This window comes from Malus sylvestris, chromosome 15, assembly GCF_916048215.2.
Source record: "Malus sylvestris chromosome 15, drMalSylv7.2, whole genome shotgun sequence".
Classification (NCBI taxonomy): domain Eukaryota; kingdom Viridiplantae; phylum Streptophyta; class Magnoliopsida; order Rosales; family Rosaceae; genus Malus; species Malus sylvestris.
The window spans coordinates 9,606,227-9,663,576 of NC_062274.1; the positions used below are offsets into that span (position 1 = coordinate 9,606,227).

Below are 57,350 nucleotides of genomic sequence, written 5' to 3' on the forward strand. Positions count from 1 at the left end.
CAAAGATCAAGTCCACGGCCCTTTGAAGAAACTTCCAACAGTTCATCCAATATCAAGCCCCGACGGCCCTTGGATCAACGAAACATCCACAAATCAACACCTTACGGAGATCGAATCAGAGGATCAAAATAGAGAGAGATTGTAACCCAAAATCATCAAATACTTAATATTTGTTTGTGCGCGTTGTTCTTGTCTCTTTCGTTTCAGGAATTTTTCGTGTTCACAATAACATTTGCTAAGTATTATTGGGTTACAAAAATTGTTTAGAAGACATTTCTGTCAAAGCATTTCTGTCAATTTCACGGTTACCCACAAGGAATTTAAATTAATTTGGCGAATTCCTTGATGATGAGAATCATCATTCATGTAGCAACCGATGAATTCCTTACTAATTTATTGGGTGTCAAGTATTATTGGATCGAGAACATGGTTTGTGTTAGTTTTACATATATAAAATAAATGGGTAAACAGTTACCCGTTTATAACCACGGTTAATACTCATAACCGCCCATTTAAATTTCGCGGGTAAACGGTTATATCCATAACCGTTTATTTATCTAAACGGTTACCCATAACTGTAACCGTTTAATTTAAATTGGCGGGTAACCGCGGTTATCCATAATCAATGAGTATTTGCCCATCCCTACTTGCTAGGGACCATATATATGAGAACTTAGGGGTGACGTGCAGATTATATTGCATATTATTTTGATAAATGTAGATTATATTGTTTAGATAGTTGAAATCACAAGCTGATGGATCCCATCCAACAACCAATGTATACTAGCATCAATTGGTAGAGGAAGAAGGATGATGCTGACCTAATAACCTATACCTTGCTCGAGAGAGTTTAACAAGAAAATTTTTTTTACTCGTCTTCAACCTATTGTGTTTCAAATTCAAACACTTTCACTTCTTGAAATTTAACTTGCAATAAAGTAGTAATATCGCATGGAAAAAGAAAAAAAAACAACCATTTATCATTATAAAGAATTGCTGGGCAGGGGCTGCAAAATACTTGCACTTTAAATTTCAAAAAGTTGTAAATGGGAGCACGGGAATTAATTAAGAAATAGTATTTTGGAACATCATGGTTTTGAATTCCTGAAAGTCGAGCAGGCCGTCCAAGTTGGTGTCGAACACGCGAATCATGGTTCTACAGTCCCGGCTGCTATTCTCCTCCAAAACCCCTAATCTCCTCAGCACGCTCTCAAGCTCCTCGCTAGAAATGAAGCCATCGCCGTTCAAGTCAAACACACCGAATGCCTTCGCAAGGTCCTTCTCATCTTCATCTTCCTGACCATCAACACCGACATCCTCACGAATGTCACCGCCTTCATTTTCGCCACTGGCGTCACCTTGCTGCATGGATATGGACTTGTAGAAGAACAAGAACTCGTTGATGTCAAGGCTCGGTTTTCCCAAGAGGGACTCGAGCTCGTGCAGGCTGAATTGCACGCCAATTCTCTCGAGGAGCCAATTGAGCTCCTCGAGACTCACTTGCCCGTCTCCATTCTTGTCGAGATTTTCGAAAATACGGTGCAAGTCGTTGGTGCTTAGAGGACACATCATGTAGATTGTTGTCATGCAAAAAGACTAAAGAAATACAATACGAGTATTGAACTGAATGTTATGAAATATGAGAACCTCTGTGTAATGGCTATGTTTCAAGTCATTATATATATAGGGTTGGAATATTGGAAGTTCTATCGGTTGTCCTTGACTTGTACGGCTTGTATTTGTAGAGGAATTGGCACGAAGTTTCCTAACAACATGCATCTATATTATATGGTACACATATTCCATTACCTGTAGATTGTCAACTACTCCAACAAGTGGAATTGTATTATCTATGAGTTCTTTTATTTCATCTTCAAATTGGGCCTTCAAGAGGATATTAGTGCATTAGGACATATAGGATTCAAGTTAAATCACACGATAAATTGATAATAATTAGGTATTGAACTCGTCGTCCATAAAAATCAAATCTCAAATCTCCCATTAATTCATCTTATTCAACATACCATTAGAAACAAACCTACAAGTCAAGGAACATGTCCCAAATCATGGGTAGGGTCGTAGGGACCTTATTCATTTTGTTTTTGGTATGCAAATAGTGACCCTTTGTATTGTTTAATGTTTGTGTTATGTGAACGAGAAACGCGCGGCATCTATCTAGTTGAGAAGAAAATGCAATCATCTGGACGGTTATACTCGTGTATCATGTTGCTTCACAATATATTATTTTCAATAATTTTTTTTTTTTGGGTCAGAATTTGTTCTTTTATTTAAAAAAAATATTAAGTAGATTTTCTGAAAAGTGAGACTTGATGAAGAGGAGACACATGGTTTTTGTGGTAGTTAGAGGTGAGCTAATCCGATCAGGCGGGCCCGAACTAAAAACTTCATAAAATAAGTTTGGAAACAAAAAAAAAAACCAACTTATGATTTAAGTAATTAAAAACATTTGTTGTAAACTCAAAGATTTAAGAGCAATTTTCTCTTTCTTAATATTGCTTGTATTTGTATAAAATGCAGAAAAAGGACGAATTTTACAGACCACACCAAAATAGGGTTCGCAGAAAAACCTAACGTGGCATCATAATTGAGCTACAATCCATAACCGCCCAAAGAAATATTTGTATAGAAAACAGAGGACTAAATGCCACCGATCGGTGACCATTCTAGAAACTCCCAAAATCTACCATTCGTTCTCAACGCGGTTATCACATTGTTACATGATATTATCAATCATCATATATAAAACCTGAATCAATAACACAACAGGGCGGTGTGACTTTAGACTCAAATATATTTTTCCCAAACAACCCAATTAAAAAGTTGGGTGACCATCTTAATAACAACGAGAATAAAAGAGGAGAGAAGACAAATTCTAGAACGGCACGAGGAGGGAGGTACGGAATTTAAGATTGGGAATCACGTAACCAACACAAAAACCTAATTCAGGTCTTGCCAAAAACCACATTTAAAAAGAAAATCAAATAATAATTTTAACCAAATTAAAAGAAAATACATTATTTGTGGCCCTAACACGAATAACATAAAGACAGAAGCAGAAAAAAAAAAAAGAAAAAAAGAAAAAAAGAAAAGGCTTTCACCTGAAAGACCCAACGAATTCAGCTTAGAAGACGTTTCTTCACTTCTTCTCCAGCTCTTCAATCTTGTTGATTCTGAAGCCCCTTGTTCTCAGTTCCTCGGGTACCGACTGATCTTTGCAATCGGCGTGTTCGAGGACCCAACCCTTGTTTACGACCGAGCCCTCCACTTTTACCTGTCGAAAGGCAAAACTGTTGTAACAAAATATGGAATCACCCGCCCTTAAAGTATGCAACCTCCAACGTACTAAAACAACTTCCTTCTCTGTTAATTAAAATTCCCGTATTATGTTGCAAATGTTAATCCACCTATACGTACTGATGCCAAAAAGTGAAAATACGCGAGATGACTAAGGATCGAAGAAACTCCGAGGATGTGAATAGGGGTCCATAGTGAGAGTTGTGCTTTTGATCATCACAAACTTGAGTTGCAGAAAACAATAAAATTTGCAGAGTAGATCATACGATATGGGAAGTTTGGGAAACTAGCATGGACTAGGAGATTTGCTAACGGTAATGATATTTTTGGCATGTTCGGATTAGATGCACTGGACGAGTTCATGATTTATCTATAGTTAGAACTCGCAAGTAATATATATTCTAAAAAGAACTAAAGTTTGCCAATTTGCAACTCTCATAGCAAAATTTTCCATTTTCGACATACCTCTGCGTCATCAACTGGGTCAATAACAAGCGCCCCATCCAAGGAGAGAGAATTGATAAAGACATTCCGGCCTTTGATTACCAATGTAGACCTCTGAGAAATTGAGCAGCTTCCACGAACTTTGCTTTTTATGTCTGTAAAAGTGATAGCCCATTTTGGCTTCCATGTGATACGAGGCCACACTTCTACTTCTTGGCCGCTGATCACCTGTTGTTCTGGATCAGATACTCCGATTCCGGCCTGGGAAGCATAAAAGTAAAACACAAAAATTCAGACTGTGACAGAGGGAGAGAGATAGTGATAAAGGCAGCTCAACATCTCCAGACCGGGTTTTCAGAAATCACAAAACATCCTTAAACTTTCCCTAGGTTATCTTGTAGCGACTGAATAAAAAAAGACAAAATAACAAAAATTTCAGACGAATTAGTGATTTGAGATTTTATCTCATGATGATTCAATTGGGGAGGGTCCCCTCTGTTGGGTTGTTGTGAAGGACAGGTTAATAATGGTTTTATCTTCTAAGGTGATTATAATCGTACACCGAGGATGATAGTATGGCCATAACTAAATTCTAAGTAGCATACTGGGCCCTCGGATCCCTGGGGAAGAAGATCAAATTGACTCTTATAAAAAGCTAATGCAGCATCCTCCGTCTATTCCAGGCAAAGTCAGGCATAATTTATTCAGAAACATGTGGGTGTGGTATAACAACAAAAGAAAGCTTAGCATCACGGTGTTGAATTAAAATACTATCTTAATACAATTACCTTTCTGAGAATTAGGCTGTTCGCACGATAAACGAGCATTTCTCCAGAAGTTGCACTATGATATGGATTTCCCTTTGGTAACTTCAGTTAAATTCAAGCATAAAATTAGTAAGAAAATCAAACCAGCAACACCAAAGACCACAACCTGCTATGAGAAGAGGATGATATAGCACCATACTTTAAATTTTTTATTAAATTTGGCTGAGTTGTCATATGACATAAATGAAACACTGGAAATAACTCAAGGGGCACTAATTATACATACCTTAGCAGCATCCTCAGGGTTGTTCTTCACAGGTGCATAAGCAAGCCATGGTTCCATTACCTAAGCGGTAAGCAGTGACATGACAGCTTGTTATTTCATTTGACTCAATAGTGGCAATACTTAAAAAATTGAAAATTTGATAAGATGCCATGGGAAGAAGCTATTCCCTTTTTCAAGCGAGAGAGAGGGCTGAAGCTATTCGTCTTAATAAAAGACAGGACCCATCTTGCACAAGGGGAAAAAATGACCATGCATATAAAAAGGCTTAAAGGCATAATCTCAGGCCACAAGGATAATTACCGTGAATCCCACCCTAGCAGATGGAGGCAAAGTTTTTGGATAGTCTTGCATCATACACTCTAAACGAGTTGAGGACTTAAATGAAGTCTTGCTAGCATCTTTATATCTACAGCAACAAGGGAAATACCGGATACGATATTAGTGGAAAACAATTCTCACTATTCTCTTGTACTAGCAATCTAGCATGTACTTTTAGAGTAAGAGAAATGAAAAGTATATCATACATCTCAAGACAAAGATGGGAAAGGTATTTAGTTCTGGATTCTGGAGCAATAGTTCCATAGTGATTGAATTATAATGCTGAGTCTAACTTCTTATACAGCCCTATAATCCATAATCAATAGGATCTCATATTAAATATGCACATAAAATGTATTACTTTATTACCAAGGATAAATAGCATCTCTTCTTGCATGGAAAATGGAGATTTGTTACTTAATCCAGGCTGTCCAAGGTGTGGCTTCCCCTTGAATTAGGGGCAGGCCACACACTACCCTGTGCAGAATTTATTATCCAGATTATCATCCGCCTTCTCCACTGATACAGAAATGGAGATGAGCAAGATCCTAATAACTAGACATTCTATAGGCCAAGTAATTAAAGACCAAACAGTCCTTTTCACACATGTGGATAACAGTTTCCCACACATATAAAACTTCCAGGCTCTGACTTATTTGACTAAGCCAGGCAATCAATTTTCAAGGTGAAGTATAGCTACACTACATGCTCAGCAGAGCCACCCAGGCTAATATTTTATACTACCATGGCCCTAGTGACTGCAAGAACTAAAAGAAAAGTTCTCGAAAGTTATGAGAAACTTATAATCTCTTGAAAACAAGATTTATGCACAAAAATAACAAACCACAATACAGCCCCAGCAACAAAAAAATTAGAAGTCTAATCAAGGGAAGATTTACTTTGGATTAACAAACTCCTTTATGGCACCACCTGTTTTTGTGAGCTCCTCAATGTATGAACCAAGTTCCAAAATTAACTGCAATGAATAAATCAGCACAGAAGTTTCATTTGTAAGACAAATTTGGTCAGTATCAGTCTTACTCCAATTGTTGTGATATCAAAAAATATATTGAACTCAAGGACACATCCATTAAAAACATTAGTTGAAAATCACAACAATTTCTCATATTAATGTATATGGAAATTTCTATCTTTTATTAATTTATTGTTCATAGTATCTTTTTCCCACTTCTCGTTTACCAGTTCTTCATGCAGTATATTCAACAGCAACACTATTTATGTTGAGGATTGAATTATGATACCTCTCTCTAAGCTAAAACCATGAACTTGATAAAACTACTGGTGGCTAGAAAGCATATTTATTTTTGGAAGGGGTGAAGGGGAGGAAGGAAAATTTGTGCCAGAAGATTACCTGGTTGATATTCCCCGGGAATGGAGAATAGCCAGTCTCATTATTGACATCACCATCAGGATATCCTGTTGCTCTAAGCAGAGGATCAAGCTGGTTGTACTCCACATTGATCACCATCGACCTCCCTGAAGCAAGTTTTGCGGTTGAAGACATTATGTGTCATGGTTTATAAAGAAACAAAGGACTGTGAGACTAAAATTTCAGAAAGCATAACAGTGTAGATTGAAGATATCTACAATGCCATACTTACATATCCCCATCCGACAAATTCCTGCTACATGACATGTGATGTGAAAGACAAGTGACAAAAACCTTAATTTCTATTGTTTGGATATGGTAATGTCTCTATCATGAGAAGCAACAGGTGAACCAAGTCCTGATTTTCTATTTAGGTATAACAAAACTAAGAAGTTTGTGTATCCAAAAAGAAAAAGGAATCCCACAGAAAAAAATCAGCAACAATAGTTCATTCATCTTAAATATGGAAACAAGTTCATAAACCACTGGCTTAAATCCATAAGTAGGGAGTAAATTAAAAGTGAATTGGAAAAGATTGACTCAGAATACAATCAAAGTCACTTGAAAAATCTTTCAGAGAATGACTGCCATCACAGGAGTTAAGCAATTCCAAACCTAAAAAGAGGTTATAATGATATATCTTATAGCATTTATAAGGACAAGGAACCGTGTTACATACCATCAGCATGAGTAAGTCGGGTAATTCCTCCAATCGCTTCTTTTGCTTTGCGCGGAACGGCTAGGGAATTAACATGGTATTCTCTGGTAGCACTGACACCCAAGGCCGCTGGGATTGCCTACAAAACAAGAGGCATAAGGAGATAGGCTTCTGACTGCACATCTGATAACAACCCCTCAAATTAGTAGAAAATGTAGACAAAACCGGCAAAGCAACTAACATTGAATAGAAGTCCATTTGTATCTTGGAAGAACAAAACCCATCTCAAACCAGCATCATGCCTGTAAAATGATAAAATACTATCATATATCATGAAAGTGAAGATTGTCAAGGCATTTATAGAAAGGTCATACTTGCAGAACCTTTCAAGTTTCTAACAAGCAACTTCAGCCAAACTAAAGTTTGAAAATGAAATTAATATTTTAGAAGTAATGTAGCATTGTCTTTAATCTTTTATCTCATCAGGTAATCATCAGTCGGGGAATATTTCGCGGCTTAAAAGTACGAAAGAACAGAATGTTTGCAAGAGGCTCAACCACTCCACAGCCATTCTTTGAGCACATATAGAAGATCAATTACCATATATGTCATGACCTTATGAATCCAGAGGACCAATCAGCATTTACATTAAGTAAAACCATAGAAAGGAAGTTATACACACACAAACAGATTCCATAAATTAGGTAAATATTCAAGTGACATGACGTACCAAACTTTTAGAAGGCCACTTGAGTAGAGTAGCGAATGCACATCACCATGCCCATGAGGCTTGGTCTACCAAAAAGAGAAAGGAAAGAGAAACCAGACAAACTTAAAATTCATGGAAAAAGCGATTACAAAGTTCTTAGATCTTTATTGACCCAACATATGGTAATTAATTAAAAATATAAGTAATTGTTACCTGAATCCTGTACTTGTTACGTGGGTCAACTGCAAGCCTGGCATCATTATCATCTAAGCATGCAACTTTTTCCTGCAACATTGTAGAGAAATTCATACACCATCTTCAATGAACTCTCTTCAGCAAAGCAGTAATGACCATTATGTACCTGCTTTAAAAGCTTGACTTGACTAGGTTCCATTCCAAAATATGAATTTGACTCCAAAAGCTCTAGTGTACGAGAATGTGTATCATCTGATGTCATTATAACAAAAGGAATTCGTGTTTGCCTTTCACCTACAAATTTTGGAAGATATATTAGCTATGATTGAGAAGACGAAAAACTTAACACAACAATCGCCTTCACAGTGAATTCTTAGACAAGGACCTAACGATAACTAACTGCCCTTCCTAATTAAAAGCCCAACCACTCTGAACCCTATATCCTAAACCTTAACGCAAAGAGAGAAGGTTCAACTATAGAACCCTGTATCACTAGTCCGATAATGCTGCTCTCATACAAACTCTAGGTGGACATTGGATTTTGAAAAACTTGTATTTCATATTCAAAATATGCTAAAACATAGAAAAGGAAAAAGGACATCATAGCTCTTAAGGTAGCACTAGCATCCTACAAACTTTAACCACAAATCATGTGATACTTAGCCAGTAACAAACCTGATGCAAGTTTAGAGCTAGCATCTTGAAGAGCCAGAATTGATTCAATATAATACTGTAAAAAGCATGTTCCTGTGGTGATCTCTCTGGGAAGAGCCACCTGCACAATGTAAAACAATAGGGTAAACAAGTTTAATCAATAGGGATTACATTATCATACACATCAATAATTTGAAGTTTTTTCGAATGAGCAAGAAGGTACGCTTTCACATTAAGGCACTTGCATGGATCCACCAAGTAAGAATAATTGCATGCTAATTTAGCAGATAAAATGCCTGATATAATCATAGAAAATGCTCTAGTGTGGCCACAGACCAACAATGGCTAATGTTATGGAAATATTTGGTTGAGAAATATGTCCCCAAGATTAACTTACCAAACCTCGAGAATCCCATTGCCAAAGATAGATGAGAAATATAAAGAGCACCAACGAGCATATGATTCAGATAGCTAATCTAACCATGTAAAAAAGGAGGGGCTGCTTGACTAAGAAGACATTTGGTTCAGGAGGAAGATACAGCATTTAAAAATGCAAGTCAAGGAGAAGATACGTGAGGCTACATAGTGGGGTAATGAAGACAGTGAGGAGAGGACGGGTAAAGCCGTCAGCAATTATTGGTTTAAAATTATGATAAGTTGTCTTGAATCTTGATAGATGATATGCACTTGAAAATTTTGAAATTCATAGAAAACTAAGTGACCATGAAGGGTAGTAAATTATAAACCTTAATTCCATTGTATCCCAGGCGTTCCCCAAGCCCACCAGCAACAAGAACAAATGCAGCTTTACGAGCTTCTTTAACACCTGACTCCTCAAAACTGATAAAGCTATCATCGCCAAAATTCAAGGACTCACCTGTTGGAACCTGAAAAGTCATTTCTCAAGTATCACTGTTTCAAGCTTTATATCGGTGAAAAATCATTAGATCATCAAATATTCTCAAAACAAAATTAATAGTACAGTGACATCAACTGAAGCCATATGGATGGATGGTTTTATACAAATTATCCAGAATTATAAACTTTATCCAATATAGTACATGTTAATATGTTATCACATAATTTCTACACATTCACCAATATACACTTACCGAAGGTGTGAAACCATCAAATGGATTCTTTCCAGCTTTTGATTCAGCTAGGAGTTCTCTAGCTGTTTTCATATAAGATGCCAAACCCCCTGGATAACTTGAATTGAGCCGGCTCACCTGTAGCGAATTTGCAGTCAGACAAAAAGATAAAAGGGAAAGGAAAAAAAGAAGGCTTTCCACATAGACTGCCCTTCATAACATGACTTTAGAAAAGGATAAAAACCAAAGGAATTTCACAACTAATAATCATTTAGAACATGACAAGTGGCTAGCCGCGAGTTTAATTTCCCCAATTAAACTCTTAAAAGTGTTTTTTTTCTTTTCATAAAACTATACTTATCACGGTGTTTTTTCAAATTTACTGAACAAATATTTCTCTAAGAACCCAATATCATAACAATATTATGCAGAAAATAATCCTTCAATGTTATTAAATTTCTCTTACGATATCTGTCACTCCAACTGATATTAAACAGTACCCAACCGTGACTTGGATCCAATCTCAGATCCGGGAAAGAAAAGAAAAATCTTTAGCAAATTGATACAAAAAAAACCACCAAACCTGATCGAAAAAAGCTTTCTTTTCCTCGTCGTCGACGCCAGGCTCCGCCCAATGCTCGAACAAATGACTCTGCCCCGTCTCCAAAATGATCTTCGCCAACTCAATCTGCAACTCCACCAGCAGTTCCGATCAAACCCACATCAAAAAAATAAAAAAATAAAAAAATCAAATTGTTCGCAGAAATCACAATTGCGTACTCACCTGTTCAGTGCTCAGAAGGTGGAGGTTCTTCTGCAGATTTGGCGCGGAACCGCCGATGTCGAGGCTGGCAAGCTTTTCGGTGGCGGAATCGAGCACGGAGGCCATTGTTGCCGTGGCGCAGAGCGGAGATACGATTGCGGCGGTGGAAGGCCGCTGTGTGTTCGACGAAAGTCCGCAGGGAGAGTGATGAACAGTGGGAGGAATCTGGGGTTGTGGGGGAAGGTGCTGGTTGCGTACAGAGAAACGGAGTATGTGATATGAGTTAGGCGGTTAAATTGATGATGCGGGTCGCGAAAAACGTTAGTTAATTTCGGGCCCACTGTTTGCGTGGCGTGTCTGGCTGTGTGCTTTGTGGACGTGGGCGTCGGTTTCACGCCGTCGTTCTCGGCCGCCGGATTTGTTCAAAATTTTTTTGGTAAAAAGGATTTGTTCGAAATTTGATGGTTTGCTTTAGAAAGCACATTCTCGATGTGTCGTACAAAAGTATAGTTAGTTGATAAAATCGTCTTACTTTCCAAACCTGCTCTTAAATTATTTTATTTCGTTAGCCTATTTGCAATCGTGGGGCGTAAAAACGATTTAACTTTTCACGATTAAAGATGAGCTAACGTACTTATCATCTAGATTACGTAGTGTACTTTAATTCAAATGCAGATTTTCTGAATGGGTGTGTACCAAAATTTCCTATGGTCAGAGACCAAACATTGAACTTGACAATGACTTAGCTAAGTTGGTAACCTCGGACATGGAAACAACAACCATTTATTAAAGTGAAGTGGAAGGTTCTCTCAATTCAACTTTGAAGATGGTCGATCTTTGTCTCCGTTACTTGCCAGTTGGTAATATTCTCCATCCATCCAATAAGCATATTCTTTAAGCATATCATCACCTAAGAATCTCTTCACTTCTCCTTAAAATAAAAACTAAAATAAAAAATTCATGAAAATCTTTTCAACTCTCCTTTACATTGTTTCAATCGTTATATTGTCTCCCGCTTGAAGTTGCAACAAAGAATAATTCATGGATGGTGTAATTCACAATAAAAATTTTTGGATCTCTCACATACCGCCTGATAATTTATGTTTTTGGTGTTCTTCAATTATTTTAGATCTGACAACCGAAAATTAAGAGAAATGTGTGAAAGGTAAAAAAATGTGTGTATAATATCATTCTAATTCATTAGTTTTTCAATCACCAGTTGTCTGAAAGATGATGAGTGATGAATATCCATATACATAAATCTCCATGATTCTATGCTCACATAGGATAAAGAATTGTTCCAAGCGTATAATTGTACCTCTATATCTTATTCGCATCTTAAATTTCTTTATCAACACAATTCTCCTCTAAATCGAGTTAAATATATGCTTTGATATAATACCTTTTCGGTTCGATTGGTTCTGTTCAGTTTGGACTCTTAACTCATTTGATTTTTTGGTTGGTGTTGCCCCATCATTACTTGAGGCTTAAGCCTAATAGTGCATGACCACATTGGTGCATATAGAAACTTTGAAAGTGCAAGTGAGACTAAGAGTGACAATGAGGTTAAAATTTTAGTACTAGTAAAAAATTAGTTTAATCATCAATACACGATTGACATCATATAATTCATTAAGTTTCGTATTTAAATTTATAAAATAGATAACTAAACAGGCACAAGCGAAAGCAAACATTTGGTATCTTATCAATCATCGCATACCATAATCTCATTCTCAATATTTGCTTCGCTATGTACTTCTTCGTTTAGAAAAAGTGAATGTACATTTTCCTGCTAAAAAAATTGTAATTAATAGTGGAATTTAAAAAGAAAATAGGGATTCTTTAGCCAAAAACAAAAAGACATCCTAAAATTGTGAGACATACATGTGTGTAATATTTTTGTAAGAATAATGTTAGAGAGATTAATTTTTTTAAATTAAATAATGTGGTTATTTGTCTCATCTCGGTCCGAGCCCCCATCACATCCCGAGCTCGACTTCGCCGTAGCACGATATTGTCCGCTTTGGGCCCTGACCACGCCCTCACGGTTTTGTTTCTGGGAACTCACACAAGAACTTCCCAATGGGTCACCTATCATGGGAACACGAGAATTTCCCAATGGATCACCTATCAAGGGAATGCTCTCGCCCGAAGCTAATGAGTTCCCAAAAGGGAACGTGCTAGGTAGAGATGAGAATATACATATAAGACTTACAAGATCCATTCCCCTGGGCGATGTGGGATGTTACAATTCACCCACCTTAGGGGCTCGACGTCCTCGTCGTCACATTTTCGGCCAATGATTGGCTCTGATACCAAATTGTCACAACCCCGCTTGGGCCCCCACCACATACCGGACTCAATTCCGCCGTGACACGATATTGTCTGCTTTGCGCACCAACCACACCCTCACGGTTTTGTTTTTGAGAACTTTCCAGTGGGTCACCTATCTTGGGAATGCTCTCGCCTGAACTCGTTTATCTTTGAAGTTCCGATGGAACCCGAAGCTACTGAGTTCCCAAAATACCTCGTACCAGGTAAATATGAGAATATACATATAAGGCTTACCTGATTCACTCCCTGGACGATGTGGGATGTTAAATTATTGATGATTGAATTATTATTTAAGCGTTAATTAACGTATTTATTTGCTATTAGTGACATGTTATATAATTTGTAAATTTGATTAAAACTTGTATCATATCTTTTTAGTAATAAAAAATAAAAATTGTGCAAGGGTCAGTCGAAGTGTTTTTGTCTGGTCAAGACTCAAGTGATCAGTCGAAAGTCAGTCCCCAAGGCTCAGGACACAAGTCTTTGCATCTCGTTTTGAGTTGTGTCTTCGGTTGTGTCGCCTCCTAGCCTTCTCTATCTGTTAACTCTTCGGCTTTCAAATTCTTCCAACGAGGTAAGAACCAACACCCCAACGATTTAACGATTTTATTATTCTGCATTTTTTTTTGAGGAATTATTCTGCCAATTTTAAAGTCTATTTGTATGTTTGTTTGAGTCTCACAGATGTTGGGTTTTCGTTAATTTTCTCAAAGAAAGTGTAAAAATTGGTTCTTGATTGGTTTTTCCTTTGTTTGTTTCCTGAGAAAACCCACGAAAATTCTGAAAGTCCTATACTTGCTTACTTAAGGTTTTTTGTTGGTGGGTTTTTTTTGTTCAAAGAAAGTGTAGGAATTGGGATCTTTCAGTGTTTTTTCTTTTCCTGCATTTTCTCAGGAACCAAACAGGGGTTCTCTCTTCCATTGACGTTAAAGAATTGTAGGTCACAGACTCACAATTCATGTTCTGGTTTCTGCTTTAATGATTTTGATTTTCTTTTGGTTTGTTCTTGTTTTTTCTGCGTTTTCAGAAAACAGAAGCTTGGTAATGCAGAAATAGTTTGAGAGACAAAAGAGGGGTTTTTGTATTTGTGTGCTGGTAGCTGGTTGTTGCTAAATGGCGCCAACTACATTGATAAGAGAGCTCAACAGTTTAAAGAAGGATTTTGAGGACGGTATGGGTAAGGGATCAGTGAGGCGGGGGAAGAGAGAGCGTGTGGCCGATAGGATATTTGAGCCCAATTCCTGCGGCAATGCCACCAAGAAAAGAAGAAAGTGCAGTACTCAAGTTGAAGAACTGATACCGGATGAGGATTATGAGACATTCTTGAGTTCTTTAGCTGATCATGGCAGTGATGTTGATTATTTTGACAATAGATGGGTGGATGATCGGAATGGTGGTGATGACAATGTAAATGATAGGTCTGTGGATGATGGCGATCACAGCGTTGAGGTAAGGTGTTTGGATGTTGGTGTTGATGGTGGTGATGATGAGGATCCTGATCATAAGATACTCTTGGATAAATTGACAAAAGGTGGAAAGTCCTTCACAAACAATAGGTCTGTGGATGATGGTTATGATGATGATGATGATGTCCATGTAAACAGTAGGTATGCGGATGATGGTGATGAAAACATTCAGTCTCTGGATGATAGTCTTGATGATGAGGATCCTCAGTATAAGATATTCTTAGAAAAGTTGAGGCAAGATGGAAAGTCTTATGTGTTGGAAGCTGTTGGAGATAATGGGAAATCTGTAGTGATCAAGTATGAACAAGAAAATGAGATACTTAACGGGCCCGATTTTGACACCCCTGAAACATTTAAAAAATCTCAGGTGAAAGAGAAGCCTGATATTCAAAGCACTTTAAGGAGGGGTACGAAGAGAAAATGCACAAATTGCCCTAAAAATTCTGCTCTTCCTGTGTATAAAGAAGTGACTGCGAGCCCAAGAACTGTTAAGTATGATATGAGGAAAGAAAACAGGGCAATTCTGGAAAAGAGCTCGATGAAGAAGAAGAAGAAGAAGAAGAATGTAAATGAGAAAGCTGCAAATGGTAGCACACGGGAGTGTCCTTTGAAAACACCCCCTGTGGAGGCTGTTCATTTTACCATGCAAGGATGTGCAAATGAGAAAGCTGCTAAAGGTAGCACAAAGGAGTGCCCTGTAAAAAGAACTCATGTGGCGGATCTCTGGTTTGCCAAACAAGGATGCAAGCGCGGATTAGAAGATGAGGACTACACAAAGCTTTTAAGTTGTCTACAGTTTGATGATGGGAAAATGGTATATTCACCTCCAAATGGTAGACCGGTGATACTTGGTGATGATGGAGAGAGTTCACCTCCAAATGGAAGTTTTACCTCATTTACAGCTGTATGTATCTTCCCCCGTTTCAGCTTTGGTTTGTTTTTTCTATTTTATGCTTTACATGCATACACATACACACGCACACAGAGACACATAACAGATGAGCATTTGTGCAAGTACATATACGTCTGTATGTGAGTGATTTTATTGATTCGTAGTATCTGAAATTTGTCTTTTGCTGGTTGTTGTCAATGCTTTGCAAATTAATAGGTGGATGCAGACAGTGGGCGGTGCGTTAAAACTCGTGATGCAAGTCATTCGCAGTTTAGGAAGGGGCTTATGGATATTCTTACCAGGCCTTATGACCATGAAGAGTACAGAAGCCTCTTGAAAGAAGCAACTCACCAAAAGCCATTAGAGCACAACAGAAATCTGCGCGGTAGAACAATAACCTGTCCAGTTGAGGGGAAACTCGCACGTTCATATCTAAAACAGCACATAGGTTGGTTTTCTTTATTATGCATGAGTAAAGGAGCATAGCATAATTTACTGTTATTTGTCGTTCAACATTTTTTTTTTCCTGTTTGTCTGAATTGAATTTTAAAACAAGATATAGATCAGCTAGAAGTTCTAAAGCTTAAATGATCAATTTGTTGAATGAAAGTAGGTTGAGATAATGTTTTATTGAGATTTGTGGCTGCCGATTCTCTCATATTTAGGAAGGATTTTGTATGTGACACCGCCTGTATTTGTGTTAGAACAGTTAGATGAACTGAAGCAGACATCGAGTCTATAATTTGTTCCTTACCAAAAGTACAAGGATTTAGATCCTTTTTCTTTATACTGTTTGTAACCTTTCGATTTGATTGTATTTTATTTTAATTATTTTGTTTTCAAACCTTGCAGTTCTGAAAAGAAAGATTACGGCAGCTCGCGGTGACCGCCCTAGAGTTTTGAATCTCTTGCGGGGATTTTTCTACTGGCTGAAGGTTAGCTGTTTTTTGAGTTTTGTTGTATGATACTAGGGTTATCTTATTGCTAGTTAACATTTAGTCGAGCGATATACTGATTTCATTATTGTTGGGATTGATCAGTTATCGATACCTATATTGAAATAGACTTCTGTTTTAAGACTGGAGGTATTTCATTTGGTATCATGTACACTCCCGCACATGGTAAAAGCACATGTTGACATGCCTTTACATTGTTGTTTCTGTGTTGGTAAAATCACACGTTGGCATGCCTTTACATTGTTGTTTCTGTGATGGTGTATGACTTTTGCACGCCTTACTTTGCATGTGAGGGCCAGTGTTGCGTACATGTGCATCCCAGCTGATGGGTATTGGATTCACGTCTAGTAACGGTCTTCCAATTTCTGTAATTATTGTATATTTTTGCTAGAATGTGGCCCAAGATGAAAGCTTCTGTCCTTGGAACGACTCGTCCTGTTTGAAAGTGCTGCCACCATCTGATAAGAAGACTGGACTTACAGAAAGGGGACTTGAAGGCAAACGCAAGTAAGAGTTCATGCACCGTCTTCAGATTCCGATGGAAACAAGTTTGACGAGTGCATTGGTAAGATTTTAGTGTGAAGATAGTTAGGGTTTAAAATAGGCTGTGGTTTAGGAACTTTTCCCACTTTTGCAGTAGAAAATACTAACCATATGTTAAAATCGTATTCGACTCCCCCTCCCACCCTCCCTCCCTCCCTCCCTCCCTCCCTCCCTCCCTCAGATATATGCAAGGGAAGAAATTAACGTATCAGAATCGAATTAATATAAATATTCACCATCTGTTTACAGCCAGTGTGTTGAAATCTTATGACTGTTGTACATCTTGAGGTTGAATGTCATTGTTATTGAACATCATGCGAGGCTTGCCCATGCTGAAATTGAGGACTCTGGCATCCATGTTGTACTTTATTTCCCCATCGTATAGCAGCTTCCTTATGTAGTGCTCGATGTCCGATCCGATCAGACGGAGAGTGTACTCTGTCAATGGAGCTCCCTGATTTTTCACATAGAAATGGTAATGTCTCAACAAGAAACAAGACATTGAAACCCTAGTTACAACTTCAAATGTAAGAAACGTGGTCTTTCTGTACGGTTGAATTTAAGGCAAAGGAAAGAGGGATACGCTCCAACCTAATGTTTGTGATCATATTTACAACCTATAGCTAAAAAAAAAAATTACGGAAATCTTTGCTAGCTTGACATGCATTGTTGATCAATTTTTGTACGGTTTAAGTTATTGTCTTGATATCGTTTTGTGTGTTGATTCACTTTTGCGTTAACACAAACACGATACAGATATAAATGAGTAACCACACATCAAACATTCCATGAATGAACGCCAAATGGATTTTCAATGGACTCAAAATCAAAGCTTCTCTTACCTCATAGTGATCCACAAGCTCTTGGAAGTACGAGTAGACCTTGTTGCAGGACTCAGAAGTCCACACAAACTCATTGGTGGGGTCCAGAATAATAGTAAGCTTATCCATCTGAGTCTGGTCGAAGGCACATGTCTCTGGGTCAATGTAAGCTGCGTAGATCCTGACGTGCCTCGTGGCACTGCTCAGCCAATCCCCACCGTACTCCCTCCCCATGTTCTTGCTCTCCACGTTCACCTGCTTCTCCACCGGCCTCAGTGGTGTGCCTCCCGTTCCCAGCACTTTCTCTGTCCTCACACTCTCTCTCTCCTCCTCTGCTTTCTCTTGCGACTCTTGGACTTGTGACTGCTGAGCTGCTATGGAGAAATCCCTTCTTTTTTGGAGCTGTTTTTTGCCTCCAAAATAGCCCAAGAGTGGAAACTTTGCCATTGTTGCTGCCATGGCTGAATGCAAATAGGCTACGGGCCAAATTGTTCAATTTTTATATTATGTGGTTTAAGTGAAGAAATGATTTTGCTTTTGCGTGCTCCAACTTTTGCGAAATTGTGGGAGGCCCCAATGAAAATTGATCCACTTATTTGTGGGGATAAGATTTCTTGTTTTATACTTGGGAGCTTGAGTTGTTTGTGGTTAAAATAAACAGAAAATTAATAGCCATCAATTCATAAGTTGTAGCTAAAATGTTGACTTGCAGTAGCATAATTGCATATGATTTTATTGAGTTACAAAATAACGGCATTTTCGACACGTCAAAAAAGTTATCATGCGGTCTTTTTGTAAATGTTATCAGAGAAAAATTACATCTAAAAACTGTCCGAGAACTATTTTGAAATTCCAATAACAGTTCCATCACGCTAGAGCATAAGACTAAAAATAAATTCAGAAAACTCGGGTTCAAGGAAAACTTACACTGAAAACATAAATGCAATATTTTCTTATTAAAAACTTGATAGTGTTGCAAATGTACAGTATACAATTTAGTAGGGAGGAAAAAGCTAAAAGAAAAAAAAATCTCAATTCCCTAGATAAGAAAACAAATAAAAACCTATAACAAAAGTGCAGGCCGCCGGTACATCTGAGGACGATGGATTGGCTAGACCAGCCCCGGGTTTCCGGTAAGAACGGCGGATTCTCCTGCACCTGCTCTTTTATTTCCAGTATAATACTCTCTGTATGTGTTCCTATGCAATGGCGGTCATACTCGCCATTGCAGAATCAAAGTTCGGGAAAACAAAATTTACTTACAACGGACTAATTACTGCATACCATAGCTCGTCGCATGTTGTCCCCTCTTGAGCTGCGTCTGTCATGAAGCATTTGTCTTCAACCTTTCCAGTAAACGAATCGGTTTAATCAGCTCATCAAGATCATCTAATTCCAATTCCGACGAATCGCTGTCACAATATGCAGCTTGCTCCTGTATTGGATCATTAGTTTCTCCAACCTCCTCATCACTAACATCAATGCTAATGAAATCAGCGACTCCGTCAACAATTATGTCATCGCTGTTCTGTGCAGACTGCTTTCCAGACACTGTTCTCGGTTCAGAAACAGTGATATCCTTGGAAACAAAGTAACGGCCCCAAGTATTTCTGTGTTCTCTTGATCGTTTTCTTTTCTTTTCCTTTGCTCGGTTTCTGGGGTGGTGAAGCTTGCATTTAGGCCCTCGTGGACAGGTTCCAGTAGCTTCAAAGGACGGGCAAACATAGCTATGCTTCTTCCGGCACTGTGAGGGAGATATATATTCTATTTTACTTGCTCCAAAACTAGTGTATCTTTGTTTGCTCAGAGAAGAGTTATCAAGCCTTACATATAAAATCTAGTATAACTGTATGACAAACAGAAATTCTATTTGCACCCAGATTTTTACTCAACAGCCCGAACTATTTTCCACATTCCCCTAATTCAACAAATAATAGTTTTACTCACCACACCCCCTTTCCATAAATATGTTAATTAAATCTTTTGTTCACTATATTCTTGAGTGTAAGCAGATCTCAATAATAATGTTATCAACGAAACTCTCTTTCTTGTTCAACATATTCAATGTCTACTTTATTGAAAGATAGGTCCAACTATAGTTAACTTTTAGGTCCAACTATAGTTAACTTTCTACTCTCCTTTTGATCTCAACCATTCCCCTTCCCATAATACACCAAACACGAGCAGTTTTTCATCTGGTATGTCCAAATTGATTGCCTACAAAATCAACATGCATGCCCACACACCACATACACAATTGAACTAAACAATTGGGCTCCGTACTAGCAAGAAAAACGAGTCCCAGACTTCCGAATTCAAACCAGCATAAAAAAAAAAAACAAACACAAGCAAAAAAGTGTATATATGATAAGACAGTACCTCATTCCCGTCAGCACAATAGCCCTTAAGAAATCCTTCACAAGTAGATGCCTTTGGATTCACATTCACATGTCTGTAAGGACAATTTTGATTGGAGCATAAACCTGCCAGGAAGCATGTCAGAATTTTCTAATTCCATTAGTAGCTTGACTAGAACAATGTTACCAGAAAGCACCTTGCAAATAGTAAGAACAGTCCGGCATTCTTTCAGGAATGACCTGCATGAAGATAAAATATAAATAAAGAAATAAAAAGAAAGGATAAAATGTCCAAAAAGAAGTACAAAGTTCTGTTGTAGATCATGTGAAGTCCTGTCACACGGTAAACCTGATGAGTCAATTTGCAATTGGGATTGGAACATAAACCCTTCAAAAACTTTGTGCAGACTGCAACTTTAGAGGAGTCATGGATATAGGGACATTTTCCATCATCCTTATTGCACTTCCCAAATCTTGTAAAAAACTGGCAGTACTTCCGCTTTTTTGCCAGCCGAAGTCTGGCCGTATGCAAACTCCATCGAACTCTTTCACTAGCCAATATGCGAGTTCTCTTCTTCGGATTTCTAATAAGCTGGTTACCATTGCCAATCCGCAAATATCTGCCAATATGGAAATGCATTTATATCCAAGAATTTTAAAACTTACGAACAATGCAACCATAATTTGGAGGTTCGTGTGTCAACACCATCAATTGGCATTCACATTTGCTTGTATTAATTTCAGGAATCTATCTTTAAGCCATAAACAACAGCAACTTACTCATCATTGCCAATCACCAGTCTCTTTGGAACATAAGATCTCTTGGGATCCTTTTCAGGATCGAGCACACCAGAGCTTGACGATTCGTCATCTACACAGAACATGAATGAAAACTGTACGATCAATTTGCTGATAAGATGTACCCCACATATGCCAAAATATTTATAAAAAAAAAAAAATCCTCCAAAACTGAAAAACACTCATTAATCACCTCATAATACTTCTTTGGAATTGGAATATACGGCTATATGTGATTCAACACGAATAGAAAAGACAGTGTCCAGTGTGCTGGCAACTGCTCATAAACTATATAATTAATATGCTAAAAGAATGTCCAAAACGATACTGACAGAAATCAGCAATTCTGTTTCTATCGTATGGGCCTTTCATCCCCTTTGTTTACCAAAATACAAATCAGTAGTTCTGAAATTAGTCAGAAATCAGAGGCACTTCCTGAGCCCAAGATAATGGTTCCAAATCACAAGGATATAAAAAAAAACTCTTCCCAATCACTCCAAAACTAGATATGACGGTCTACTCGTAAGAGAAAGAAAGGTTGAAACTTAAGAACATGTGGTGACCACATCCAATGGCCAGAAGAAATTGAAAATCAAGCTCCTAATGTATAAGCATTAAAAAAGTATACACTAAAGCTCATGTTGAAAAGGACATTTGATATGTGGAGCAAATAAAGAGCAGCCCACCTGAAATCCTTTTTAGTGTTCGCCTTGAAGGATCCATTTTGTACCGGACAGAACCAATGCGAAATATACGTTTTCCTGCCATATCATCAGATACTTAATAATCAAGCAACATACCATGTGGAAACACATTGAAGGTATACCACAAGCAAGAAATGTCATGCATCTGACACATCAGATAGCTCTACATTTTCACTACACTATGAATTGACTTACCTGACAAATTACTTCTAAACTTAGACCCCAAACTAATGCATGCAGCACCATTGTGTTCTCTTTTCTTCTTCTCCACTGCAGCAACAGCACGTGTAGCTTCCTAGACATTGTTAATAGAAACAATTGAGGTGGATAGGGACAGAGCAGTTTCTGATTTGGAAACCATTACTTCACTTTAATAAAAAAGGGATCATCTTTGAAGGAGAAATAATAGCCTGACTGGGTACTAGCCAACAAACCTCATTAGCTTCCTTTGATTGCCTTTCAAGGGATTTTGACCATTTTAAACTGGCCCCACCAACACTTAATACCTTGTACATTTTAAGCGAAAATCCATGAGTTGACTTAGTGTACAAAGTATCCCGCCTTCTTGACAGCAGCAGTTTCTTACTGAAAAATGAAATAATATTTGATTTTCTTAAGTAACATACACAAATGTGTTCAAATCTAATTGCCTCTTCAAAACAAGAAAAGAATCGAATACCTGATTGTGGGTACGGAACTATATTTGAAACTGGAAGCCTGACTTTGCATGAAAGTCCTCCAGTGTCTTGCTCTTTTCCATGGAAACAGGTAAGGCACTACCTTCTGATGGTTAAGTGAACCACCATCATTGTTTGATGACTGTGTACCATGCGGTGTCCACACCAAAGAGTTTTTTCCAATTTTACTTGTCTTTGCAACAGCTGTACGAGAAAACCAAGGTAATAAGATTCTAAAACACTGAAGAGTTTCAACAAAAAAAAGGATCAAATCTGTACAATGATATCATCATTGAAATATGAAATGAGCTTAAGTTGGAAAAGGTTACAGATCAGAGCTTCAATACGTCTAAAAGATGAAGAAAAGGACAACATCCAGGAAATAGAAGAACCCTGATGCTAACAGTTAGCAGTAATCAATAAATGGAACTGAACAAATCCACTTTTGCCTTGATCCAGAAAATGCATTTCAGAATTTAGGTGTAAGTGTAAAAAAATACTGCTTAGAGAACACGTAACAGAACAAGTTCTAACAGCATACCCTTGTGTGATCGTTTCTTGCCATATGTTCTTCTGGGGACAATCTTAGGAACCCTTTGCAGCTGTAAGTTTAAATTGTCATCAGGCATGATAGCATGACCTTCCAAGGATGTCCTGATTAGCTGATTTTTGCGCCTCTTGTAGTAACCATCAGAGGAGTGCTGGATCTTATCAGTACTGTGGACCGGAAGGTCACAAGGATTTGAAGTTGCAACCAACTGATTTAACGTGCACTTTCCATTTACAATCTTCTTGGTATTTGGAGGTGCCAAATTCTCATCATGCAGTACATTCTGGTTTTCCAAATTATTGAGCGAACCACTGTGATTTTCCTGAGTTTCAGAAATTGTCAGTGAGTCCTTGGCAAATGTTTGTGCATCTTTGGTGTCCAAAGAATTCATAGGATCTAACTTGGTTTCACCACTAAGAGGCTCAGACACTGGGGATGATGCACGAACCCCGAAAGAGATGGCAGGACAAGTAGATAATATGGGTGCCAAAGGTAGTTGGGGTGTCGGCCTATCAAAAGGAGCATTCATTTCTCCAGTTCTCATGAGACTTGGAGGCATTTTCACATCAATCCTACTTTCAGATCCTGCATTCTTCTTCAAACCATCTATACCTGAAGAGTTCAACTGATAAACAGCTGAACTAAACCCATGGGAGCTTTGCAGAGCAGCGACTGGAGGTTTTCTAACAAGGCTGTTACCTTTACGCACATACGAATTACTTTGAAATTTTCCATTCCTTTGTGGCAACTGCCTTTGGGGTGGAACAGTACTAGATAAAGGCATGCTTACAGGAAGAGGAGATGAAGATGAATTACCATTTCGATGCCAAGTCCGAGGCTTTGCAATATGAGTTGAAGAGGCAGTCTTCATTGAGGTAGAAGAGACCGAATATGAACGACCTGGCACAATCCCACGAGTGGCTTGACCCAGCTGGTTCTTCAAACCAGATTCTGCGCTTACTAGATTCGAACCATGAGTTGCCTTTTTGATATTTTGCAAAGGTAAAGCTACTGACTTCCCCATCACTGATTTGGTACCACCTGATGATGAATTTTGAGCAGATGCATTGGAACCACCTTCAACCACAGACTTCAAATCCAATTGCTGGTCCCCACCAGCTTTTTCATCAGAAATTTTGATAACTGATGGACTACAAGGTAGCATCTGCAAGTAAGGGACATCAGTTGAAGTTTCTGGAGAACCCTTATCTGATACTGTATCATGCACAAACTCCGTTCCTTCATCATTAGAGTTAGTAGTAGATACTTCATTATTATTGGCGCATAACAACAGATAATTTGACGCAATGGGCAATTTCTCCTTCACAGAGACATAATTTGATTCCATATCTGTGCAGGAAAATTTATTGCTTGAGTCTGGAGGCTGGACTTCTGAAGAAACGCTGCATGAAGCAGTCTCGCCTTGCATCATAACTTGCTCATCTGTTGAAAATATACCAAAATTTTCTTCTAGGTTACTTTCTACGTCCATAATGTCAAGCTGAGGGCTATTTACAACCAGAGCTTGAGTGCTAGCCTCTTTCTGTTCATTCCTCGATGGTGAGGGACAAAGGAACGATGTATCCGGAACTGATTCTTCATAAATTGTACATGATTCAACACCTTGGTGCTCAAAGTTCATACCATCATTAGTAAGGGCATCCCTAGCTGCAGATACAGCCGCTAAATCATCCACAAATAATACAGTGCTTCCCTCTTGAGAAGGAATTAAATTAGCATTAGCAGAGAGAAAACCTATGCTGGAAGCAGTAACTTCATCTTCTTGTGTTGGATCATCGTTAGTCCAAGGTGCTTCTGCATAAGATGTAGACTTATCTGCAGGTCCATCATTGGTTTGAGAGGTAGTCCCTACCAGATGAGAGGTGGATACTTTTCTCCTCTTTATATACTTCAGAGAAGTCTCATCAGGATCAGAGTTAACATCACTTCTAGCTGATAACTTAGCCTCACAAATCCCATCTAGTGAGCTGTTCCCACGCAGAACACTGACCCCGTCATTATCAGGTTGAGAGCCAATATCTAACTTTTCAACACCAGAAACAGCAACTTCTGCATGACTAGCATCCTTCAGGGATGAACTTACTGCCGTATCCACAGAATTTTCATGGGCAGAAACATTTCTAGGCTCTACAATAGTGTTGGAGGCCCTTGAAGAGTCTAACAGAGTCCTAAATTTTCTCTTCTTTTTAATCTTGAATGTAACACTCTTCCGATCTCCAACTGAATTTGCAATCTTTGAAGATCTTTCGGTGCCACAACTAACAAATAATCTGGAGGCACCATCTGCAGATGCTTGCATGCCGACAAAATCGGCATTCCCACCATTAGGAACAATAATATTCTCATCATAATTAGTACTAACTTTGTCAGAGTTCCACGTGGTACCTCTACCATCATCGGAGCAGACAGCAAAGGTCTTCCCCGAACTTGATAAACCAACAGTTATGCTGCTTTCTGCTGCAGATATAGCCTTTGGAAGTTCTTCCACAGAACCAATTTGTAGTGATGTTGGGAGCTGATGTGTACAAGGTTGCTCGCTGATGGCATCCACATTACCAATGTTATGAACCATGACTTCTTGATAAGATACTTTTATACCACCATCAATATCCAAGTTGGTTTCTGCACCATGGCCAGAGCCATTTACATTCATAATGTCTCCATGCATCATAGTTTTCTCTGAACTTAAAAAACCAGAATTGGCATTGCCTTCTACAGACAATCTGGGCTCTGATGATTCTGTTCGTATGACATTATCAAGCGATAAACTGTCTCCACTCTGACATATCTGTTTGCTGACATCTACAACGCAACCAGTTTCTGGACAAGTAGCTACCCTAAGTGAATCAGTTACATTGTTGGTAAAATTTGAACTCTTAAGCAAGCCCTGGACAGAAGCATCTACAGTTAGACAACCCGGATCAATATTAATTTCTTCACAACTTGAAGAACCCAAATTACAAGTTGAAGTTTTCCCAGTGCTCTTACTACAAGAGTTGGCATCAGTGCCATGTTCATCCGATACCATGCTCGGTGAAGAGGTTTCACCCTTTTCAGTCCCAAAGGCTGCAGATGGGCTACAAATATAGCTATCTGCTGCACGTGGTTCATCAATCTTCTTTTTTGGCTGTGGACGAGGGTTTACGACCTTTTTCACTACTTTCTTCACCACTTTTTTCTTCTTAGTAACCTTAAGAGAAGACATTTGAGCAGAACCACCCTTTTTACCATCTCTTTGTAAAACCTTACCCTTTGTGTTACCCTTTGTAACCCTTTCCACTTCACTCTTTCCAGAAGAATCACCATTCACATTAGAACCGGGCTGTTCGATATCACACCTATTCTCCATACCAGAAGTGTTCACCTCCTCTTCCAACTGTCGTGGGTCCTTGTCTGAACTGGATGTCTTATTTGCAACAACTATGGAGCTTCGCAAACGTACAGGTGCAGCATTCTCACTGTCTCTACTGAGTTTCAAATTTGAGAAATCCCTGCCATACACTGAATCTGTCTTAACATCCCTATTTCCAACTGCCTTCGCCACTAGTGAATTCGATTTAAAAGAAACATCAAGTTCCAAAGAATTCGCAGCTTTCTCAACTTCACCCATCTCGCGACCCGAATACTCATAGTATCCTTTCCCTCTGTGGGAACTAGAGCCAGAATTATCAAAATAAGCAGAGCCATTCCGGTGACTAGGTTTCACAGTTTGAAGCCTGAGTAAAACACTCTTCTTTTGTATCTGCTTCCTCCTATTACTAGTACCACTCCCTCTTTCAGATTCTGAACCATAATAATCCCGTTTCGCCGAAACATTCCGGCCCCTGTTACCCTCATCGAACACGAATGGATCATATAACTCTCTAGTAGCTTCTCTATCATTATGAACCCATCTCTGATTATTCTCATACACCTCATCTCTCCTACCACCACTCCTCAACTCATCATACCGGCCATCATAACCACCCGAATTCGAATCCAAATGACTATTCAAATTCTGGCTTGACGCAAACCCCAATTCGCGATACTTTCCATCGGAACTGGGTTCTGCACGAGCACGGCGGCGACTGTTATAATCGTCGTCCACGGGGGCCCGATGGTCCCGGAGCAGCTGTTCATTGTAGTCAGCCCTAAACCTAGCGCTACCACTACCCTCTGATTCAACCCTAAATTGGGGTTTATGCAATTCACGATCGTAATCGTGAAAAGCCCTAGAAGAATCCCAAGAAACGGGATTGGATTCGACGTAGGGCGATTCAAATTGGAGCAATCGGTGGTGGCGAGGGCGCTCCGAATGGGCGACCCGAGGGGAGGAGACGGGGTAGTCGTGAAGGGGGAGGAAGGTTCTGGAGCGTTCGGGTTCGAAGGTGAGTTGGGGCTGGTTGGGGTTGTAAGGATGTGGGGGGGGCGGGGGCGGGGGCAGGGGCGGTGGGGGGAGAGAGTTATACGGCGACGTTTGGGGCGGTGGTGGAGGGGGTGGAGGTTGGAGGAGTTGCTGTGGTGGTGGTGGTTGTTGTGAGTGGTGGTGGTGTATGTAGTGGTGGTTGGTGTTGTGGTGGCGGTGAGAGTAGTTTGGGAAATTTGAAGGGTTGTCGGAAGGGTAGGGATTGGAAGAAGAAGAAGAAGCGTACCTTGTGAGGTGGTGGGGATACTGAGAGGGATCCATCGACGGCGTATCTTTCGTTTCTTTGGTTTCTTCTCTGATCCTCTTCTTCTTGCTTCTTATGCGACTTTGTGCTTCGCCTTTCGTTTGAAATTTCAATCAAATCCAATCCAGTCACCTCGCTTTGTTTTTTTCTTTTTGATTTTTTGGTGGGCAGTTTCTTGCGTTCACACTTTCAAACCGATAGAGTGTGTTATATGTCTTTGACAGTTTCCAAAGCAACACGACATGTCGCACCATTCAACCCAATCGAATTGGTTTTCTGCGCCACGTAAGCAAAACGTGGCTCCTAGGGAGGCACCAGGATCCTCGCCGGATCCATTCCCTAGGATCCTAGTAATCCTGCAATCCTGTCCGTTCATTATATATCGTGCGGTCAGTATTCGTTAGATATTATTTACATTTGAATTTTAAGTTTTAAATTTTAAATGATTAACGAAAACTAACCGCATGATATACGATGCGGGATCCGACGAGAATCTTGGTCCCCTAGGGAGTACATAAGGCAATTTGGGATCCCCTGATCTAAACTACTTTTTTTTTTTTTTATCAAACAATAAATTTTGTTAAATTAAATATGAGTTTAACCACTAACAGAATTCGAACTCACGTCATCATGCAAAAGCTTACTCCTAATAGAATCATGTTTGTCGACTAAAACTTTATAAAATTATTATTCTAACCCCTAATTACAACTAAACAAAAATATTTAAAATGAGCAATTTAGTAATTACATGCAACATAAATTTTACTGTTTTTCAGGCCAACCTCACAACTATATAAGCATAGCATGTCCTAATTCAAAATCTAAAAATAAAATAAACAAAAATAAAATACGTCCACATAAGAAAGTGCCTCATCATTGTCCCATTTTTCATGTTGAATTTTAAAAACTATTCACACTCCATAATAAAAGCAAAAAAATGCATCATCGGTTAGTGATTTAGTAATAAAATATTTTTCTTAACACGCTTTGGACCATATTTTAAGAGTGGTGTTATTCACACATTTCATTTTCCTTTCCACACACCCCATGTTAATTTGTGTATTTAGATCCTTTAAATTCATTCAATCCATGATTAAAAATAGAAAGATATGTGTGAATAACATCATTTATTTAATAAAAATGAAAAAGTATTAGATATACCTTACCTATTTTGCCTTGTCCATTAGACATCTTAATTAGAGCAACTCCAGCCTTCGTTTTTGGACGGGGGACGGGCTGCAGGAAAGGGCCCGAGGGCCTGTTGATTCTTCTCCAGCCATGGAGGGCCTAAGTGAGAGTGGGAGCCCGAGCACAAGGGGGGTGGATAGTTGACAGGCCTGCAGCCCGAGGGCCAAGGCATTTGTTTATTGTTTTTGTGTCAGCCCGAGGCCCTACAGCCCCATTTCTCTGTTTTTTTTTTATTTTATATTATTTAAACAAACAAAAAAAACTACTATTTTATTACCTATTGTCAGGGGGGAGGGCTCCAAGGGTGGAGATGCAAAAGGTAATTACTGTTCATTAATGGTAGTTACTATTCATTAAAGACAGTTACTGTTCAATAGGGTGGATTCAATAGTGGATTGCCAGGGATAGCTCCAAGGGTGGAGTTGCTCTTAGGCAAATGAACCAGGCAAAATGTCATATCTCCAAATTACAATTTTGCCTCAAACAATTGCCTAATTCTTTAGAGATGCTCTGCAACCTGGTGAACCCCATGATTTATAACCGTCAGATTAATCTCTTTACCCTAGCCATGTTTAGAATTTGGAACGCTCTCCGTTCTTCTTCCCAAGTTGCTGAAAGAAAGGAGGGCTAGGAGTCACGAAAGAGTTGAAGGCAGGCTACCCACCCACCTCAAGCCGGAACCAAGGGCCGACGGCCAGGAAGCTTTCAAAATTAGGGTTTTTGGGAAAGAAGACATGGGCACGGGGCTCTAGAGAGAAAGGGTATAAATTGCCACCAACCAATACTTTCTTTTAGGAACCACGAGATGGTGGCTCAATAGTAAATTACGGATTACAATATTTCTTTAAAAATTAAAATTTGGAGATCTCGGGTTCGAAACCCGTTGCTGATGTGGAAGCCAAACTTATGGCCAGGAGAGACTGAAATGCCTGTGTGAGACTTTTCGGTCCTCGAAACGATGGATAATCGTAACTTGCCACCAGTTGTTTCCTTTCTAAAAAAAAAATTAAAAAAAATACTTTCTATCAGTCCAAAGTTTTTCCTAGCTACCTGCCAAATCTTTTAGAGTAAAGTAACCATGAAATGACAAACATAAATATTGTCACACAATCACGTTACATAACTTTTCACTCGTGTTTTAACACATATTGATTTGCTTGGATTTTTTGTTGTCTCATTTGGTGCCTATGATTTGATTGGAATTTCTCAGCTAGCCAAATAGTTACTGAGGTGGTGGTAAAACTATTTGCCAAAGACATTTCTCTCTACTTTAGCTTAGGAATAGTACTCTCATCCAGCTACATTTGGTACTCACAACCCAAAAGGGACAACCATGGTACATTCATCCTTTATTTCACCCATAAAATCTTGCTGTGAAAGTTATGGATGTTGTGGAAATGACCAAAATGGGTTTTGAGGTGTCGGTGGCTAGTTAATTTGGCCACCAGAATTTTGGTCCATAGAAGTGGTGGTGGTTCTTGTGTTGTAGCTTTTGAGTTGTTGGGAGACCCTCATGACTTTTAGGGGCATAAAGAAAGATTTAGCACCTTGTGATTTGTGGTCCTGTGGAAAATAATCTAACAACACAGTATGGTCCACTAATTTTATTACCAAGTTGGAGGGAGGATAATGACTTCCATTTGCATTTGCCCTTTTTTTAATTTTGAGCATGTTGTGTACATAGGTACTCAAAAGTAGAAAAACTAAAGTATCTTCCATTGCATTCCCCTTCTCTCTCTTTATCTTTTGGTGATGAAAGAAACAGCATAGAGAATCTGATTTATTACTAGTTGCATACAATCATGCGTTTATCTTTCTCGTCAGGCGATGAGAAAAATGAAAACACAATCTTAAGGATCACTCGAGAAAGAGAAAAAGGGTATGCAACGGTTTCATTTTCTCCTTTAGCCGTATGCTTAGACTTGTACATAGTGAAAATGAAAATCAACATTTTCTTTGGAGACAAGACATAAAGAGAATATGTGTCAATCTTTCTCAATCACATAATGACACGTGATAAGAGACATGGAAAGGTTTACAACCGGCCCAAGAAGACCTTGATACATAAAAAATAGGGTATGCAACAGTTTCACGTAAGTTTTCCTCATATTTAGACTTGAGCTCACTCAGAGGAAAATGAAAATCAACCAGAATTACAACATATTCATCTTTGAACATTACAACAGTCCCAACTCTTGGTCTGATTGAGACCAACAAGTAAGCTGAAAAAAAGAAACCAACCAGGAAAACCAGTCCAACAAATAAGGACCACTTTACGACTGCTAGGGAAGGAGGAGGGCACAAACACAAACAACCTCTCATCCTAAACCCATCCATAACTATAACCCAAACACTCACGCAACATGTCAAAGCTGTTGTTTTCTTACCTTTCTTATTTTCTCGGTGGGGATTAATATACAAATGAATCGCACAAATGGGAGAGTGCAATTACTAGCATTGTTGTGCTTGTGAATTTGTTAGTCGAAGCTCGACGAGCGGCTCCACCGCCCTTTCAGGTAGTCCTCTAAGGAGACAGTTTGCTCAATGCTGCTCATGGAGAGTGAGTCATCCTCCACATCAAGCAGTGCAAGGTTAAGGTGAGACTGCAGATTTGAACGTGGACACGCTTCGTTTTCCAGCACATCAGATTCCTCCATGGCATGAACTTGCAGCCTGGACCACTTAGTCACATCTGCATCGCCTTGAAGAAGCTTCACGATCTGTGCTCAAAAGGACAGATAGAATCTTGTCAATATTAATTCAGAGATTTTTGTTTCATGCTATAAACTGATGGGAGGATACTCAAGAGGGATCGGATCCAGCTTACAAAGCTCATCTGGGGCCTAGCTCGTGAAGCATGTCTGATACAAAGAGTGGCTGCTAAAACCATTCTCTCTATCTGGCCCTGGTCATAGTTATCGCCCAAACACGGATCTAATAGTTGGGACACCTTCCCACTGTTTAGAATTGGCTTGGCCTGTACAAGACGTTTCACTAATTTAATTTCTTCCAAGAGACAAACATCAAGAGGTGCATGGAGTACTGCTAAACATTAGGGGAGAAGAGGACATACCCACATGACTAGGCTCTCATGGCCTTTTGGATGGTCACTGCTTATAGGCTTTCTTCCTGAAAGAAGCTCGAGGAGTACAACACCAAATGCATACACGTCAATTTTGTCGTTTACTTTGCCATACATGAAGTATTCAGGAGCCAAATAGCTGCAGAAAAATGCAATAGTGTTATTAATTAATCAACATCTCATATTTCCATGGTTTCTTAAAAAAGAATTTCAATTTGGAAATTTTATTCATCTTATAGAAAAACAGAAGTCTTGACTCTTTAGAAAGACGATGAAAGGTAAAGCTATGAGATTAAGTAACGAACCCAAAGGTGCCTGCAACATCAGTGCATGTTATATGCGAAGATGAGGTTGATGCCCATTTTGCTAGTCCAAAATCAGAGAGCTGAAAACCCATTTCAAGATACTATTAAAACTGACAATTCGATAAACAAATGCATCTTTAAAAGCAACAAACCGACCAGATGTATACCTGAGGCTCAAAATCATCAGATAGTAGAATATTGGATGATTTGACATCCCTGTGGATTACAGGTTGTGCACTGCCGGTGTGCAGATAATCCAAGGCCTCAGCTACCCCCACGGCCACCTTATATCTCTCGTTCCAACCAAATGCAAGGGGATCCTTCTTAGTTCCTGATTTGGAAAAAATCGAAAAAGTTGTAATTACGTTAGAATTCAAACAAAAATACAGGGTAAGTAAACATTTATTGTTCTTCGTTGTAATGTTTAAAACCCAGAGAAATATAGTATATACCATGGAGATTCTCTTCAAGGCTTCCTCTTGATAAGAAATCATAAACCAAGAGAAGATTGTTATCTTCAAAACAGAACCCCAGAAGGGAAATAATGTTCTTGTGATTTAAGGTAGTAATGATCTCTATTTCCAAAACAAACTCCTTCAACACATCTTCGGATGGTTTTAAGATTTTCACAGCGAGTTCCTTGCCATCAGGAAGGCAGCCTCTATAAACTTGACTGCTACCGCCTCTCCCGATGAAGTTTTCTGGGATTACAAAGGAAAATATATTTTTGAAAAAAAATTCAATAGAAATCGGGAAAATGAATAGGATATCTGACATATGAACTTCGTGAACAGCATACCGGCCAAGAAGTATGATGTAGCTGACTGAAGTTCCTGATAGTTGAACAATCTGCAAGTAGCAGAGTACTTTTCATGCAGTCCCTCCAATTCTTTAGGCAGGCTTTTTGAATTGTAATCCGGTGAAGGTGGGGCAGTCATTGCCTCACCACCCACCGCAACAATTGCGCCACTTTCTCCATTCAAACAGGAAGGTTGATCTGAATCACAACTATTTTTCCCTTCATCGAAATTGCTGGCAGTTGAATGCTGTCTACTGGGCAACTGCATTGCCCACTGAACTACTGAGATCTTCCGGATCCAAGACCTCTCTGGAGATTGTCGGTCTGGTAATACAGCCCGTCGAAGCAGTGGCCAACCAGGTCTCACTTCCGGTAATTCTTTGATCAACATAGAAATTGAGCTCGGTGCTAGTGCCTCTTCTTTCTGCACTGGCACTATAGCCATATATTTATTATCACCGTCATCCGAGGACTCTTCTGCAGATTGGTGACAAGAACTATCTACCGAGGGCCGGGAACAAACTGAGCATTTCTGTTTCTCAACACTCTCCGAACATTCCAGAAAGACTTTAGCTAATCCCTGCTCCAAGTTTTGACAATTAACCTGACCATATGTGTCCTTTAAGGTCACACTGTCACTGCCTTCATTTAGTACTTTGGAAGACTTATACACTGATCGGTGAAATGCGCTGAGCAAACTGTTCCGGCGATGCTCTTCACTTCCTGCAAACAAGTCCTCAACTCAGAATCCCACCCTAAACAATTTACAGACTCGAAAATCATCAAAAGCAACGTAAAATTAGAAAAATCTAAATACCTTGGGGGTCACAGTAAGTTGTTTGAGAGCCTTCTCTGTTAAACAAAACCTTCCCATTATTTACAGCAAGAACCCCACAATCCTTAGACAGTTTCTTGGCACAGTACTTGGCCACGGTGGTCGATGACCGGATTTTATGGTGGTTCTGGGCAGTTCCCACTATAACCTTACTTGCAGTATATGAATTCGCTTCCCGGACTAAAATTTTCTTGACTGACGTTCCTCTGCAGATTTTAAGCTTGAGATCCACCTGTAAAAGTTTTCATAAAAGATCTCAACTTTTTAACTTTCTGCCAGGCCACTGAAAAAATGATTAAACTCTCCAATTGGTTTGAACTCAAATTTTCACTCAAAAGTCGCACAACATTTTTCATTTTCTCAGGAAACGAACAGGGGATATGACAAAATTATACAAAAGGACAACAAAATTCTACCATAAAAACAACAACAAAATAACGAGAAATTAACCTGCTTCAAGTTGCAGAAACCATCATAGACTGCAAGAACAGAGTCAAACGCTTTGACAAGAGAAAGAAGCGACGACTTCCCATCTCGATCAACAATTTCTGCAATTACCCAATCCACCAACACAAGTAAATTTCCACTCCAGCCCACCAAAACCCAAAATCCCAAACGAAAAAAAGCCTTAATCTTCCACCCAAATTTCACTCACCATTTTTACCGAGCACATGGAGGGCAATCACGCGATCACCAGGCTGAGCAACCTTAACCAGAGCCCATGTCAGCAGCTCTCTACTCTTCGAGTCCAGCTTCACCCCCACCACAACAGAGCGGCCTCCGCAGCTCTCCGCCTCTGCATGTCCTCCGCCACAGCCTTTTTCCACCATTTTCAAGCAGTGCAATGTGGGGGAGTCCAAACGGGGTAGTTTTGGTAACTGGGTCAGCTTCTGGCAGCTCTGCGGTTCCGTTGCCGGTGCTGGAAATTCATGTCAAATAGGATTATAAAGGCTTACAAAGCAGAGAGAGATGGGTTGGTTTGCTTTGCTTTGGCTTTCCGTTTCAGGGTCGCAAACGCAAAAGCAGTCACAGAGCAGCGGAAGAAAAGGAAAGCGCAGCAAATTTAAGAGACGGGGGCGGACCTACTTTTACTGCTAATTCAACTCACTCTGATGGAGCTGTTTTAACCATGTGTTAATTATTGTTAATGGCTTTTTCAGCAAGTGATCAAGGTTTCGGAGAGATTTTTCAACAGACTCATCACACGAAATGGTACATTATTTGTCATTATATAAGAGATTAAATAATTATATTATGAATTAACAACTTAAAAAAATGAAATTTTCTTGTATAAAATGACACATAATATACCATCCGAACACAATAAAAAAACTTCACCGAAGTTTTAGTTATGGATGGCATGGGTGGTCTGTGGGTTGGGGCCACCTTCAACTCACATGTATGGATGAACTTCGTTATACCTCTGTGAAAAAAAAAGTGGTCTAGTCTCTCTGGATGTGATATAAAATATAAATTCGGTGAGCATGGGAGGTAAATGGGCATAATAAATGTATATAGGATAAGTGTATAGTGCACATTATGCTGTGTGAGATTTTTTAGTATGATTGGAACGCATCAACCGTATGTTACATGTAATCATGTAATTATAGGAATACTTAAAAAACAAACCTTCTACCATTTATATGATTACATATGATGTACTGTTTTGTATTTTGAATATATTAAAAAAATCTCAAAAGCATACGGGCCATAAGTTCAAAGTTTTTTACTTATTTGTACAGTGAAGGTGATGGTATTGGATGCACTAAAATATTGTTATTCACTTTTCAATATTCCTTTTGGTTCGATTTTGTATGACCGACGAATCTATCAACCTTTTCCTTTTGCCAGGTATGACTATCAATTCTATCTTGCAAAAAACTTTATAACATGTTTGTAATTCAGATGATTCAGAATATTTTATTTATGCTCGAGTTAAGTATTTTGTTTTATTTGTAATCTTGATATCAATTTTATAAAATAAAAAAAAGATATTATTTCGAGGGTATTTTGTATGACATTAAGATAAAATTGTGATACAAGAAGTTGACTCTATGCACGAAAAGTTTAAATTAGTAGCAACGCACATGGCATGTTGCAGGTATTTAAAATGTTTTGGAAATATATATATACGGGAAACAGAGGTTATAGAAGTTAGATTTGTACACATAAGTTTGTATTTATCAAAAGATTGCGAAAGTTAAACTCTTCATCGTTCAAAAGATATAGATGCTACAAAAGTTAGACTTACATACATAAGTTCTTAATTATCAAAAAATTGGCAATGTTTAACTACTTATTGTTCAAAAGATAGATACGTTACGAAAGCTAAATTAATATACATATGTCCATAGTTATCAGAAAGCATGCACATACACCTCTCTAGTCAACGATGACGTTTGGTCTAAAGCTCCATGAAGAGATGGTAGATTATCCAAGTCGGAGTTTTAATAAAGCATTCTTAGTTTCAGTAAGTCTACTACCATTAGGTGGTGTTTTATTATTTATCTTCCTAAATCTCAAGCTCCCTCCACTTCGACCAGCCGGTATGAAATTAGTAAGTCCAAAATGGTGATTCGTCGCCGGCCACCGTGGTGAGTCGCAATCGAGGGAGAAGAGCGAGAGGGAAGAGACAGAACGTAAAAGATGCAAAAGATAAAATAAAGTGTCTATATGGTTCCTCAGGTAGGGGCATACATGAAATAACAGAAATTAAGCGGAGGCAAAAACTAAATTATACTATAGAAACAGTAAACCAATTCATTTTGTGATCTAATTTAGATTGAATTGAAAAGCTTAGTTTGAAATTATGATGGCGTTGTTTGTATTAAAAAAATTTAGATTAATATTAATTTACTTTATAAGATATAGTGATGCATTGTGAGTAAAGTATGCTAAATGGATTTTATTAAGGATGAAATAATTATATAATAGGAAACTTTAACGAAAAACTTCCGACACTGTTAATTTTAACAAAAAATCATATTTTTACACTAAAAAGTCAATCATGATACTATTCACGTTATCCTTTATTTTGTCTTTATCGTTAAAACTCAAAGTTTTCAAGCTTTTTAATTAGTTTTTCTTATATAATCTCTATTAATTAATGAAACTCTCTTTGTCAACTAAAAGAGGGTGAAAAGATTACTTAGTTTTCTATCACACAAAAAAATGATAGACAATAATGTAATTTCACATATTCAAATTTTACTGTTTTTTTTTTAAACTTCACTTATATGTAATGTTAAAATACTTCTAATATAAAAAATAAAAAATAAAAAACGTCTCACTCCTCCCCACGTTCTCTCTCTCCTTCTCTCCTCATTTTCTAAAAAAATGCATGACTACACTAATCATTTTTCTATTTTTCAACAAGCAAAACGTACGCACAGCCTTCAAGAAAGCATCTTAACTATTTTAGTCTCTCTATTTTTTGTTGGTTTCATTAATATTAATACGATGATGATGATAACCATGCAAATGCTGAAAGTCGCGATGACCATAAAGCAGAGTGGAGTACTGTGTTTATAATTATATACAGATAGTGGAATTATTCTTCTGGTTTAGTAAAACTAGCTTTCAAAAACAGAGTTAACTAATGTTATAAATAGGCAAAAGTTAGAGAGATAACATTTGCTAGAGACAGGAGAAACGAGGCTATAGTAAAATATTATAAAATGATTGCAGATAAGAGAAAAATAAGAGGATACTGAAAATATTATAGCTTTCTTTCTTTTCTTGTTATTCTTGTTAGTGTTTAACACTTGTAATGCTCTATTTATAGAGCAAGTACTTTGGAAACAAACAAATTACACTATTAATCATATGAAAAGTTTATTGTATGCATGTGGGCATACATACCCACTATTTACAACAGTCCCCATTGGATGCCCACATATCAACATCAGTTGTCTCGTTAAAACGTTGCTTAGAAAAACCCAGTGGGAAAAAGAGTACAACTTTACCCGAATTGTTGATATGGTGTTAAGCATGCTTATGTTGCCTCATTAAAACCTTGATAGGAAAAACCCAATGGGAAAAATCATAATCGAAGGAAAAGAAGTACAACATGCATGTATCATGGATGCTCCCCCTGAATTGTATCTCCCCCTGATTCCACATTCTTCAAATTTATAAGACGACATAATCCGATTCCCTGCACTAACTTCTGAAATGTGCATTTTGGTAGAGATTTGGTGAACAAGTCTGCCAAATTTTCATTGGAACGGATTTGTCTGACTTCAATAACTTTAACCTTCTGAAGCTCATGTGGACTGAATAATCTTGGAGATATATGCTTAGTCTTATCACCCTTGATGAATCATTCCTTCATCTGGGCAACACAAGCTGCATTATCTTCATGAATGACAATTGAAGTGTTTGTCTTTGAAGGTAGACCACATGAATTCCAGATGTGATGGATCATTGATCTTAACCAAGAACACTCACGACTTGCTTCATGTAAAGCAATTATTTTCGAGTGATTGGAAGATGTAGCAACTAATGTTTGCTTTGTTGAGCGCCATGAAATTGTAGTATATCCATTAATGAACACATATTCAGTTTGTGAGTCGGCTTTATGCGGATCGGAGAAAAAACCAGCATATGCATATCCAACAAGGATATGATCATTTGTGGACTTGTTTGAGTAGAAGAGACCCATGTCTGTTGTCCCACGAAGATATCATAGAACATCTTTGACTCTCTTCCAATGACGAATTGTTGGAGCAAAGTTATACATGGCTAACAAGTTTACTGAAAAAGCTATATCTGATCTAGTACATTGTGCTAAATGCAATAAAGCACCTATTGCACTCAAATATGATACTTCTGGACCAATGACCGGTTCATCATCTTTTTTTGGACGGAATGGATCTTTCTTAATGTCCAAAAAACGAACGACCATTGGGGTGCTAAGTGGATAAGCCTTGTCCGTGCCAAATTGCTTCAGTATTTTTTCAATGTAAGCTGATTGATGGACCAAAATTCCATTAGCACAATGCTTAATCTGCAGGTCGAGACAATATTTTGTTTTCCCAAGGTTTTTCATTTCAAATTCGTTTTTCAAATACTTAGCAGTTTTATTTAGCTCTTTAGGGGTTCCAACTAAGTTCATATCATTAACATATACTGCCACTATAGCGAAACCAGTATTTGATTTCTTAATGAACACACAAGGGCAAATGACATTGTTGGCATATCCTTCATTGATCAAATACTCACTGAGACGATTATACCACATTTGCCCAGATTGTTTCAGCCCATATAATGATCGCCTTAATTTGATTGAGAACATATCTCGTAGTTTGTTAGTCGTTTCATGCAACTTAAGTCCTTTTGGGACTTTCATATATATGTCAGTATCTAATTCTCCATATAGATACGCAGTGATGACATCCATAAGTTGCATATCAAGTTTCTCTGAAACCACTAAACTTATTAAGTAACGGAACTTAATTGCATCCATTACAGGAGAGTATGTCTCCTCATATTCAATTCCAGGTCTTTGTGGAAAACCTTGTGCAACGAGTCTTACTTTATATCTTACAATATCGTTTTTCTCGTTGTGTTTCCTTGTGAATACCCATTTGTAACCTACGGGGTTCATACCAAGCGGGGTTTGGACCATTGGTCCAAAAGCACTTCGCCTTTCCAAGGAATTTAATTCTGCCTGGATTGCATCTTTCCACTTAGGCCAATCACGTCTCTATTTGCATTCATCAACAGAGTGGGGCTCAATGTCATCGCTTATTTCATTTTGATCCCACAATTCATTAGTACATGCATAATTTATGGAGATTTCTTTGCTTTCATGTACTTCTGTCTCTTCAAGGACATGTATCTCATCAAGGACATTTTCTTTTTCATAAAATTTAGAATCATGAATTGTGGATGTATTATTCGCTTTCTTTTCCTGAATGATTTCATTTGGATTCAACTGTGCCCTCATCTTTCTCTTTCGAGAGGCTGAATCTTTTGAACCTGGTGGTCTACCACGCTTCAAGCGTGCACCAGATGAATCATTCGCTACCACTTAAGTTTGTCCAACAGGAACATCAATTCTTACAGGTGCATTTGTAGCTGGTATATATGACTTTATCACTTTTAAAGCATCATTAAATGCATTTGGCATTTGATTAGCAATATTTTAAAGATGAACGATCATTTTCACTTCATCTTCACATTGAGTGCTTCGTGGATCAAAATGAGATAGGGGGAACAGCCCATGTCAGCTCTTGCCATTCTTCTGGAACGGTTTTTTCTCTTCCTAATGACTGGAAGACTGTCTCATCAAAGTGACAATAGGCAAAACGAGCTGTAAACATATCACATGTTAAGGGTTCCAAATATCTAATGATAGATGGTGAATCAAAACCCACATAAATTCTCAGTCTGCGCTAAGGTTCTATTTTAGTGCATTGTGGCGGTGCAATAGGCACATAAACAACACAACAAAAAATTCGTAAATATGAAATGTTTGGCTGATGCCTAAACATGAGTTGTATTGATGAATATTGGTGGTTGGCTATGGGTCTCAACTGAACCAATGATGCAGCATGTAAAATGGCATGTCCTCATGAAGAGACTGACAATTTTGTTTTCATGAGTAGAGTGCGAGTTATTAATTGAAGTCACTTGAGTATAGACATAAGGAACATAATGTTCAACATCAATGCCTAGTGTCATGCCGTAATCATCAAAGGTTTGAGACGTAAATTCACCAGTGTTATCAAGTCGGATTGCCTTAATGGGATGATCTGAGAATTGAGCTCGCAACTTAATTATCTGAGCGAGAAGTCTTGCAAACGCTACATTTCGAGTAAACAACAAGCAAACATGTGACCATCGGGTAAATGCATCAACCAAAATCATAAAATATCGAAATGATCCACAATGTGGTTGAATAGGTCCACAGATATCCCCTTGAATTCTTTGTAAAAATGATAAGGATTCAGCATCAACCTTTAGTTGTGATTGTCTAATTACCAACTTCCCTTGGGAACAAGCCTTGCAAGGGTTATCATTTGAGACATCAATGTGTCTGCTCAATAATGGATGTCCATTATAGTTGGTAATGATCATATGCATTATGGTAGATCCTGGATGACCCAGACGGTCATGCCAAAGCACATAAACTTTTGAATCAATGAACTTCTGGTTCATGACAGTATGTGCCTCAATTGTCTTTAGGTATACAATCCACTCGATAAACTATGCAACTTCTCCAATATACACTTCTGGGTATCATTGGAGGTAATGCATACATATTCCACATTTTCTGCACTTTTCGTTTCAATGTGGTATCCATTTAGACATATGTCTTTAAAACTCAACAAATTTCGAGTGGATCGAGTAGCGTACAACGCATTTTGTATGAACAATATTGTTCCATTTGGCAACATGATCTAGGCTTTTCCTGAGCCTTCAATTACATCTGATTGCCCTGATATTGTTGTTACCTTTACTTTTGCGAGTATCAAGTTTGAGAAATACTTTCAATCTCGAAGTATTGTATGCGTAGTTGCGGTGTTTGCAAGACAAAAATCTCCACCATTGCTCTTGTTTTGAGAACAACCATAATTTTTATCCATGCTATCTGAGTAATGGAAATTACAGTTAAAAGCAGTTTATTCATATTGGAATACTACTTTTATTGAATTGAAAATGCAAGCATTAAATCACAAGTACAAATAACAAGAGTACATCAAACATAAATGATTTAATCGGACCCAAACACTTCATTCCTTCTTTCAATAATGAAGTCTAAAACATCTAGGTAGGTTGTATTCAATTGTCCTGATAAATCGAACACTGGATCAGGTGTATCCATCTGTTTAGCCTGGTCGAGAAAATTGGTCTCGACACCCTTCTCTTTGAGGGAGGCTTGATACAGATCCACCAGATGTTTTGGGGTACGACAGGTACGTGCATGGTGCCCATTGCCACCACACTTATGGCAAACTCCTTCAGGATTTATAGGAGTGTTCATATGAGATTTGCCTTTCTGGCGATTTGCATTTTTAAAGCACGGGCATGTATTATGCCTTGGAATCTGGTTGTGAAACTAGACACCATGGTTCTTACCTTTTCGGCCTTACTTATGGCCACGTCCTCGTTTGTAATTATTGCCATGAGAGGATGTGGTATTCCCTTTAAGGGAAGCAGCATTCACTTATGGGAATAGTGATGATCCAATAGGTCGGGACTGATGATTCTTCATTAGAAGCTCATTGTTTTGCTCAGTTACAAAGAGCACAAATATCAACTAGTTGTACTGAGTAAAGCCTCGCTCTCTATATTGCTACTGCATAAGCACGTTGGAGGCATGTAAGGTGCTGAAAGTCTTTTCCAGCATGTCTTCCTCAGTAATGGTTTCTCCACAAAGCTTCAACTGGGAGGTAATTCTGAACATAGCAGAATTGTACTCAGCCACTGTCTTAAAATCCTGGATCCTTAGGTGAGCCCATTCATAACGAGCCCTCGGAAGAATCACCGTTATCTGGTGATTGTATCTATTTTTCAGTGCCTTCCAGAGGGTTAATGGATATTCAACCATGAGGTACTCGCTCTTCAGTCCCTCATCAAGGTGGCGACGAATAAATATCATGGCTTTCGCCTGATCTTGAGAGGATGCACTGTTATCCTCCTTAATAGTTTCTCCAAGATTCGCTGCCTCCAGATGAATCTTGGCATCCATTACCCAGGTAAGGTAATTCTTCCCAGTAATATCCAAGGTAACAAAATCAAGCTTTGCCAAATTTGCCATTTTCTTTTCTGAAAGAAAAATGAGGTGTGTAAGAACTTGCAATAATATGTATTATGGAGGAACATATTGTTAAAACTTCTGGTTCTTACTAAATTTTCATTTTGATCTTCAGGCCAAAATGATGAGCACTCGAAACTTCAGGCTCGAGATTTACATGATAAATGAGGAGGGCGATTGTACTGCACCATTCTCATCGAAATAACATAGGATAGGCGATTATTTTGCACCACTCAAGCAGCAGAAAAATTAAATATGCAGAGCAGTGTGAGTAATTATACCACACCACCTAAAATTGCAATAAAATTAAATAGCAGGCAAATTTAAATATGCAGGGTAAGGTGAGCGATTATACCGCTCCATCTAAAATTTGCGGTAAAATTAAATCTGCAGTCCAAGATGGGCGATAATACCGCACCATCTTTGATCGCAGCAAAGATAAATAAACATTGGGTAAGAAATTAGGAATTACACCAGACAAGAAATCAAAGATATAAGTAACAGTTAGGTTGAGAACTAAAAGCAGGCATGGTGCGAACAATTCTTCACAAGGGTATACCCAGCAGTTGAGGCAGAGGAAGAAGAAGAACAGTAAAATCCTTAAAGGAAACATTTTTTTTCTTTCGGCGAAGAGCAATGAGAAATGTTTTAGGGTTAGAAAGTCGTGTTGATAACGTGTTATAAATAGGGAAAAGTTAGAGAGATAAACTTTGCTAGAGACAGGAGCGAGGCTGTAGTAAAATATTATAAAATGATTGCAGATAAGAGAGAAATAGGAGGATACTGAAAATATTCTAGCTTTCTTTCTTTTCTTGTTGTTCTTGTTACTGTTTAACACTCGTAATGTTCTATTTATAGAGCAAGTACCTTGGAAACAAACAAATTACACTATTAATCATATGAAAAGTTTACTGTATGCATGTGGGCATACATACCCACTATTTACAACAACTATCACATTGTCTTCATATTTTTTTTAAATCACATCATTTCTTTTAAAACTAGCTTTCAAAAACAAATGGCCGGTTAACATACATCATTTTTTCATTCATAGAAGTCGAATTTTAAATTATTTAACTAAATAGAGAAACTATGCGCCACCAGACCAACTAGTAATAATTTATGTTTTGAGGTTGTCTCGAAATTTTCATCTGGGTTCTTTCCACCGACTTAACTTTCTTCTGAGCTTTTCCGAATTCTTTCACCGACATTGTTGTTCTGTGTACATCTGGTGATATTAGTGTAAGGTGTTTAGTGACAATCATGGTGAATCAAGTGAAAATTGAAAGTTTATTGGGTATGCTCACTATTAAATTGAATGATGACAATTTTCTTAAGTGGAACTTTCAGTTTAGTTCTGTTCTGCGTGGATATGATCTTCTTGATCATTTCACTGGTGACTCTGTTTGTCCTCCCAAGTTTGTTCTCACCCCTGAATTAGGTGTTACCACTGAGATCAATGCTGCGTATAAAGACTGGGTCAAGATTGATATGGCACTGTTAAGCTTGTTGATTGCCACACTCAGTGATGATGCAATCGAACATGTGGTAGGTTGCAAAACCTCTCATGAGGCATGGATTGCTTTACATGACCGATATATGTCTGTTTCTAAGGCTAGTGTTAATCATTTGAAAGCCGAACTACATACTATGCAAAAAGGGGGGGATATTATTGACAAGTATCTACTGAGGTTAAAGGCTATTAAAGATCAACTACAAGCTGCTGGAGAGAAAGTGTCAGATAATGACCTCATTATTGCTGCACTAACAGGTTTACCTTCGGATTATGATATGATTCGAACTGTTATATTTGCAAGAGAGTATCCTATTACTCTTAAGGAATTTCGTGCTCAATTAATTGGTGTAGAGAGGAATATTGAAGCCAGAATGCATTCTTTAGTTCAAGGGATGTCTGCCATGTTTGTGAATGCTGATTCTTCTACTAATAATGTTGGTGATTCTTCTGGATCTTCTAATAGATCTTCTACCACTCAGTTTTCTCCCACTCCTGGGTATGGCTCCTCTGGTGGGTCTTCTTCTAAGTCTGGCTATCATTCCTCTGGTAATCAGTTTCCATCTAATGGTTTTTCAAGCGCTAATTCAAATGGCAGGTCATTTAGCTCCAATACTTATAGACCAAGAGGTAATGGAGGGTATAGACAAAGGTTCAATGGTTCCAGGTCTGGTAATAATTGGCAATCTTGGTCTGGCAATACTTCCAACAGGTTTGAACCTGTCCCTGAGTGTCAAATATGTTCCCGCAAAGGTCATGTTGCAGTTACTTGTCTCTACAGGAATGAAACTGGGCAGCCTGTTCAAGAGTGTCAAATTTGTGGCAAACGTGGTCACATTGCCTTAAATTGCAGGCATAGAGGCAATTATGCATATCAGGGAGCACAACCACCTCCTTCCTTGTCTGCCAACTATGCATATCAAGGTCTTAATGTGCCTCATTCAGCTAATATGGGATTGTTTTCACATCAGTCTCATTTTGGGAATGCCAATCACTTTCCTCAATCTATGTCTTTTAATCAGCATCCTCAGTTCAATTCTCATTCTATGTCATCTCCTCCTGGATTTTCAGCTATGAATGCACAACCTTCTTCTGAAATTTCACATGGAGACTCATGGATTCTTGATACTGGTGCTTCTCACCACATGACACCTGATATAACAATCCTTTCTCAATCTGCACCAAATGAAGGGTCTGAGAAGATAATAGTTGGAAATGGTGAAGGTTTGAATGTCCAAAATATTGGTTCTGGCACTTTGCAAACTTCATCTAATGTTTTGCATCTGAAAAATATTTTACATGTGCCCATGTTGACTGTTAATCTACTGTCTGTTAAAAAGTTGTGTAAAGACAATCGTAGTTGGTTCATATGTGATGATATTCAGTTTTTTGTGCAGGACAAGGCAACAGGGGCAATCCTCCACCACGGAAAGAGTAGCAATCATGAGTTGTTTCGAGTACCTGTGCATATTTTTCCCACATTAATGGATCAAGGTGTAGGTTCGTCTGCTTATCTGGGACAGTCTGTGCAATCTTCTCTGTGGCATCAGCGTTGTGGTCACCATTCCAATGCCATCTTGTCAACTATGCTAAGGGAGTCTAATATAGCTGTTACTTCTGATGAAACTGTCAAAATGTGTTCTCACTGTATTGATGGCAAAATGAGTAGACTTCCATTTTCTGATAGGGTTGAGAAAGTAGATATTCCCTTTTACAAAGTTCACAGTGATGTATGGGGACCTTCTCCAGTTGTTTCAGTTGAGGGTTTTCGCTATTATGTGTCCTTTATAGATGAGGCAACTAGGTTTGTATGGATTTTTCCTATCATGAATAAATCAGAAGTTTTTGGTTCTTTTGTCAAGTTTTGTGCATATATTGAGAATCAATTTCATACTCGAATCAAAGTGTTACAATCTGATGGTGGTGGGGAGTTTCTTAGCAATGTTTTTAAGGAATTCTTGGCAACACATGGTATATTACATTTTATTTCTTGTCCTTATACACCTCAACAGAATGGATTGGCTGAGAGGAAGCATCGTCATCTCATTGAGACAGCTATTACAATGCTTTCTGTTGCACAGTTACCTCATAAGTTTTGGTCTTATGCAGTCACTCATGCTACATTTTTGATCAATCGGATGCCCTGTAAGAGTCTTCATATGGAATCACCTTTTGGGAAGTTATTTGGTAAGAAACCTGACATAGTTAATCTCAAAGTTTTTGGTTCTGCCATCTATCCCTATCTTCGACCATATAACACTAATAAGTTGCAGCCTCATTCTACTCAATGTGTTTTCTTGGGTTATCCACATGGGTATAAAGGTGCTATCTGCTACAGTATATCAATGAAGAAGATTTTTATTTCTCGCCATGTACTTCATGATGAAACTACATTTCCTTATAGCCATGGTAATCACAAAGCTCCTGGTACTACTTCTTCCACTTCTTCCGGTTGTACTAGGACTTCAAGCCCTATAATTGTTCAGTTACCATATCTAGTGGTTTCATCTTCAAGTAGTGATTCCAGTATTGCTTCACCACAAGTTTCCGATACTCCATCCCTTGGTTCTATGTCACAACATCACAGTGCTTCTAATTCTTCCGGTTCTTCAAGTTCTTTGGGAAATGCACAGGACTCATTTACACATGCTACTCTTTCCAACCCTATGTTGCCTGTCCTTCATCCACAACAACTCCAAGTTATGTTGCCCTCACTTAATTCCTCTAGTTCTTCAAGCACAGTGGATTCATCTGTATCACATGGAATTCAAACAAGGTTACGGACTAGTACAATCACCAGAAAGGATTATTCTGCCTTACCTGCCATATTTCCAGAAGTGAAGTCTTTAACTCTTGATGATGATGCTCATTTTTCAGGAGGTTTCACTTTTGTTGCTGACATTGCGGATGCCTCTGAACCATCAACCTTTAAACAAGCCTCTCATATTCCTCAGTGGCAAATGGCAATGCAAGAAGAGTTTGATGCTCTTCAAACACAGGGTACCTGGACTCTAGTTCCTAATTCTTGTGATAAGAATGTCATTGGTAGTAAGTGGGTATATAAAATCAAAAGAAATAGTGATGGTTCCATTTCACGACATAAAGCACGATTAGTTGCTCAGGGATTCAATCAAGAAAAGGGGCTGGATTATACAGAAACATTTAGTCCTGTGGTCCGGCATACTACAGTTCGATTAATCTTAGCTTTGGCTGCTACACATCATTGGGATCTTCGACAACTTGACGTGAAGAATGCCTTTCTTCACGGAGAACTGCAGGAAGAGGTGTATATGAAACAACCTCAAGGTTTTGTCAATCCTCAGTTTCCTACTCATGTGTGTAAATTAGTTAAGTCCCTTTATGGTTTAAAACAAGCTCCACGGGCTTGGAATGCAAAATTCACTAGTTATTTGCACGCTATTGGCTTTGCAGCTTCTGTCTCCGATTCTAGTTTATTTGTTAAAACTGAAGGAACTCATGTTGTCATTCTCCTTCTCTAGGTCGATGATATCATAATCACAGGTTCTGATTCTCAGTTGATACAGTCTGTGATCACAGTTCTTAGTGAAGTGTTTGACCTTAAGGATATGGGAAAGTTAGCCTATTTCCTAGGCTTACAGGTTACTTACAAGACCAATGGGGATCTGTTTATCAATCAAGCCAAGTATGTCAAAGATTTGATTCACAAAGCTGGCATGGATGATTGCAAACCATGTTCCACACCTTGCAAGCCTCATAATCAAGTTCTCTCCACTGAAGGTACCTTGTTACCTGATCCTACTCTATATCGTAGTGTGGTTGGAGCTCTTCAATACCTTACCTTTACACGGCCCGATATTGCCTTTGCTGTGAATACTGTATGTCAATATATGAATGCTCCAACTGATGTTCACTTTGCTATGGTCAAAAGAATCCTTCGATATTTGCAAGGTACTGTCCAATGTGGTTTGACATATATTTCTGGAGGGTCTGTCCATGTAACTGCATACAGTGATTCGGATTGGGCTGCTGATTTGAACACTCGGCGCTCTATCACAGGGTATGTTGTATATCTTGGTTCTAATCCCATTTCATGGCAATCTAAAAAGCAGTCCTCTGTTTCTCGAAGTTCCACTGAAGCTGAATATCGTGCCTTAGCACATGCTACAGCTGATGTTGCTTGGATTAGGCTCATACTCAAAGATTTACATGAGTTTTTGTCTTCTCCTCCAGTGCTATATTGTGATAATCAATCTGCAATCGCTTTGAGTTTAAATCCAGTTCAACATTCTCGGATCAAGCACTTGGAAACCGATTTTCACTTTGTCCGGGAACGAGTTCAGAAAGGCGATCTCTCTGTTGAGTATTTGTGTACTAAAGATCAAGTAGCAGATGTCCTCACCAAAGGACTTCATGGTCCAGATTTTCTTCGTCACTGTTTCAATCTTAAGCTTGGTTATCCAAGCTACGATTGAGGGGGGTATTGGATAAGTAAAAAGAATGCCAAGTCATCAACTTACATGTGCAAAACATGTGCGCATGAAGTGTATCTCATAAGTCTCAATAGCAGAGTATAAATACTCTCTTTCCTCTTGTAGTCGGTCATGATGGTTGTATGCAAAACAGTAAAAGAAATACATTGATACATTCTTTAGTTTTCCTTTTCAATCTTCTTTTATCTGTACATTTCTTGATTTCTATAGAATTCTTCATTGTTGTTAAGACCAATAACGACAAATTTTCGACTCCTCACTACTATTGAATCACATGTACATTACCGATCTAACTTAATAGAATTTTACCATTAAACCACGAGCATGCATGAATTATGTTGAACTAACTCCCGCTCACAGTTTTGGACAAACCATATGTACTGTCCTTCTCCAGCTCACACTTTCCTTTTTCATTTAATATCAATAATTTAAGTGCCAATTTGTTTTCTGCAAATCACAATATCTAGGGTTAGGTTAAATACTTCCCTCTTTTCAATTTAGTATTGGTCGGTGCTGGAAATTAAATATGCCCGTGACAAGTAAGAAATCACCCTTGGCAGCGGTTCTTAAAGTAAGTAGTAAGCGAAATGGAGCTGACCTAACACGTGAGCCAAAGGGTAGCTGCCACGTGTGCCCTATTTCCACCAATATAATATTGTATCCTTATTTCCTTAATAATGTGAAATCATTGTTTTCACAAGTGAGGGACCATCTCCATTTTTTTTTTTTTTTTATCCAGATTTAATCTTTACACCCGTTATTCCAATTATACCGTAAAGCAAACCAATGGAGGGGTTTCTCAAAAAAACATAAAATAATAATCAATGGGGGGTGGGTCGCCGGAAATCGAAAAAAAAAGAGAGATCCAGGAGGGCGGTAGAAAGTGGCCGGTGGAGATGGCCTTCGACAGCGTCTGAGAGGAAGTGTGCTCAGAGTTGGATTGAGTTCATCGAAGAAGATAAAGGACCTATGATCTTTCTACGATAAAATGATTAATTTCACATTCGTGGGGATGAAGGAAAGGTCTCCTTCCTGGAAGGAAGTTTTATCCATAAATAACTAGAATTAGGTTAAGGAAGAAAGTGCAGTGACACTGTTTAACAGCAGAGAAGGTGGAAAAAAAATTATTCTGCGGACGATACGTCCAAATATTAAGGAACAACAAGGACAAGTAGGCCTGTATTTTATCAAGTATAAGTAATTTAATTTTAATTAGATCCCAATGTGCCCTCCACTAAAATCTGGGTCCTAATCCGGGGTCCAGATCCACACCTTCCTCTGCATTGTAATCTTTAGTGCTGGAATTATGTTTACGTTTGTGCTTCAATGTTTGTATTGTTATCATGTGTGAGTAAAGAAAAGATGGATTGGGGCTACATTTCTAACAATCATAGAAGGCAATGTGTTCCAACTTCTTCTGTCGGTGGATTAGCTAGTGTTTGGTTTCTTTCACGTGATGAAATGACAAGCAATATCCCAATAACTTGTCCACGTGATCTTAGAAAAATTGAATATAATTGATTAAATCTCATGTATCAGCGGCAATTACGTATAGGTCTTAAAAACATGTTTACTTACTAAAAATGTGTATTAGTCTCGCTCATATCATAGTATCATATCATATATTTAAAAATTAAAATGTAAATAAAACAATAACGTGTCTCAGATTGATTTTGAGCAAGAAAAATAAGGCGTATTACAGTAAAACCTAGCTACCTGCACGGAGGCAAATTCTCTGCCCTCCCACTTTCAGTGCCCTCCTGTTTGTGTGGTCACGGTTAAGCCACGTCAATATTTTATATTACTATTCATTTTTTGTCTTATTATCTCTATAAAAAAAATTATAAAATGTTAATGTGATTTAACCGTGATCACACAAAACAGGAGGACACGGAAAATGGGAGGGCAGAGAATCTGCCTCCCTACCTGCACCTCCACACCCACAGTACTTTTGAAACATTATTCGAGTCAAAACCCAACAACCTAAAATGTTTCTAAAATTATATTCAACAAATATAAATACCAACCAAAATTAAATATAGTAAGTGACCTTTTACCATAGTGATGAAAATGTGTTATGCCTTTGCATGACGGCGTGAGTTCGAACCCCGTCAGTGACTAATTTAACATTTAACTTACTAACGCTATCGTTTCACTAAAAAAAATAAAAAAACCAAAATTAAATATAAATATGTAACACCTGACCTGTATATAGATAAATTAAGTTATTTTATAACTAATATATATTTAAGTTTTAATTATATGCGCGCATGCAGCTAATAAATACTATTTTAAGCTAAATACAGCGAGTTGACATGTATATAGATAATTAAGTTCGTTGAAAACATATATGATGATCTCGTTTCATCATGAAATCCTACTATTTCTAATCACTGGGGTTCGTTAAGATATGCTTCTGGAATAGTTTGATGGTAGGGATCACTTGCACCATATTTATTAAATATATAAATATGAAATTACTTGTATCCCAAAAATAATTAAAATGATAACATTTTTGAATAAGATATATAAACAAAAGAAACATGGACATATTTTGAATGGAATAATTAAGCATCATTTTCGTCACGGCTATTGGTCCAGCCAAAAGTGTGGGTGCATGTATGTGGAGAAATTTTTCAAAGTGACGAAAACATGGTCGGATATACCAAATTTCATGATATAAATGGTTGAAATTTTTTTTCAAGTATCTAACCACTTATATTATGACACTTGGTGTACCAGATCGTGTTCCAATCACACTGAAAAATGACACTTGGTGTACCAAACCGTGTTCCAACCACACTAAAAAATCTCTCATGTATGTGGTAATGTGGGAAGAAGTCTCCTTATGATGTGATAAAGTATGCCATGTCAAACTCTAAATACTAACTTGGATTTATTTTGGTAAACTCAAATTAACACAGTTAAACCAAATGTGGGTCGACCCTGGCTAGAAAGAAGAAAATAAGTAATGGAAAGGTGAGAAAAAAATCATACTTGACGCATCAATTCTTTTCTTCTGAACTTTATTAGATGTGAGATCCGTAACATAGTTGCATTGCATTATGCACATGTCTATTCTATTTGAAAGAATTGACAGAGACCAGAAAATAATTGATCTTAGTGTATATTATTATTAATTTAAAAATATAATATATGTAAGATCTCATAAGCGCAACCAAATCTCTAATATATATATATATATATATATATATATATATATATATAAGATTAGATAACCATATATTGACAAGTTGAAATTCTTAAAAAAATGAACAAACAATGTACGTCAAGCTAACAAACACAAGAACCAAAAATTGGCACGTATTATCTATATGCTAGTTATATTCTCTATTGTATATTAATAGTTATGGGCCTGTATTTTCCTTAATATTGTGTTTGTAACATATAGATGGGACAATATTAGCTAAGGTTTGTGAATTTTGGCTACATACTTTCCCTTTGTTTGAAAGTATGTGATCAGCATCCTCAAACTTTATTTATTAGGAAAACCTTTCTTCTCTCTTTTTTTATTTTAAAAAAAAAAAATCTCACTTTCTTATAAAAATCGCTTTCCTGGGCTTAAAACCAGAGGCAATGATGCTTGAAAACCCTGCTGCCGCTAAGCCATCCCCCAACTTCTGCAAGTTGCAACATGCATGAAACCGCCATATATACCAATACCATCACAAACCCTAATAACTGAACGAATATTTTTTCTCACCGTTCTTAATTGATGATAATGTTCATTATTTTATTATTATCGTTTGATGAGTTTATATTTTAAAATCTGTATAATAAATAGACAAAATTTTTAAAATTTAAACTTATTTCATAATAATAAATAAAGTGATGATATTACCAGCATTTGAGAGCGGTAAAAAAAATGCACCCAGCAACGAACCCATCAGTCACTATCTGTGAACCTTTTCCCACGTTAATATGTTTTCACTCGCACGTTACCCCTTGACTTGACCTTTCATGGCAATCAGTTTAACTACGTACATTGTATTGCGTGTAGGACAGACCTATTATTTTACCTTTTCCCCTTCCAACAAGTCAATCTTGGGGTTTCTGAAAAATGTTCGACACCAAGAAAATGTAGTTGTTTTACTTGCTTTATGCCTTGAAATATGGCCGTTGTTATAGAACCTAGACATTTTTGCTTGTTAAATACTCTTGTCACACTGTCACACTGCCAATAAAACCCGCAAAATGGATTTAAAATTGGGGTTGTGCATGCTTACTTAACAAATTAATACCGAATGACTATGAATTTTTAATGTCAGTTTCATGCTAATAATATAATATTATGTGTAAATTTTTATTCACATGACTATGTATTATTGATATACGACGCTGCAATAGTAATATATCGTGTCATGTAAGTTGTTGTCCATCATAATATCTAAAGTAAGAGGTTTTGGGTATGAATCTCGTGGATGACGAATTCGATATCAAATTAAGCTGCTCATTGTGTGATTTAACTGAACTCTCCTTGTCTTAATGTAAAAACATCAATGCACTCAAAAAAAAAAAAAAAAAAAAGGGGCTGAAAAACTCAGATTTTACGATATAGTTTATGGTTCGACGGTTACTTGAAATAATAATTGCTTAGAGTTGTGATGTTTCCATAACTTAATTAATTAATTGAGTTGAGTTTTATCAAAACGACACCTTAACCAAAGGACAGATAAAGCAATGCAAGCAATAGCGCAGCAACCAACTTATAATTTCCCGCCCTTGATACAATATTCGACCTAACCCTAAACTCAAACATTTTTAACTACTTGAAAAGGAAATGTAATTTGAACCATTACGAGATGGTTCAGTGGTTGAGGCGAGTTTTTGGCTTTTATTTACATGACACGTCTTGAGTTCGATTCCTGATGCGTGTGAGTCACACTATAGTAGTCAAGGCGAGGGTGAAATGCTTTTGTAAGTGTTCTCACTTAAAAAAAAAAAATTGATTGTTGTGGCAAAGTCACTAGTTATTTTTTTTATGAAAAAAAAAACAGTAAAAAAAGAAAGGAAACGTAACTTGTCAGTTGGTAGGCTTACTTTCAATTACAAATTGATTATATGAAGAATGAACTGAATTTATTAAAGATATATACATGTATGTACTCAAGCTATACTATACTCACGATATGTACTCAAGCTAACTTGTACTCCATCATAAGAACGATGAAATAAGATCCTTTACTCGTATTTTGGTCTCTATACAGTGCTTGATGCCGATAATTACTTCATATTTAGGTTTAGGGACGGCCCAATGCCTTGAGTTTAGGGTTAGGTATCTAAGAGTCTATGATTTATATTCCAAAATAATAATGCAAAATTTTTAAACAACGTTGATTTTGAAAACGACATAGATTTAGACATAAGCACAAGATCAACACCAAATGGATGAGCACTTTGGCTCCCATTGAAAAGAAAAGGGTTAGGCACCCATGTAGAAGTGTTTATAGAAGAACCAAAATCACTTATGAATAGAAACACATGCAGAACGGAGGTACTTCTCCATAAAATTACTTTAAGCGCCGTTATTCATAAGCAAATAGTACGTATTTCTGCTTTCTATGTATGTCATTTCAAATAATTGCTTCTCTCCATGAGTGATTATAGCTCGTAATTACCTGTAATTAAACAAAACTCTAATTAGTAAAAAGTAATATTTATACTAACTCTCCAAGCTCCAAACAATTAACCCATCAAGTCACGAAAAGACATGTAGCCCACAGTGGGATCACGTAAAGGTATAATGTAATGTAACCGGCATTTATTTGGAGTAAGAATTTCATAGTACTTTCGATTGGAAATTTTGTAGAGTAGCCCTTTGTTTGTAGTGTTTTTGGTTTGGGTCTCAGTCATAGCCGCATGCACAAGTCTGTGGGTTTGAAGAGTAATTTATAATTTTCAGTAATGCAACACATAGTTTTACGATATTGGTGTATTAATTCATGTGTCAAATGATGCATACAATTAATATTTAATGAGTTAAATTCTTTAATTAACATGATGTGTACAAATTACTTGCCATGTCATATGGTCAGTCTTTAGAATATTGGTATTGGTGGAAATATCGATAAGTAAATTTGTGGAAATATCGATGTCAGTTGCCTTCGATGGAAATAATGAAAATTTGCTAAAAAAACGTGAAAACTCAAAATGAAGCTTTAGAGAATGTCAAACATTAGTTTAGATGAAATATAAGTTTTTATATTTAATTGGTTGTATGTCGGATTATATCGACGAAACCTGTTGATTTTAGCTGCAATTTTAGAGTTTCTTCAATATGGGATGAAGTCGAAACTTCACCTCATTTCCATATCTTTATCTGATTTTTCCGATAAATCCAGGGAAATACCAAAGAAATTTCAAACGAAACATATGGTATATCAATATGGTACAAAAAATATGGCCTGTATTGTATTTCCTATTGAACAAATGAAGATATATCTAAAGATGTGGTTTCATTTATTTGGTTGGAAGAATATGACAAATGAAGATATATCTGAAGATATTGTTTCGTTTCGTTTGGTTGGAAGAATGGATTTAGACATGGGATGGGAGGTGAGTGACGGTGACATTAGAAATTTTGGGACCAGAACTTAGTTAGTTAAGGGTCACTTAAATTCATATATCCTCTCAATTTTTTGTCGGGCATCCACGAGTAGGCACATGATATCCCTCTTTCCCTTCACGTGAAAGTTTTTATTTTTATTTTTCTTAACAAACGATATTATCTACATTAAGGAGAGGGGTTAGGCTAAGCCTCACAGTGAGCTAGTAATAATGTGGTTCAAATTTGCCTTAAGCGAGAATTGAACCTAAGACCTTTCACTTGTAAGTGAAAAAGAATATCATTCCACTGTAAGTTCTGCTTCACTTGTAAGTGATAAGTTTGAGGTTCAATTCTTACCAAAAGCGAATTTGAACCACATTACTATGGCTAGCCAATTGCGGGACTTAGCACACTTCCTCACTTTCTTAGTGTGGATAATATCGTTTGTACAAAAAAAAAGAATTAAACTTAAGTGAAGATATTAGTTGATAGAGCCCAAGCTTTGATTTTGGGTAGAAACTTGAGGCCCAAAGAGGATTTGAACTAATATAGGCGCCATAAAATGCAATATGGCATTGTGGGAACTGCGAAAAAAGTTCTAAACTAATTAAGGGCCCAGACGAGCTGAAATAATCTCGATATGTACAAATTGGGCCCAAGAAAGAACGACTCATGGCCCATGATTGAAGAGGCATGTTAGGCAGTCCGGCCCACCAAAAGAGTAAAAGAAAAAGGAAAACTAATGAAAATGACTTGAAAACTTTGAGTTTTAACTATATGAACAACATAAAAGGTAAAGTGAATAGTATCAAGATTGACATTTTTAGTGTAAAAATGTGACTTTTCATTAAAGTGAATAGTACCGAAAGTTTTTCGTTAAAGTTCCCAAAAGAAAAAGGGAAAACAAATCTTCACCAAAAAACAATGCTTTTACTAAATTGACACTAAACAAAAACTAAAGAGACATTGCAGGACACTAAAACATGTTTTATTGTTTGTTTTAGTTTTAATTGAAGATTTGTTTCTATTTAGTTTACTAATTATTTTTCCGATATTAGGAGGTTACTTGTTTTCGGACATCCCAAATTGGTTTCCTCTTAACCTCAAGGGGTATGTTATATTTAAAGTTTTAAACCCTCAGACCCTTTATGCAAAGGAATCTTTATCTTTTTTTCAAAAACATAGAGATTAGGTGTAGGGTTCACTCCACATCGAACATCAAACGATCTGAATCGTCTATTTTGTAAATCTCGACTCATAGATCATCATTGCAAAAATTTAATTCAATCTGAAATCATTTGCCTATTTAATTATCAAGATAAAATTTCATTGTTTCTTATATACAAAGTATTCATTAATTTTTTTTAAACCCAATTAGATGTCATAAATATTTCTAAGTTTGCTAATATTTTGCAAGGATGAGGTGCAACTTGAAAAATAGACAATTCGGATTGTTAAAGTTCGATGTGGTGTGGACCCCACAACTAATTCCCAATTTTTTTTTATAAAAAATGGAATCCTTTCCTTTAGAGGCTTATTTTAAACCCTAGGCCTATTGCTTTAGATCAACTTACAAAGTTTTACTAACTTGATCATCGAAGTATCTTTGTTTGATAACCGATAATAAAGGAAGCAGCCATTCCTGATCAAAAAAATCAAAATTTGAACACGTATCCACACGAAATTAGGTATAAGCAAAAGTGGCTGCTGAATTGTTCATTAGCCAAGTCTTGTTCGATAATAAATCAGTGCTCTTCACAAGGACAGTCCTGAAGTATCAGTTAAACTTTGCACGTAAGTGTCCGAATCCACTACTTCAAAACTGTATTAAAGATGATAATGTTAATGTTTACCTTGTGATGAGTTCGAGTGTTCGACACCTAAACTCTAATTTTGACTATCTAATTTATTGTGACACTTTCATATTGTTTATAGAAAATTTAAAAATATTCTTTTATGGTCATGATTATATATTTTTATATTCTGACATCTCATGGTTTTAATAGAATATTTTATAATAAAACATAAAAAATAATGTTAAACTGTGAAGTGACAAAAAATTCGTTTAACAGAGTTGTAACTAAGGTTCTAAAAATCGCTAGGCGCTAGTCGGACGGCGGGCTGGGGCCTAGCGCCTAGGCGGCTAGGCGGGCGCCTAGACGGACTAGGCAGATTTAAGTAAATCTATCATATTTCAGGTAAATAAGTGTTTGCTTCTACTTGAAATATATATAATTTCATCATAAACTACAAAATAGAATGCATATATATCATGAAGTATTGGAACATAATGAAAACATGTGAAATAAGGATATAATGTTTGTTCATTCAAGTATGCAACAAGTCTCTTACAATTTATTGGAAAAAAACAAAATGCAAAATGAAAGTTATGTATTTTCTATCTAAGTGAGTTGCAACCTAGGAGGGTCTAGGCGGGTGCTTAGGTGGTCTAGGCGGTGAGCTGGG

The 57,350-nt window shown here is 37.6% G+C and overlaps 6 protein-coding genes across 6 annotated transcripts; 1 reads left to right on the forward strand and 5 right to left on the reverse strand.

Moving 5' to 3' along the window:
- Positions 1–954: 954 nt before the first annotated feature.
- LOC126604196 (probable calcium-binding protein CML44) lies at positions 955–1,731 on the reverse strand. Its single transcript, XM_050271348.1, has one exon. The coding sequence runs from the start codon at positions 1,585–1,587 to the stop codon at positions 1,066–1,068; it is 522 nt and encodes a 173-aa protein (XP_050127305.1). The 5' UTR covers positions 1,588–1,731; the 3' UTR covers positions 955–1,065.
- A 1,254-nt stretch (positions 1,732–2,985) lies between these two features.
- On the reverse strand, positions 2,986–10,998 carry LOC126604195 (UDP-sugar pyrophosphorylase). Its single transcript, XM_050271346.1, has 17 exons — positions 10,612–10,998; positions 10,411–10,515; positions 9,849–9,965; positions 9,483–9,623; positions 8,758–8,857; positions 8,249–8,376; positions 8,101–8,172; positions 7,909–7,973; positions 7,420–7,480; positions 7,200–7,317; positions 6,503–6,627; positions 6,030–6,106; positions 5,113–5,218; positions 4,813–4,872; positions 4,548–4,628; positions 3,781–4,020; positions 2,986–3,292 (listed from the first exon to the last, which is right to left on the reverse strand). The coding sequence occupies exons 1-17, from the start codon at positions 10,714–10,716 to the stop codon at positions 3,158–3,160; spliced, it is 1,836 nt and encodes a 611-aa protein (XP_050127303.1). The 5' UTR covers positions 10,717–10,998; the 3' UTR covers positions 2,986–3,157.
- Positions 10,999–13,334: 2,336 nt separating this feature from the next.
- LOC126602373 (uncharacterized) lies at positions 13,335–17,096 on the forward strand. The gene is made up of 5 exons (XM_050269219.1): positions 13,335–13,498; positions 13,952–15,294; positions 15,499–15,730; positions 16,135–16,217; positions 16,630–17,096. The coding sequence occupies exons 2-5, from the start codon at positions 14,038–14,040 to the stop codon at positions 16,747–16,749; spliced, it is 1,692 nt and encodes a 563-aa protein (XP_050125176.1). The 5' UTR covers positions 13,335–13,498; positions 13,952–14,037; the 3' UTR covers positions 16,750–17,096.
- On the reverse strand, positions 16,978–18,109 carry LOC126602374 (NAD(P)H-quinone oxidoreductase subunit M, chloroplastic). Its single transcript, XM_050269220.1, has 2 exons — positions 17,624–18,109; positions 16,978–17,235 (listed from the first exon to the last, which is right to left on the reverse strand). The coding sequence occupies exons 1-2, from the start codon at positions 18,059–18,061 to the stop codon at positions 17,047–17,049; spliced, it is 627 nt and encodes a 208-aa protein (XP_050125177.1). The 5' UTR covers positions 18,062–18,109; the 3' UTR covers positions 16,978–17,046.
- Positions 18,110–18,531: 422 nt separating this feature from the next.
- On the reverse strand, positions 18,532–27,679 carry LOC126602372 (uncharacterized protein At1g21580). Its single transcript, XM_050269218.1, has 10 exons — positions 22,680–27,679; positions 22,141–22,342; positions 21,896–22,046; positions 21,657–21,756; positions 21,444–21,518; positions 20,740–20,830; positions 20,309–20,579; positions 20,157–20,199; positions 19,982–20,085; positions 18,532–19,346 (listed from the first exon to the last, which is right to left on the reverse strand). Exons 1-10 carry the CDS (start codon positions 27,373–27,375, stop codon positions 18,927–18,929), a joined length of 6,153 nt encoding a protein of 2,050 aa, XP_050125175.1. The 5' UTR covers positions 27,376–27,679; the 3' UTR covers positions 18,532–18,926.
- A 2,954-nt stretch (positions 27,680–30,633) lies between these two features.
- On the reverse strand, positions 30,634–34,637 carry LOC126603556 (protein kinase STUNTED-like). Its single transcript, XM_050270437.1, has 10 exons — positions 34,223–34,637; positions 34,018–34,115; positions 33,550–33,799; positions 32,733–33,455; positions 32,386–32,634; positions 32,101–32,264; positions 31,934–32,013; positions 31,620–31,767; positions 31,374–31,523; positions 30,634–31,266 (listed from the first exon to the last, which is right to left on the reverse strand). The coding sequence occupies exons 1-10, from the start codon at positions 34,395–34,397 to the stop codon at positions 31,024–31,026; spliced, it is 2,280 nt and encodes a 759-aa protein (XP_050126394.1). The 5' UTR covers positions 34,398–34,637; the 3' UTR covers positions 30,634–31,023.
- Between the last annotated feature and the right edge of the window lie 22,713 nt (positions 34,638–57,350).

What these genes read in the sequence shown, in the direction of transcription:
- LOC126604195 (XM_050271346.1), bottom strand. Translation starts at nt 10,716, where the DNA reads ATGGCCTCCGTGCTCGATTCCGCCACCGAAAAGCTTGCCAGCCTCGAC. An exon ending in AAGGAGTTTGTTAATCCAAA is followed by an intron (nt 5,219 to 6,029) that starts GTAAATCTTCCC and finishes TTGTTGCTGTAG; the next exon opens with ATATAAAGATGCTAGCAAGA. An exon ending in ACCCTGAGGATGCTGCTAAG is followed by an intron (nt 4,629 to 4,812) that starts GTATGTATAATT and finishes ATTTAACTGAAG; the next exon opens with TTACCAAAGGGAAATCCATA.
- LOC126602372 (XM_050269218.1), bottom strand. Translation starts at nt 27,375, where the DNA reads ATGGATCCCTCTCAGTATCCCCACCACCTCACAAGGTACGCTTCTTCT. An exon ending in AATCAAAGGAAGCTAATGAG is followed by an intron (nt 21,757 to 21,895) that starts GTTTGTTGGCTA and finishes AACAATGTCTAG; the next exon opens with GAAGCTACACGTGCTGTTGC. An exon ending in ATTGTGCTGACGGGAATGAG is followed by an intron (nt 19,347 to 19,981) that starts GTACTGTCTTAT and finishes TCTCCCTCACAG; the next exon opens with TGCCGGAAGAAGCATAGCTA.
- LOC126604196 (XM_050271348.1), bottom strand. Translation starts at nt 1,587, where the DNA reads ATGACAACAATCTACATGATGTGTCCTCTAAGCACCAACGACTTGCAC.
- LOC126602373 (XM_050269219.1), top strand. Translation starts at nt 14,038, where the DNA reads ATGGCGCCAACTACATTGATAAGAGAGCTCAACAGTTTAAAGAAGGAT. An exon ending in ATATCTAAAACAGCACATAG is followed by an intron (nt 15,731 to 16,134) that starts GTTGGTTTTCTT and finishes CAAACCTTGCAG; the next exon opens with TTCTGAAAAGAAAGATTACG. An exon ending in GATTTTTCTACTGGCTGAAG is followed by an intron (nt 16,218 to 16,629) that starts GTTAGCTGTTTT and finishes TATTTTTGCTAG; the next exon opens with AATGTGGCCCAAGATGAAAG.
- LOC126602374 (XM_050269220.1), bottom strand. Translation starts at nt 18,061, where the DNA reads ATGGCAGCAACAATGGCAAAGTTTCCACTCTTGGGCTATTTTGGAGGC. An exon ending in AGCTTGTGGATCACTATGAG is followed by an intron (nt 17,236 to 17,623) that starts GTAAGAGAAGCT and finishes GTGAAAAATCAG; the next exon opens with GGAGCTCCATTGACAGAGTA.
- LOC126603556 (XM_050270437.1), bottom strand. Translation starts at nt 34,397, where the DNA reads ATGGTGGAAAAAGGCTGTGGCGGAGGACATGCAGAGGCGGAGAGCTGC. An exon ending in CCTTGAAGAGAATCTCCATG is followed by an intron (nt 32,265 to 32,385) that starts GTATATACTATA and finishes TTTCCAAATCAG; the next exon opens with GAACTAAGAAGGATCCCCTT. An exon ending in ATGAGAGCCTAGTCATGTGG is followed by an intron (nt 31,524 to 31,619) that starts GTATGTCCTCTT and finishes CGTCTTGTACAG; the next exon opens with GCCAAGCCAATTCTAAACAG.